Source organism: Mustelus asterias, chromosome 10 (assembly GCF_964213995.1).
Source record: "Mustelus asterias chromosome 10, sMusAst1.hap1.1, whole genome shotgun sequence".
NCBI lineage: Eukaryota > Metazoa > Chordata > Chondrichthyes > Carcharhiniformes > Triakidae > Mustelus > Mustelus asterias.
Genome location: NC_135810.1, coordinates 26,513,855 through 26,585,943, shown reverse-complemented (window position 1 = coordinate 26,585,943; position 72,089 = coordinate 26,513,855).

Below are 72,089 nucleotides of genomic sequence, written 5' to 3'. Positions count from 1 at the left end.
AAAGGTTGACCAAGCTGATTCCTGGGATGGCAGATCTGTCATATGAGGAAAGATTAAGATGGTTAGGATTATATTTATTGGAGTTTAGAAGAGTGAGAGGGGATCTCATAGAAATGTATACAATTTTAACAGGATCAGACAGGGTAGATTCCGAAAGAATATATCTGATGGTGGGGGAGACCAGAACTGGGGATCATAGTTTAAGGATAAGGGGTAAACCTTTTAGGATAGAGGTGAGGAGAAATTTCTTCACCCAGAGGGTGGTGAATCTGTGGAATTCACTACCACAAAAAGTAGTTGAGGCGAAAACATTGTGTGATTTCAAGAAGAAATTAGATATAGCTCTTGGGACTAAGGGGATCAAGGGATATGGAGGGAAGGCAGGATCAGGATATTGAATTTGATGATCAGCCATGAACATAATGAATGGCAGAACAGGCTCGAAGGGACAAATAGCCTACTCTATTTTTTATGTCAGTCCACCTGGGTACGAGGGTCTGGTGCTGCATAGGATCTAGTATTCATAGCATTCAATTGGGCAACAATTTGCTCCAGTGTCAGTCTTTATCTCCAGTCTTGTGTTAATGCAAATCACATTGAAGGTGGTGAAGATCTCACTCTTTTCTGTGACAGTGTTGACACTATCACAATAGTCTTGGAGGCTCAGTGGTTTCACTGTTTTGGCTGAGACCCAGTTCGTTCACCTTGCTGACACTCCTACTCTTGTAGGACTGACTGACTGCAGTGTGGCTGATGTGGTTTCTAGCTGGACCTTTTTGTGAAATGATTTCACTTGCCACATTTGTTGCAGTGTTTACCATATGTGAAACATACTGTTCCGTGCTGAGTGTGATGGCCACCGCAGTTGGGGTACATCATGCTCTGCATCACAATAACTTCTGTTTCCTGCTTAAAATCTCTGCTTCTTTTTTCTGATAGTTAATTTAACATGTGGTTGCTCATGGCTCTTTCTCCCGCAGCAGCTGCTTACAGACAAGATCACTGCACACCCCGCAGACTATTCAATCCCTGACTAACTCATCAGTAAGGGGACCAAGTGCATGATTCTTTGCTGAGGCTTTCAAGGTAGCCATATAAAATTGTATTGATTCATCTGCTCTTTGGTTTCTTGAATTAAATGCATGCCTGTCGAGTATTACTGGAAGACAAAAGTTCTCAAACTTTTGTAGAACTATTTTAGGGTCTTTTTCCTCCTCCTCCATTTGGAAATTAAATGACTTGAACTTCCCAATGCCGTTAGCGCCTGCTAGCTTTAATAAGGCACAAGCTTGTATTTTTTATAATTTTGTCAGATATTGCAGCACTGCAGCAAATACACCGTTCCTTCTCAAACTTTTCCAAACTGTCTGTAATGTTCTTGTCAAAGATGAGCAGGTCAATGCGGCATATGTCCTTGTGACATGCAGCCAACTCCTGACACCATATAGAAGTCCTGGGTGCTCAAATACAGATAATAGGGACTTGTAACAAACAATACTGTATTCATTAGCTGAACAGCTACTCCATGCTTGTGTTCTGCCTGCACTCCAGGGAGAACTCCCGTGCTCCAGACACTTGACCCTTTCTGTAGCCGCGTCATCATGTGACCACTCGGTCTTTACTTACCATCTGAACAAAGAACAGTACAGCACAGGAAACAGGCCCTTCGGCCCTCCAAGCCTGTGCTGCTCATTGGTCCAACTAGACCATTCGTTTGTATCCCTCCAGTCCCAGGCTGCTCATGTGACTATCCAGGTAAGTCTTAAACGATGCCAGCGTGTCTGCCTCCACCACCCTACTTGGCAGCGCATTCCAGGCCCCCACCACCCTCTGTGTAAAAAACGTTCCTCTGATATCTGAGTTATACCTCGCCCCTCTCACCTTGAGCCCGTGACCCCTCGTGATCATCACCTCCGACCTGGGAAAAAGCTTCCCACTGTTCACCCTATCTATACCCTTCATAATTTTATACACCTCTATTAGATCTCCCCTCATTCTCCATCTTTCCAGGGAGAACAAGCCCAGTTTACCCAATCTCTCCTCATAGCTAAGACTCTCCATACCAGGCAACATCCTGGTAAACCTTCTCTGCACTCTCTCTAACGCCTCCACGTCCTTCTGGTAGTGTGGCGACCAGAACTGCTAGAAAGAAAAAAAAATGGCCGCAGCACTCTTTCCTGCCTGAGGATATGTTGATGATTTTTGAGTCACTGTCTCTCCATCAGCCTGGTACAATACACTAATAGCATATTTACTGTGGTATAATGAGAGTTAACTGTAGATCTTGGGGGCAATTCTCTCGGCCCATTGTGCTGCACAAATATGAGGCCCCCCCACCATCCTCCACTGAGTACGCCCAAAACACGGGTGGGAAAATCTTCAGGTTCCTGCCTGTTGGGCACTTAGTTGTCTTTTTGGGAGAATCCCAGCCCATATGTGGGGAAATTTGCAAAATGCTCAGCTTAATTCTAAGGGCTGTTTACATATTATCAGCCAATGTGTATTCACAAGAAGGTTTACTGATAACCCCAGGGAATTAATAATTTCCATTGTTTGACATCCATTTTTACATTCAAATTTTCCCACTTTTCCACTTGTGTGGTAAAACTCTCAATAATAAATTTTGATGGAAATGTTGATTAAGTCACAAATTTTCATCCTAGTTCTACTTCTCACTCTCCCTTCATTTCTTGTCAAAAATATACATTGAAGAAGTAAAGACAAATACACTGATAGATGATAGATAACTTCTGTGTAGGAAAACACCAATCACAATCTTACTGATGATGATTCTAACTGTCGCCTGAGCATTTAATAGCATCAAAGTCTTGTTACTTTCTTTGGAATCGGCTTATCATAAATCCTGTAATGAACTGAATGCACTTTTCTCCTCACCACAGTCGAGGTACCAGGAGCATACTGAAAAGGTCATTTGGCAAGACAAAAACATCAAAGTAACACCACCTGCAGCTGGTTCACTCTGTGATCTGTATTACACTGATGATGACAAATAATGACCTGAAATCGTGTGGAGACAGAGACGATTGAACACTGTTCTGGGTATTGATATTTCCAGTACTAATAGCAGTGAATTGTGTTCTTGGTCAGTTGCCAGTGGCCTTGGGCATCATTTTCACCAATGCAGTTGTAGAAGAAACAGTCCTGTCACCCTTTCTTAACCCCTTTCACTGAACTGTTTCCAATCACCAGGTTGCCTTTAGAACAGTATAGAGTACATTTAGGGCTTCCAAATGAAGATTGTTTCTAGTTTAAGTACTAATCCAGATCACAGATTTAAGGCTTTATTTTGAGAATCTGATCATCTTCACGATTATTTACAGAAATTAATCCTGAGATTAAAATCTTAGATTTATATTGAGCGTCAATAACATTAATAAATTTGTACTTTTTGACCTATCTGGAATGGAGGAGCCTGGTACGAAACATGGGAGTGAAGATTTCTCTGCCTGTCTCATAACTTTACCACATAAATTTGATTTCACTGACAGGCTTGGCTTCTGGTTAGGTGGAGAACACTGCAGAAGAGACCACAGGATTGGTTTGGTCTGGGGCCTAACCTGGGATGGAGGAAGCCCTATCCTGATGGAGGTAGTCTGACCCCTGACCCTGGGAGGTATCTGCCTGATTGCCAGGGCTTGACAACCCTGTAGTCATTGGGCTGCACAAGACTCTGGAAACCCAGTCTTGCAGAGGTATATATAAAAAGATGCATAAAAATCAAACATAGAGCTTTATTATAATGTTTAAATTGCTAACCTACTTCCTGGGAGTGGGTTAGTCTCCAACCCTCACCATCATCCCACCTCCATTAAAACCAAATGTCCATGGGTTGGGATAGTGTTTAAAAATGATTATCTTTCTCCCACCGTTTCTCAGGGTTAAACACAGGGTACTAATTATTTCTATTGTTTGACATTTATTTTCACATTCAAATTTGACCACATATTCACATGTGTGATGAAACCCCCAATACTATATTCAAGCAGAAATGATTAAGCCCCAAATTTGATGTGAATCTGGCAATACGTTAATAGAGAAAATCTGGAGATGAGTCATTGAAACATATTGGGGGTGATTAGAACATAGAACAGTACAGCACAGAACAGGCCCTTCGGCCCACGATGTTGTGCCGAGCTTTGTCTGAAACCCAGGTCAAGCTATTTCCTCCCTATCATCCAAAGTACTCCATGTGCCTATCCAATAGCTTCTTAAATGTTCCTAAAGTTTCTGACTCCACTATCCCTGCAGGCAGTCCATTCCACACCCCAACCACTCTCTGAGTAAAAAACCTACCTCGGACATCCTTCCTATATCTCCCACCATGAACCCTATAGTTATGCCCCCTAGTTACCGCTCCATTCACCCAAGGAAATAGTCTTTGAACGTTCACTCTATCTATCCCCCTCATCATTTTATAAACCTCTATCAAGTCTCCTCTCAACCTCTTCCTCTCCAAAGAGAAAAGCCCAAGTTCCCTCAACCTTTCCTCATAAGACCTACCCTCCAAACCAGGTAGCATCCTGGTAAATCTCCTTTGCACTCTTTCCAGTGTCTCCACATCCTTCTTGTAGTGAGGTGACCAGAACTGCACACAATATTCCAAATGTGGTCTCACCAAGGTCCTGTACAGTTGCAGCATAACCCCACGGCTCTTAAACTCAAACCCCCTGTTAATGAACGCCAACACACTATAGGCCTTCTTCACGGCTCTATCCACTTGAGTGGCAACCTTCAGAGATCTATGGATATGAACCCCAAGATCTTTCTGTTCCTCCACATTCTTCAGAACCCTACCTTTGACCCTGTAATCCACATTTAAATTAGTCCTACCAAAATGAATCACCTCGCATTTGTCAGGGTTAAACTCCATTTGCCATTCTTCAGCCCAGCTCTGCATCCTATCTATATCTCTTTGCAGCCTACAACAGCCCTCCACCTCATCCACTACTCCACCAATCTTGGTGTCATCAGCAAGTTTACTGATCCACCCTTCAGCCCCCTCCTCCAAGTCATTTATAAAAATTACAAATAGCAGAGGACCAAGCACTGATCCCTGTGGCACTCCGCTGGTAACCGGTTTCCAGTCCGAAAATTTTCCATCCACCACCACCCTCTGTCTTCTGTTAGATAGCCAGTTGCCTATCCAATCGGCCAAACTTCCCTCTAACCCACACATCCTTACTTTCTTCATAAGCCGACCGTGGGGGACTTTAATCAAACGCCTTACTAAAATCCATGTATATGACATCAACTGCACTACCTTCATCAACACACTTAGTTACCTCCTCAAAACATTCTATCAAATTTGTGAGGCAAGACTTGCCCTTCACAAATCCGTGCTGACTATCCCGGATTAAGCTGCATCTTTCTAAATGGTCGTAAATCCTATCCCTAAGGACCTTTTCCATCAACTTACCGACCACCGAAGTAAGACTAACCGGCCTACAATTACCAGGGTCATTCCTATTCCCTTTCTTAAACAGAGGAACCACATTCGCCACTCTCCAGTCCTCTGGCACCACCCCCGTGGACAGTGAGGACGCAACGATCAATGCCAAAGGCTCTGCTATCTCATCCCTTGCCTCCCAAAGAATCCTAGAATATATTTCATCAGGCCCAGGGGACTTATCAACTTTCAGTTTATTCAAAATTGCTAGTACATCTTCCCTCCGAACATCTACTTCCTCCAGCCTATCAGCCTGTGACACCATCTCTTCCTCAAAAACATGGCCCCTCTCCTTGGTGAACACCGAAGAAAAGTATTCATTCATCACCTCTCCTATCTCTTCTGACTCCATGCACAAATTCCCACTGCCGTCCTTGACCGGCCCCAGCCGCACCCTGGTCATTCTTTTATTCCTCACATAAGAGTAAAAAGCCTTGGGGTTTTCCTTGATCCGACCCGCCAAGGACTTCTCATGCCCCCTCCTAGCTCTCCTAAGCCCCTTTTTCAGCTAATTTCTTGCTAACTTGTAACCCTCCATCGAGCCAACTGAACCTTGTTTTCTCAACCTAACATACGCTTCCTTCTTCCTCTTGACAAGACATTCCACCTCTTTTGTGAACCATGGTTCCCTCACTCGGCCTTTTCCTCTCTGCCTGGCAGGGACATACCTATCAAGGACACATAGTATTTGTTCCTTGAAAAAGTTCCACTTATCATTAGTGCCTTTGCCTGACAACTTTTGTTCCCATCCTATACTTCCTAATTCCCGCCTGATTGCATCATAATTACCTCATCCCCAATTGTAAACTATGCCCTGCCGTATGGCCTTCTCCCTCTCCATTGCAATAACAGAAGACACCAAATTGTGGTCACTATCTCCAAAGTGCTCTCCCACAACCAAATCCAACACTTGGCCCGGCTCATTTCCCATTACCAAATCCAATGTGGCCCCACCTCTTGTCGGCTTATCCACATATTGTGTCAGGAACCCCTCCTGCACACACTGCACAAAAACTGCCCCTCCGAACTATTTGACCTATAAAGGTTCCAATCAATATTTGGAAGGTTAAAGTCCCCCATGACAACTACCCTGTGACCTCCACACCTATCCATAATCTGCTTAGCAATTTCTTGCTCCACATCTCTATTACTATTTGGGGGCCTATAGTAAACTCCTAGCAACGTGACCGCTCCTTTCCTATTCCTAACCTCAGCCCATATTACCTCTGTAGGCAGATCCCCTTCGAAATGCCTTTCTGCAGCCGTTACACTCTCCTTGATTACCAGTGCCACTCCTCCACCTCTTTTACCAGCTACCCTACACTGACTGAAACATCTATACCCCAGAACTTCCAACAACCATTCCTGTCCTTGTTCTACCCATGTCTCCGTAATGGCCACAACATCGTAGTCCCAAGTGCCAATCCACGCCCCAAGTTCACCTACCTTATTTCGGATGCTCCTTGCATTGAAGTAGACACACTTCAACCCACCTTCTTGTCTGCTGGTACCCACCTTTGACCATGATACCCTTCCCAGTACCTCACTACACTCACTGACCTCTGGACTACAACTCCTTTTCCCATCCCCCTGACAAATTAGTTTAAATCCCCCTGAAGAGCCGTAGCAAATTTCCCTCCCAGGATATTGGTGCCCTTCTGGTTCAGGTGCACCCCGTCCTGTTGGTACAGATCCCACCTTCCCCAGAAAGTGTTCCAATTATCCACATAGCTGAAACCCTCCCTCCTACACCATCCCTGCATCCATGTGTTTAACTGCACTCTCTCCCTGTTCCTCAACTCGCTATCCCGTGGCACCGGCAACATACCAGAGATGACAACCTGTTTTGTCCTGGCTCTCAGCTTCCACCCTAGCTCCCTGAATTCCTGTTTTAAATCCCCGTCCCCTCTCTTACCTATGTCTTTGCTGCCGACGTGCACCACAACTTGTGACTGTTCCCCCTCCCCCTTTAGAATCCTGAAGACACGGTCGGAGATGTCACGGACCCTGGCATCCGGGAGGCAACATACCATCCGTGAGTCTCTCTTGTTGCCACAGAACCTCCTATCTATCCCTCTAACAAACGAGTCCCCAATAACTATAGCTCTACCACTCTCCCCCTTTCCCTTCTGAGCCACAGGGACTCAGCTGATTCTCCCAGCCCACTGCGCATCTCCCGGCCCCGGATTTCCGGCAGCATCAGCTCCATACTGGAAATTGGCACAGAGCTGATTTAAATATTTAAATGAATATTTCCATCCCATTGGCGGGCCCGGGACTGAAGTCTCCGGGCCCGCTAGCCTCTCTCGGCTCCCACCTCCCGCCAGGGATGGTTCACTCCAGCAGGGTTAACAACAACCCCCCACTAATGGGGAGCTAGTGGCCTGACCCCGCTGAGGTGAAAGGAGGCAATGGAGGCCCCCCAGGAGGTCAGGGGTAAGGGGAGTGCCCCCAGCACTGCCCAAGGGCAAAGTGATAATGCCCAGGGGGCACCTTGCCACTTTCCACTGGGCAGTGCCAAGAGGACTCGGCCAGAGGGGTTGGGGCCTATTGGGGTGGGGCCTGTGGGGGGGAGGTTGGTGGGGGTGGAGGGGTCCTGCTGCCACTCTGCACTTGGGATCAGTGGAAGAGGGAGGAAGGACTGTGATTGGGGTGGGGGGTAGGGAGGGGTGGTCCACCCGGGTGGGAGGAGGCCTGTAGAGGCTACAGGGGGCTGGGTCAAGGTGCCAGTGTATGGTGGGGGGGGGTTGGAAGATCGGGACTGCCATGGGTGAGGAGGAAGGGGACATCAAGGCCAGCCGTGGGTAGGTAGGGTCGGGGCTGGCCTGGAGACATCCGGGATGCAGCGATCAGTGTTGTGGGTGGGGGGAGAGGAGAGGCAGCTATGAGGGGGGGTAATTGTGCTGGCCAGTGATCAAGCTGGCCAGTGATTTGGAGGCGGCAGTGTGGGGCTACTGTGGCTGGAAGATCTCTGCTCTGACAGATCGGTACATGCACAGTGGCCTGCTCAGCACTATGCTGCCAGCCTCTCCAGCGGGAACTGATTTTGAGTGTGATTCACACTGAGGCACTCTGCAGTGCTCAGAGTGTGGAAGATTTCTTTAGAAAATCCCGCTAACAAAACCAGCTGGAGTTACTCCAGTTTTTATGCAAATTCAGCACTTAGAACTTTTTTGGGAGAATCCCGGCCGAAATCAACTCTTAATGCTAAATTAAAAGTAACTCTTGAATTTTAACTTCGTACTGTTCCAATGCATAATTAATTAGAATAGAAAAACATGACAGCTTCCAACTTGAGTACTTTGTTTTGTCTTGAGTTAGGATCTAGATAGGATTGCAATGTAGTTTGCCTGTTACCCGAAAAATACTATGTAAGACTGGTATTCATAAAAAAACATTCTTGTTTATTTCTAAGTCTATATATATTGTGATACTCAACACAAGATTGTATTTCCGCTTTCCACAGGATCTCAGTTTCTTAATCATTTGACATTGCATCACAATTACATCTGTAGTTACATCAGTATTAGCTGCTCTTAATGTTAACCCTTCACTCTCTGTCCACGCTCCCCCCCCGCCCCCCCCCCCCCCCCCCACCCCTTCCCCCGCCAAGTTGTTATCTCAACTATATACAAACTCCTACATTTCCCCTAAGGTCTAAAGTTCAGGTCAGTCTCTAGTGCTTTGACCAATTTCTCTGAACTGATCTTGATTTGTGTCAAAGTGAGGATAAAATGTACTTCAGGTGTGTCTTTCACCTGAGTAATTGTAGAGTTTCTACATATCTGGAACAATGTGGTTAGCAGAAATCAGGACTCAGCTGAACAATGTCTGGGGCTGCCTCTGGAGTTTGAGATGGAAGCCAGAAGCAACACTGGACCCTGGAACACCACACTAGTGGATTGAAGGTGCATCTACGGGTGGGCTTCCAGAATCAGTGTCATCGAGGAGGTTTATCTTCCAGCCTCAGAGTGTCCCTGGAGATCCATCTTCTTTCTTCAGTGATATTGGGCACCTGTTCAATATGACGCTAAGATATGATGGTGGGACTTGTGCCATCATGCCCGCCCCAACACAGAATAGAGCGCTAAACCCCCAAATGCATCATTAATGACGTTCGAGGCAGAAGATATGGCATGGTTTTCCATTGACTTCAATTTAAGAACTCCTCTCAAAATATTTATTTGGGTGGTCCAGTTCAGTTTCTCGTCAATGGGCAGTCACTCTCACCTCACTTTATATGTTCAAGTCTTTTGTCCATTTTTGGAGAAAGGCTACTTTGGGGTGAGGACTTGAAATAGCTCTTGTGAAACCCAAATCAGTGAGAAGGTTATTGCTGTGTACATGGTGCTTGATAGCACTGTCGATGAAACCTTCCATCATTTCACTGATGATCAAAATAGACTGATGTGATGGTAAGTGGCCAGGTTGGATTTGTCCTACATTTTGTATACTGGACGTACCTGGACAATTGTCCACATTGCTGAGTGGATGCCAATGTTGTAACTGTACTGGAACAGCTTGGCTGGGGGGACGGCAAGTTCTTCAGCACATGACTTCAGTACTATTTCCAGAATGTTGTTACAGCTTATAGGCCTTGTAGTATCCAGCGCCTTCAGCCATTTCTTGAAATCATGTGGAATGAATTGAATTGACTGAAGACTGGTATCCGTGATTCTGGGGACCTCAGGAAGAAGCCGAGATGGATGACTCACTCAGTATTTCTAACTGCAAGTGGTTGCAAATGCTTCAGTCTTTCCTTTTGCACTGATGTGTTGGGCTGCCCCGTCATTGAGAACGGGATACTTGTGAAGATTCCTCTTGCAGTTAGTTGCCTAATTGTTTGTTACCATTAATGCCGCCTTGTTGCAGGACTGCAGAGCTTTGACCTGACTTGTTGGTTGTCCATCAGTTGCTGTAAATCACCACATTTGAAAGTTTATTTATTAGTCACAAATAAGGTTACATGAACACTACAACAAAGTTACTGTCAAAATCCCCTAGTCGCCACACTCTGATGCCTGTTTGGTACACTGAGGGAGAATTTAGCATGGCTAATGCATCTAACCTGCACATCTTTGGACTGTGGGAGGAAACCGGAGCACCCGGAGGAAACCAGAGCACCTGAGGGAAACCCACGGAGACACGGGGAGAATGTGCAAACTCCACACAGACAGTGACCCAAGTCGGGAATCAAACCCGGTCTCTGACGCTGTGAGGCAGTAGTGCTAACCACTGTGCCACCGTGCTGCCCATTCCATACTAGAAGCAAAACCATAAGGTTTGAAATTACTGTTAGCAACATTAATACATTTGTGCTTCACATATTCAGATAACAATCCTTAAATAGGTGAAAACTTCTTTTGAAATAGTACATAAAGTAATATTATTTGAACACATTAATGATTATTAATGAGAATGATTTTGACTTTGGTGTTTCATATGACTGCTAGTTACACAGAAATTTAATTTCCGATGAAGATCAGAACACATATAATGAGTGATTGAATCAATAGTTCCCATTTCTTATTACAATCCAAAGTCAAAATTAGCCCCATTTTGTGGACAGTGATCTTTAGTGTTTAAATAAAAGAACAAATTTGATGGTAATTTTCAATTCCTGTATTGGCAGTGTATGGTGCATGCACTATGCTTGTTCAAAGAAATCAGCATGGGTTTTGAGCCATTTACATGATCAGGCCCCATTTATAATAGTTCACTAAGTTGTCATTTTGAAGTGTGTTGTTATACATAGTTCGTTGATTGGGGGCTGGAAATCCAGTAGGGCAACTGAGCTAAAATGGCCTATGGTTACATCCTACAGAATGAGGGTGACAGTATCAGAAGTAAAATGAAACACTAGTTTGTGCAAGTAAACAAAATCTTTGTGCATGAAAAGCAGGAGTGAATTTATTAAAGAACTTAAGGTTGGATGCATTAGGGTTAGGGTTTTGTTCTTTTATTTAAACGCTAAAGATAAAATTAGTCCACAAAATGGGGCTAATTTTGACTTTGGATTGTAATATGAAATGGGTACTATTGATTCAGCCACTCATTATATGTGTTCTGATCTTCAGTGGAAATTAAATTTCTGTGTAACTAGCAGTCATATGAAACACCAAAGTCAAAATCGTTCTCATTAATAATCATTAATGTGTTCAAATAATATTGCTTTATGTACTACTTCAATAGAAGTTTTCACCTATTTAAGGATTGTTATCTGAATATGTGAAGCACAAATGTATTAATGAGCTAAAATTTTCTTCCAGTTTCTTTTGATGGCAGCTCAGGTCCCTTTAATATGCTGTCAAAGTGGTTGCAAAATAAAATTACAATCCTTACGTTTGTAAACAAGTAAGAAACAATGCCAACAGTATATTCTGCTATTACAGCCTCTTAAAGGTTTCAATCATTCTTGGATCAATCGACCACCTGCTGAACTGAATACATTTCTAGCTTTTGAAACTCAGCCAGGCATCCATAATGGCTGCAGCTGTCATAGCAACAGCTTTCAGCTACGTTGCCTGAAACTTACAGAATTGAATAGTCTCCCATTTCCAATTAAAAGCAGAATGCCTGTCAAATAATGGAGTGGAGCAGGTGCAGAGATTTTTCAACTTCCAAAAGCAGTTTTATTTTTAATAAGCAGAGCTGTCAATCAATATGAAATCACAGCATAAAATGTGACAGAGGGAGGCGGAATGTTTTTTAAATTTTTTTTATTGCATTATGGCACCTTTCATAATTATAAAGTACTTTAATAATAAATTATAAAGTTCTTTAATAATAAATGCATGACAACAATTACTTGATGCTGATCAATGTAAGGGTCAACTTACCTTTGCAGGACGTATCTCTGTGATGAATCATTAAAAACACATCTACACTAAAATACAGTATCTAATATTGACACTTAAAGGTGTCAAAACATGTTTCATTTACCTTTCAAAAAATTCCCAACTCCTCAGCAGGCTTCCCCCGGTGGTCACGACTCTCAAGGAGATGAGGTTTTATTTTAGGGTTTTCAAAACCCACACCAGCACATAACAATAGTGTGCAAGAGGAAGAAAACATTCCTGCAGACCTCAGAAGGTCTTCCCAACCCACCGAAAGGCCACACAAAAATAGGATGGTGTCAGGAAAGGCACAGGAAAATTGTTTATCGAATAAACAAAAATTAGTTCAACATTTTGTGAACTGATTCATACATCTGTTGGGAGATGACAATCCATCCAACATTTCTACCATTGGCTAACTATTTAGTGTACTTCTTCATTCATCATGCCGCACATATTGTAGATAATTTTGTCGAAGCCAAGGATATAATACACATATTCTTGGAAAACATTTTGGATTGGAATCTTATGATTCGCCTACTGTACAACTACGTGACCAGTTATTAGCTTATGTTCTTGTATTTTTGAATGGTTTGTATTAAAATGAATAATTTAATGTCTGTCAGCTTGCCTCAGCTGGGAGTTAAAAGATTATTGTTTTAAAACCTGCTTCAGGTCTTGGATATGTTATCCAGGATGGAAAATAATTGCAGCACTGGGGCATGGTAGCACAGTGGTTAGCACTGCTGCCTTACAGGGACCTGGATTTGATTTCCGGCTTGGGTCACTGTCTGTGTGGAATTTGCACATTCTGCCCATGTCTGTGTCGGTTTCCTTCGAGTGCTTCGGTTTCCTTCCACAGTCCAAAGATGTGCGGGTCAAGTTGATTGGCCATGCTAAATTGCCACTTCGTGTCACAGGGCTAGCAGGGTAAATATGTGGGGTTACGGGGATAGGGGCTGGGTGGGGATCATGGTCGGTGCAAACTTGATGGGCCAAATGGCCTCCTTCTGCACTGTAAGGATTTTATGATACTGAATGAACCTGCTTTGTCTTTCTAGGTTCCATTTGTTTATTCAATAGTAGAGATGAATGTAAAAATGATGAATTAAATAACATCTGGGAGTTCTCCACATGTTTTGTTCAACTGAGTTTCCCTTGGACAACAACATCAACAAAAGAGATTTTAACTGGTTGTTCAACTCATCTACTCTTTGTGACACCCTGTGGTATGTAACTTGCTTGTTGTATTTGTCTACATGATAGTAGCTACACTTCAAAATATAACTGTTTGGTTATTGTATAGGGTGTTTTTACGATGTTATAAGGTGCTCTGTTCATGACAGTTCTATCATTCCACCGGACTTTAGCATGAGTGGGGGAAAATTCTGAGATTTGTGTGATGATCATGTTCATGGCTGCTAGAAGATAGTGAAAATCCATATAAGGGTAACTTTGCATCTTCAGTGCATAGGCCACATGATTTCATGTGCTGGGAACTCGATTTTCAAATTTGCTGATGACACCACTGTAGTGGGTCGGATCTCAAACAATGATGAGACAGAGTACAGGAATGAGATAGAGAATCTGGTGAACTGGTGCAGCGGTAATAATCTCTCCTTCAATGTCAACAAAACGAAGGAGATTGTCATCGACTTCAGGAAGCGTAAAGGAGAACATGCCCCTGTCTACATCAATGGGGATGAAGTAGAAATGGTCAGAGCTTCAAGTTTTTAGGTGTCCAGATCACCAACAACCTGTCCTGGTCCCCCCATGCCGACACTATAGTTAGGAAAGCCCACCAATGCTCCCACTTTCTCAGAAGACTAAGGAAATTTAACATACCAGCTACGACTCTCATCAACTTTTACAGATGCGCCATAGAAAGCATTCTTTCTGGTTGTATCACAGCTTGGCATGGCTCCTGTTCTGCCCAAGACCGCAAGAAACTACAAAAGGTTGTGAATGTAGCCCAATCCATCACACAAACCAGCCTCCCATCCTTTGACTCTGTCTACACTTCCTGCTGCCTCGGCAAAGCAGCCAGCATAATTAAGGACCCCACGCATCCCGGACATTCCCTCTTCCATCTTCATCTGTCAGGAAAAAGATACAAAAGTCTGAGGTCATGGACCAACCGACTCAAGAACAGCTTCTTCCCTGCTGCTGTCGGACTTTTGAATGGACCTACCTTGCATTAAGTTGATCTTTTTCTACACTCTAGTTATGACTGTAACACTACATACTGCATTCTCTTGTTTCCTTCTCTGTGAATGGTATGCTTTGTCTGTATACCGTGCAAGAAACAATACTTTTCAATGAATATAATACATGCGACAATAATAAACCAAATCAAAATCAAATCAAATATAGAGTAATCACTGATTTGAATCCCATCTGAATGAAGATGTGTGCCTGAATTCTCATTATGTGCCACAGCCAAGCTCTGCAAAAATATTATCCCATTTTTAGCACTTTAAATCTCTGCCATTGTACTCAGATGGACTTTTTCAACATCCTGACAAGATTCTGGAAGTGCCGCATTACTTCTCCGTTTGATCTTCTGAGACAAAAAATAAAAAGTCGGAAATGATTGACACTATCCCTTTAGTGTTCAAGAGGGGGCAAAAAAAAATCTATAATCCCTTCTTCCACCCACACTATAATGTACAATTGTTCTTTCATGTGAACTGACACAAACACAAAGAGGCCATTAGCAATTGGTTGAATTCTTATATACTTTCAGCCTTTGGTTCAGAACAAAAACTTTAACGTTTGATGATACGCCTTGAGCTTTTTATAACAAGCTACCCTGTGGATACAATGAGAAAGTTGGAGTGTATTACAGCGTATGAATTCAGCGCAAAGGCTGGTGGATTAAAGAAATATATATTTTGTTTTACAAGAATGGCTGAGAGATTGGTTCATTACTATCCATTTTCAGCACTATGATTGCCTTTAGAATTCCAAAACTGTATCCACAGCATGCACATACGCTCTGGGGCATATTGGACTGGACACCAAGGGTGGAATTCTCCCCAAAAAAATTCTAAGTGTTCAAGTCGCGGGAAAACTGGAGTAATTTATGCTGGTTTTTCAGTGGGAGTACACACTAGAATCTCCCACACTCGTGAACACCAACGTGAACATCATTAGATTTCAGGGGGCGGGGCCTATCCCCAATCGGGAGACTGAACCCAGTGGGCCTCTGCACATGCCCATCAGGCCCTGGCCCCTCAACCCTGCCCCAATAGGCCCCGCCCCTTGGCCCTGCCCCATGCCCGATGGGCAGTGCCAAGGTGCCCCTGGGCATGGGCACTTTGCCCCTTGGGGAGTGCCGGAAGCACTGGCTGGCGCTGCCAGGGTGCCCATGCCCAGGAGGCAACCTTCCCCCATTGCCTGATCCCCTGGGGGCCCCGATTGCCCCCCCCTTAACTCCAGTGAGGTTGTCCCGCTAGTTCTCCGAAAGTGGGGAGCTAGTGTAATCCCTGCTGGAGTGAAACACCCTGGGGGGTGGGAGAGGCTAGCAGGCCCACTAATCACATTTAAATTACATTCAAATGAAGATGTCTTCTGGCCATTTCCTAGTGTGGATCTGACCACGCCGGAAATCTGGCGCAGGGAGATGCACTCGCGGTGGGAACGCATGCGCAAGGTAAGAGAATTGCCCCCCAAGTTATTGAGGCCATTGCCACTCGCACAGTGAATATCAGCTGGAAGTATGCTGGTGTCATAACAGCACTGACATTTTGAAGTTCAACATTCCAGCTAATGCCCTCTATTAACTTTACACATTTGAACATGCATTCAGCAACAAGGAGAGCCCCAATCTCCAACAATATTATTTAAAATCATCATCAATCGTTTTAGGGATAGTTGCTGATTGATTTCCTCCGGCTGTTGCTTCAATTCTACAAAGATTTGATACTTACTATAATTGCTTTAAGTGGCAAGAGTCTACAAGGAATAGTGCGCAAGTATCGAAGTACTTTTTGCTGACTTCAAAGTTTCTGCACAACTCAGGTGTTCACAGACATGGGTGCACTAGCAGTCATTCCCCTTGGAATAGGGCATGATTGGGAGACTGAAGAGAGTTCATTCAGGGAAGGACAAGCTGCTGGGAGAGGGAAAGCTCTTGACAGGAGATCATATCCACACAGTGTATTCAGAATGCAATTTGCCTGACTAAACCCCGATGAATAATATTGCTTGGGATTTTAAACAGAGGCAGTGGCCCCACCCACCAGCTGTAATGCTTAGCAGACAACCCCGCCTCCACCAGCCCTTGATGCCACAACACAAATTTGCATTGTTCAGGTCGTTAATTCCTTTGCAGTCGTATCTTCTGCCCCTCTGTGGCATGCTGACCTTCAGTGAGAGAGGCTGTGACTGGCCTTGGATGACTCCTTTGAATCACTCTGGGCCCAGAAGGCCTGGTTGTGGATGACGCTATTTTGTAATGACAAAATGGGAAGACAAATGGGAAGACATACACTGTCTGCCTGAGAGAGGACAACAGCTGCTTGCTCTGTGACCCCACACCCAGGATGATCTCTCAGCAATCCTAGTAATCTGTTGGATTGCTGGACTGCCTTTACGCTTTGCAAATCCCTTTACACACTATAACACACTCAGACTTCGGTCTGAGCTTCCGTGCAGCACTCAGATGTTGGATGGCTGTTGCTGACACTGCAATGGAAGCTGCAGTATTCATCGCGGGATGCTGGTTAATATTTGGACATAGACTGTAAGAGTGGGGTTGCCTATCAATTCCATGCTGGAAAGAAATCAAACTAAAATCTGTAGAAAACTCTGTGTTGAGTTGGTGTTGGGTTTTTTCATGCTGTTTACCATTGACTGCATGCTTTCTAAATGACTTCCCAATTCACTAAGAATTTTAAACTTGAACACACGACAGCATTTTTCAGTTGTGCCATCAAAATGCTCATATGAGTGCCCAGCAGTGAAAGCGATGTGCAACATCATCCTCCAATGACCTGGCACCTGTACCATCCTTGTCCCTGGGCCTGGTAGCAGGTCACATGTGCACAGAGTCACGCTCTGTTCTATCCTCTAATACATATACAGTACCAACGTCTGATTGAGTGAACTCAAGTGACGGTGCCATGTCTTCATCATCGCTCTCCGTTGTTTCCTCCAGTGCCGATCCAGGTTGCACCTCTTGAATATCTGTAAGGAAGGAAGGGCAGAAAGTTAAGATTTTGAGGAGGTGGGAATGGAATAATAAGAGTTCCATATTTACACCATCTGTCCCTTGCAAAGCTGAGGAGATTAGGACATGAAAGGAAAGTGGGCTGTGGATACGATCATCTTTGATGGTTTCAGTCCTGTTATTGGCAGTGGCTTTAGCAACGGGCATCCCAATAATGATGTACACAGAGTCCTCTATTCTGAGTCCTCTATTCTATACATGCAGGCATGCCTGTCTCCCTCTGATTAGCTGGTACTACTTTGAATTGTCCTACACGATACAGTGGAGTGTGTCAATGACAGTTTCGGTGATTTGGCTGTCATGTTGATTAGCTGGCAGTGTGTGCAGGCTGTGAGACGTGGTTGTGAAGATTGCGGTGGTGATCAATGTGTGAAAGTGCAGTGGAACATATGGATGTAAGAGTAATGAGGTTTTTGTTCCTAATTGATGGAGATTGTTGGCAGTTGATTAATAGGAGTGTGGTGATTGGTGTTGTGACTGAAGCTAGTGGTGTAGTTAATAGGATCTGCTATTTAAACATTCAATTCCTGACCTTGAGGCACAGTCGTATGTGCTTAAAAAGAAGATAAATGTTGTTTTATAATTATCTATGGAGTTCATAAATGTATAGATTTGTCTTGTAAAATGAGTTGTGCAACTTGTTGATATAATATTGAAATAACAATGTCTCAAGTGTATGCTGCTGCAAATGGCAGAAAAATCATATTTCATGTAGATGTTTGTAACTGAGTAATTTGGTTCTTTAGAGTTTTTCCACAAAAATGACATTGGATTAAAAAAAAAACCCTGACCTTGAGCACTCATGGAAGGTCAGTGAACACTTTGAGATGCTGCACCCAGGCGGTAAGTTCTTGCTCAGGAATCGGGACTACACATATATGAAATCCAGTTTCATGATGTTAGGCCGTGAACGCAACATCACAACGCTAATCTGCCATAATACAGAAGCTGATCGAATGGACGGCAAAATCATCAACCCATCCACCAATTTTTAAAAAACTAATAGTTAACAAAGTGCTGACACTAATTTTACCTTGCGCATGCCGGAATGTGGTGGTCAGTGAGAGTTATGCTTTGAGCAGGAAGTGTTGAAAAGGCAGGTATAAATGCTAAGAATGGGACTATGGCTGACCTCACCAGAAGAGGACTGGGAGACCTTGGAGTGCGAGTCATTTGAATTTTCATAAAGGCAAAATACTGCTGATGCTGGAATCTGAGACAAAAACAGAAGATGCTGGAAAATCTTAGCAGATCTGACAGCATCTGTGGGGAGAGAATAGAACCAATGTTTCAATTCTAGATGACCTTTCATCAGAGCTGTTTTGATGAAGGGTCATCTGGACTCGAAATGTTGACTCTATTCTCCCCACAGATGCTGTCAGACCTGCTGAGATTTTCCAGCATCTTCTGTTTTTGTGTCATTTGGATTTTCCTTCCTTTCAATGCTGCATTAGGACATTTTCCTGAGAGATTGAGTCAGTCAGGAGGTGCTGCAATTAAACATTTTGTAGTACAGTATTTGAGATGAACATCACCGTTCCCAAATGGAAATTGCACATTCTGTAGGAAGCTCCTTGTCCAGTGATGATTAGAAGGATGCTGGAGGATGATATTGCATCTACTTGCATAGGTAGACATCTGCTGTGGCCCGAAGGTGACAGTGGCCATGAATGTTTCCACCACAGACCCCAGCTGAGTGGGATCTTTCAGCCAGCTGTGTATCACTGCATCAAGGTAGTGACTGCTGCCCTGTTCAGAAATATGCATGAAATTATCCCATTTACTGATGACAACACCAGGCTGAAAGAGCCAGAGGCTTTGGCAGTGTTGCCGATGTTCCAAAGATGCAGGACATTAAAGAACCAAATGGATTTTTACAGCAATCTGATAGTTTCATGGTCACCATTACTGAGATAAGCTTTTTATTCCAGATCCATTAGTTACTTGAATTTAAATCCCACCAGCTGCCCTTTCTCTGGAGCATATCCCTGAGGCTTGGGGTTTCCAGTCCAGTAACAGCACATATGCTCTTATCCAAAGATGTGCATGTTAAGTGGATTGGCCATGCTAAATTGTTCCTTAGTGTCCCAAGATGTATAGGTTAGGGGATTAGTGGGGTAAATATATGGGATTATGGAGATAGGGCAGGGGGTGGGCCCGGGTAAGATGCTCTGTCAGGGAGATGGGCAGACTCGATGGGCCGAATGACCTTCTTCTGCACCGTTGGGATTCTATGATTCTATAATATGCAATAAGAAGTTCAGTCAGGTGAGGAACGGATGGGGTTTGTTGGGCTGCTGTTCATGGAGGAAGCAGAGAGCCCTTCGACCAAGCTGGTGGAGGGTGGAGATGGAGAGAGATTAGATGTCATAATATTTTGTGTTCATCATGGGAGCAGAATGAAAAAAGAGCATCTAACCTTGTTTTCACAAACTTTCCCAGTGTGCCTGCCATGATTTATGGTACCCTTGTGTCCTGGGTTCCCATAAGGAAAAGTGCAACTTCATTAGTGTCCAGTTAGTAAGTGATCACCGACACAACATTGTGCCGATGGATTCCAGTTCTCCAGCAGATTGCACAATATGTTCACCCTCAGACAATTTAGCATCCCACCTTGTTTGATGAGTGGCAAGGATGAAATGATTGTTTGAAGTCCTGGGTACCCACAGGTCCCATCTAATGAAGCACGGCAGAGACACATTGATGTACGTGCTCCCATCAGAGTGGCCACTGAATAAACTACTAACATTCTGAAGCGGAGATTTTGATGTTAAAAACCTTCTGTCCTGGCATAGATATCCAGGGAAAAATTCCAGGGAAGACGTCCAGGGAAGATATGCAGGATCACGACAGCATTTTTTGAATCCTCCTCAATCTAGCCACTGAAAGGAGCATCCACCTGGAGGAGCTCAATGGTAGAGTGAGTAAAAAAAAAACTGAAGGATTCGGCAGTGTGGTGAACCATTGTTGGTTCCCACCAGGTAGTGCTGAGCCATGGTCTGGCCAGTACTATGAGTCTGTAGATATGTTACTGTTGGGGTTAGGGTTGGGCTGTTCTACCTGTTAATATAGTCCTATGGTACACCCCAGTTGGCTCCGCCTCCTGGGAGAGGTATAAAGGTCACTGCTCTGCCTGGTGACCCTTTACTCTGGGATCGTATACTGTATATAGTAGCTCCGTTATTGTTGGCAATAAAAGCCTTTATTTCCCGAGTACATCCAGCCTCTCGTGTGTTATATCGCGCATCAGGCAGATAAGGAAGATAATACTCTAAACAGTCCACAGGACAATCAGGTTGCCATGAGCCATAGTATCCAGAGATATCTCATCCTGGCAACTTTCTTCCAAAACACATTCTATTTCAATCCTGCCTCTTTCTCTTTATTATACAGCAAAACCACACTCTTGTTCAACCGACTACAGAAAACAGAACATGTGTACAATTAAAGGATCTCTGTGGGAATTGCAGCAAACACTTTTCTTACACAGATATTTAATACCATTGTCACCCATTCTTTCAACCATGCTGCTTCCCTTTCCTAACAATGGCTGTATTTTGTGCACTGTTAATTGCTCTGAGGTTTTGTTTAAGTGGTTCCCCTGAGGCAGAAACAGGACAGAGAATGCAGCTGTGTGTCATCGTCAGGTTCCAGAACGCAAGGTGACTTTCAATCTTTGTGAGTTTGAACACCAGATGGGCCAGCTTCAGGCTGTGTCTCATCTACTCTGTAGTGACAAACCGATCTTGGCTGTTTTCAGGCCCTTGTTGAAAATTCTTGTTCCATTCTCACCTTTCCGCTTCTCTATTTGAGCTTCTGAGAGTTAGCACATCCCAGGTTTCAGGTGCTTTCTTTGTGAGCCTGCCACTGTGCAGATAATGGTTTGTTTATGCAGAGGTTTGAGTACACATGAGAGTGAACACTGGCAATAAAGCCTCTTCTTTGATGGTTTCTTTCACCGGTGACCCTCGAGCTGCCAGTCACGTAAAGGATTTTTCCCTGTTTTCAAGGCGCTCCATTAATATTGCACTCGAGTGAGAACACGCAAACTCTTGGTGTGAAAGCTGGCTACAAAAGCATGTTATGCTCTGAAAGTATTCTTACTGAACGCATGACCCACAAAGATCTTGGTTCACTGTCTGTACAGCCGCAGGAGCTGGACCTTTCATTCACTAGTGAGGCATCTTTTCTTTTTCTGTGCTGTTTTTGTTCCTTTTCTCCAGTGCTGAAGATTCCCATACTCATACTTTCACCCTCTGTGGATGAAAATGGACTGCTGGATGCTAAGCTTCAAAACTGTGGGTCAGGCCTGAGGAGATACTTTTTGCATGATTTACATATCATTTGGTCAATGATGATGTTGCCATGGCATGAAGAGGAACATGCATGCTGTCAGGATGAATGTGTATTTATGAGTTTCAGCATCACTCCCATCTAGATCAAAAGTATCAGCATACTGCCACTCGAAGGCATATGACGATGTCTGAGGAGGAAAGGAGGGAAGGGATCAATGGGTTTTGTTGAGGTCAGGTTTGTATTTTAATTTGTTCATGGAATATGGGCACTCAAAGATTACAGGCTTTCGAGTGTAATGTCTTTATTGAACTGAATATAACACGGCTCTCCCCATGTGCTTAATGGCAGAGGCCCCGTGACTATGGCAAGGCAGATAAGACATGGAGTAGCGATTTAATTTCAAAACCCAAACAAGGGCATTCCAGATTTTTGACTGTGTAGAAACAGCGACAGAGTTCCAAGCCAGAATGGTGTGTACTTGAATCGGAACTTGCAGGTGTTGGTGTTCCCATGTTTCTGCTGCCCTTGTTCTAGAAGTCGAGGTCGCAGGTTGGCAAGGCGCTACCAAAGGATCCTTGATGAGTTGCAACATGCATAGTTCATATGGTACATACTGCTGTAATTATACATAAGTGGGGGAGAAAGTGAATTAAGGAAATGGACAGATTGTTGATCAAATGGGCTGGAGGGTGTTAAGTTTCTTTAGCATTGTTGATGCTGCACTCATTCAGGGAAGTGGGAAGTACTCCATCACATTGCTCATTTGCACCTTTGCAGATGGTGGACAGGCTTTGGGGAATGAAGAGGTGAATTACTCACTGCAGAATTCTTAAGCTTTGATCTCTTTTTCTTCGTTCACAGCATTATTGGCTATGTCAACATTTATTGCCATTGTGGTATTGCTCTTTGGAAGGTGGTCGACAGTGACCTTCTTGAACCTCTGCAGTCCATGTAGGTACGCCCATAGTGCTGCTCGGGAGGGAGTGTCAAGTTTTTGACAGAGCAACAGTAAAGGAATGCCAATTTATTTCCAAGTCAGGATAGTGTGTGACTTGCAGGGGAATTCACAAGTAGTGGCATTCCTATGCATCGGTTGCCCTTGTTCTTCTGAGTGGTAGAGATTTTGGGTTTGGAAAGTGCAGTTCAAGGAGACTTGGCATCTTGTATACTGTACGTACTGCTACTACTGTGCCTCGGTGGTGGAGGGATTTCATGTTTAAGGTAATGGGTGGGGTGCCAATCAAGTGGGTCGCTTTTATCTTTCTCTTGTAGCTACAGTATTTATGGCTAGTCCAGTTAAGTTTCTGGTTGATGGCAATCCCTCAGAGGTTACTGGTAAGGATTCAACAATGGTAATGTCATTGAACCTCAAGAGGAAATGGTGAGCTACTCTCTTTTTGGAGATGGTCTGTGATGCGCTATCAATAAGGCGAAAGACTACCGATATGCCAATATAAGTGTAGGCTTTTATTCACAACAGAATCAGGAGCAGATCCCAACAATTAACCGACCTGGACTGAACAAGGGGGAGGAGACAGCCACCTTTATACTAGGTGCTGAGGGGAGGAACCAAACTGGAAGGGGATGTGTCCAGGTATGACAAACACACACAACGGTGGTCCATATAGGACAAAGGCACAACTGAGGTCCACCACATTCACCCCTTCCTTTTAAAAAAAACAACACGGGGGTGAAGCGGAAACAATATCACAAGTCCAGACGAACCGGTGGCTTGATCCGTCGTCGCGATCGTCGTAGTGCAGGTCGCAGAGTCGTCCGAGCAGGGAGCGATGTCGGCCCAGGCTCCGTACAATGAGCGTCGAGAGAAGGCGCTGGGTGGTGTGAAGCGGACCGATCCGTCGTCCCGTCCAGTCGTCGGGTACTGCGTGGCGACGGCTCCGGCGACTCAAGCGAGCTGTACATAGGGGCGAGAGGAATGAGCAGTGGCCCTGGTGGCGTATGGGGAACAGTGGGAACCGGAGCTGGGGGGTGGGGGGCTGCAACAGGCTCTGGGCGCACTACATTGGGGACAGGGACTGAGGGAGGAAGAGGCGTAGCAGTCTCCGAATGGACGACACCAGGGACCGTGGGGCGGAAGGACGTGGTGACCTCCGGGGCACCCGCGGGTGCCAAGTCACGGACAGAAACGTGTCCTCCCGCCCATCAGGGTACGCTACATAAGCATATTGGGGATTAGCATGGAGCAGTTGGACCTCCTCGACCAAGGGATCTGCCTTATGGGTCCGGACATGCTTCCGAAGCAGGACGGGTCCCGGGGACATCAGCCAATCCGGGAGCGAAGTACCCGAGGAGGACTTCCTGGGAAATGCAAACATCCGCTCGTGAGGGGTCGTATTGGTCGCTGTGCACAAGAGTGACCTAATGGAATGTAATGCGTCCGGAAGGACGTCTTGCCAACGGCTGACTGGAAGGCCCCTAGACCGTAACGCTAATAGAACGGCCTTCCAGACGGTTGCGTTCTCCCGCTCTACTTGACCATTGCCCCTGGGGTTATAGCTAGTGGTGCGGCTGGAGGCAACGCCTTTGGCGAGCAGGTACTGCCTCAGCTCGTCACTCATGAAAGAGGACCCACGGTCGCTATGAATATAGGCTGGGAAGCCGAACAGGGTGAAGAGCTTGTTCAGGGTCCGAATCACTGTAGCCGTGGTCATGTCCGAGCAGGGGAAGGCAAAAGGGAAACGTGAGTATTCGTCAATGATATTCAGGAAATAAACATTGCGGTTAGAGGAGGGGAGGGGGCCTTTAAAATCAACGCTAAGGTGCTCGAACGCGCGAGTGGCCTTTACAAGGTGCGCCCTACCTGGCCGGTAGAACTGCGGTTTGCACTCAGCGCAGACCCTGCATTGCCTGGTAATCGTCCGGACTTCCTCAAGGGAGAAGGGCAGGTTACGGGACTTGACAAAATGGAAAAATCTGGTGACACCCGGGTGACAGAGGTCGTTATGGAGGGACTGTAGCTGGTCTAGTTGGGCACTGGCACATGATCCACGGGACAGGGCGTCTGGGGGCTCATTGAGCTTCCCGGGCCGGTACATGATGTCATATCTGTAGGTGGAGAGCTCAATCCTCCACCGCAAGATCTTGTCATTCTTAATCTTGCCCTTTTGCCTGGTGTTAAACAGGAAGGCAACTGACCGCTGGTCCGTAATTAAGGTGAATCGTTGGCCCGCGAGATAATGGCGCCAGTGCCGGACGGCTTCCACGATGGCCTGGGCCTCCTTCTCGACCGAGGAGTGTCGAATCTCAGGGCCTTGTAAGGTCCGGGAAAAGAAGGCCACCGGACGGCCCCTCTGGTTAAGGGTGGCAGCTAGGGCAAAGTCAGACGCATCACTTTCCACTTGGAATGGGATGGATTCGTCCACAGCGTGCATCGCGGCCTTCGCGATGTCCGCTTTGATGTCATCGAAGGCCCGACAGGCCTCCTCCGCCAGGGGAAAAGAGGTCGATTTTAGGAGCGGACGGGCTTTATCTGCGTAACGGGGAACCCACTGGGCATAATAGGAGAAGAAGCCCAGGCATCTCCTCAGTGCTTTGAGGGTAGTAGGGAGGGGAAGCTGCATAAGGGGACGCATACGGGCTGGGTCGGGGCCAAGGACACCATTTTCTATCACGTACCCAAGGATGGCGAGGCGGCGTGTCCGGAAAACACACTTCGCCTCATTGTATGTGAGGTTCAGGAGAGTGGCCGTACGAAGGAATTTTTGTAGGTTGGCATCATGGTCCTGCAGGTCATGGCCGCAGATGGTGACGTTATCCAGATACGGGAAAGTGGCCCGTAGTCCGTACTGGTCCACCATTTGATCCATGGCCCGTTGGAAGACTGAGACCCCATTGGTGACACCAAAGGGGACTCTGAGGAACTGGTAGAGGCGGCCATCCGCCTCAAAGGCAGTGTATGGGCGATCCTCCGAGCGGATAGGGAGCTGGTGGTAAGCCGATTTCAAATCGATCGTTGAAAAAACCCTATAGTGCGCGATGCGGTTGACTATGTCCGCGATACGGGGAAGAGGATATGCATCTAGTTGGGTATACCTGTTTATGGTCTGGCTGTAGTCAATCACCATGCGGTGTTTCTCCCCCGATTTAACTATGACCACTTGCGCCCTCCAGGGGCTGGTGCTGGCCTGGATAATCCCTTCCTGGAGCAAACGTTGTACCTCGGACCGAATGAAGGCCCGGTCATCCGCACTATAGCGCCTACTCTTGGTGGCTATAGGCCTACAATCCGGGGTGAGGTTATCAAATAACGGGGGGGGGGTGATCTTGAGGGTCGAGAGACTGCAGGTGGTGCGCGAGGGGCGCTGCCGTGACGGCGCCTTGCAGACGGAGAGCGGGGGATAAGGGCCATCGTACTGCAGGATGACGCTTCTATGATGGCTGAGGAAATCTAACCCCAGCAGTACAGCAGAGTCGCGGCAGCACGAGGAACCGAAAACGCTCGTAGACTGTGCCCTGTACCGTCAGCGTCACCAAGCAGCACCCGAGGACCTCCACTGAGTGAGAATTCGAGGCCATGGAGATAGTCTGGCTCCAGGGTCGCACGGGAAGGGCATATTGACACACTGTGCGAGGGTGTATAAAACTTTCCGTGCTCCCACAGTCAAACAGGCAGTTTTCTGCATAACCATTTACCTTGATCTCCATTATGGACTTGGAGAGTTGATGTGGCTGCGACTGGTCCAGGCAAATTGATGCCACTGTTGAATTAAAGAAGAATCCATCTTCGTCGCCGTCTGATGACGTCACGGATGAAGCTTCCTGCTCAGCTTGCCTTGATGCCAGTCTCAAAGATGGCGACTCACGCACTTCGGGTGAACGCATCAAAGATGGCGATTCCCGCACTTCCGGTGACCGCATCGAAGATGGCGATTCACGCGCAGCCGCCGCCTGCATCAAAGATGGCCGCGCCCTCGGAGCACACATGGCTCCACGAGTCTTCAGAAGCGGCTTTGCTCGGCAGACTTTAACAAAGTGGCCTAGCTTACCGCATCCGGAGCAAATCGCGTCCTTTGCCGGGCAGTGACGCCGAGGGTGCTTAGGGAGGCCACAAAAGTAACATTTGGGCCCTGCTGGAGCAGCCGTCGCAGTGGAGCCGTCGGTGGAACGGGATCCAAGGTAAGACCCGAGATTATGGGAGGCTGCTTCTAACGTTTCAGCCATCGTGGCCGTTTTCCGGAGGTCTAGGTCATCTTGTTCCAGCAGACGCTGCTGGATGTATGTAGACTCAATGCCCGCAACGTAGGCGTCGCGGATCAGATCCTCCGTGTTCTGAGCTGCTGAAACAGCCTTACAGTCGCATGCTCGGGCGAGGACTCGCAGGGCGTGCAGAAATTGGGCGCACGATTCTCCTGGCTGCTGTTTGCGGGTAGTTAGGAGGTGTCTGGCGTAAACCACGTTAGGGCTCTTTCGGAACTGCCCTTTTAGGAGTTCGATAGCGTCCGCGTAAGTAGCAGCGTCCTGGAAGATTCCATAGACAGTTTCGCTTACCCGGGCGCGGAGCACGTGGAGTTTAGCAGCGTCGGTGTCGATGGCCATAGCGGTGTCGACGAATGCTTCGAAGCAGTCCAACCAATGATCAAATTTATCAGAGGCTCCAACCTCTTGAGGGTCTAATGCTAACTTGTCGGGTTTTAGAAACTGCTCCATACTAGTAACTGTTGTGAATAAAATTGATGCGCTATCAATAAGGCGAAAGACTACCGATATGCCAATATAAGTGTAGGCTTTTATTCACAACAGAATCAGGAGCAGATCCCAACAATTAACCGACCTGGACTGAACAAGGGGGAGGAGACAGCCACCTTTATACTAGGTGCTGAGGGGAGGAACCAAACTGGAAGGGGATGTGTCCAGGTATGACAAACACACACAACGGTGGTCCATATAGGACAAAGGCACAACTGAGGTCCACCACAGTCTGTCCTACATATTACTTACCATTTATTAACCTGATTATTGTCCAGATCCAGTCGCATGGAGGCATGAGCTGTTTCAGCATCTGAGGAGTTGCAAATGCTACTGAGCACTGTGCAATCATCACTGAACAACTCCACTTCTGACCTTACATTGGAGTTGGGTTGGATTGATTAAGTGACTGAAGGTGGTTAGCCTTAGTACAGTGACCTGAGGAACTTGTGCAGCGATATCCTGGGACTGATATGATGAACCTCAAACATGCCCAACTATCTTCCTTTGTGCCAGATATGACTCCAACCAGGTGAGAGTACGCCACACTCCACTTACATCCTCTCTCCTCCAAACTCCCCCAATTCCCATGACTTCAATTTTGATGGAGCTTCTTGATACCACACTTGATCAAATGCTGCCTTGATGTCAAAGGCCTCACTTCTTCCATCCATTTTTGGATCAAGGCTCGAATGAGGTCTGGAGCAGAGTGGCCTTGGCTGAAATATAGACTCACTGAAATATGTGAGAATACATTATAAGGCTTTTCGGTCTTATTCGCCAATAATGACAATACTGTTGTTATTCCAGGCAATGTAAAGGGGATCAAAGACAAAGTCAGGAAGCTTTGCCTTTTTTCCACTGTCATAGAGTCATAGAGGTTTACTGCATGGAAACAGGCCCTTCGGCCCAACTTGTCTATGCCGCCCTTTTTTTTTAACCACTAAGCAAGTCCCAATTGCCCACGTTTGGTCTATATCCCTCTATACCCATCTTATCCATGTAACTGTCTAAATGCTTTTTAAAAGACAAAATTGTACCCACCTCGACTACTACCTCTGGCAGCCTGTTCCAGACACTCACCACCCTCTGTGTGAAAAAATTGGCCCTCTGGACTCTTTTGTCTCTCCCCCTCAACTTAAACTTATGTCCTCTAGTTTTAGACTCCCCTACCTTTAGGAAAAGGTGTCGACTATCTAGCTGATCTATGCCTCCATTATTTTATAGACCTCTATAAGATAAAGCAAAAGTGTATTTATTAGTCACAAGTAAGGCTTACATTAACACGACAATGAAGTTACTGTGAAATTGCCCTAGTCGCCACACTCCGGTGTCTGTTCGAGTCAATGTACCTAATCAGCAAGTCTTTCAGACCTGGAGGGAAACCAGAGCTCCCAGAGGAGCAGACACGGGGAGAATGTGCAAACTCCACACAGACAGTGACCCAAGCCGGGAATTGAACCCGGGTCCCTGGCGCTGTGAGGTAGCAGTGCTAACCACTGCGCCACCGTGCTGCCCACCTCTAAATCTCCTATGCTTCAGGGTAAAAGGTCCCAGTCTATCCAGCCTCTCCTTATAACTCAAATTGTCAAGTCCCAGTAGCATCCTTGTAAATCTTTTCTGCACTCTTTCTAGCTTAATGATATCCTTTCTATAATAGGATGACCAGAACTGCACACAGTTTAGATATAAAAATTCCCAGGGCACCAAGCTGAGGAATATTGACTCTTATTCTGGTCATCCAAACACTCGGATGGAATGACAATTTAAATTCACTTACAAATCTCAGTTACTATTAATAACTATAGGAGTAATTTTAGGAAATTGCACTCCTACCAATTGATGCTCCTTGCCATAAATGCAATTTTAAAATTAATCTTTCCGAGAGATAGTGAGAATATCTGACTTTTAATAGTCATTGTGTGAAAAATCTATCATGGCAAACAAAATGAGAATAACTATCATTATGAGAGACTTGCTAGACACTCGCAATTGAAAAAGTTATGGATATATTAGAAGAACCATCAAGGCTGAATATAATCAACTCATGATTTCATCACTCATAGGTCGCAGTTAGTCTTGTGTTTACATTTGTCTCGTTATCGGGTATGTTTTTTTGAAGTGAGTCTCCCAGAAAAATACTCTTACAAAGTTGCCTTGTGATTTGATTTGATTGCAAAAAGGTCATCTTTATTTCCTGTACCCAGATTGTGGAGTGATTTTTGATTAGAAATTGCTCACTGCTTTGATGTGGAGATCCTTCTGACTTCTTTTTTTAAGATGTGGAGATGCCGGCGTTGGACTGGGGTAAACACAGTAAGAAGTTTAACAACACCAGGTTAAAGTCCAACAGGTTTATTTGGTAGCAAAAGCCACACTTTTTTAAAGACATCAAAAGTATGCCACAAATGAAAGACATGGGTCGGGAGCCATCAGCAGGAGACATTTCGTGAGGTTCACCGGTCGCCAGTCTCTCAAGTGCTTTTTATTAGCGTGATAAGCTTGACATTTCCATATTCTTAGCGGGCCCAGGACGGTATTCGCTGGGCCATCTAGCGTCTCCCCAAACCCGCCGGGTGTGGTTTCCACCAGAAGGGTTTACAACTGCTCTCCAGTAACGAGGAACAGGAGTCATCACCCCGCTGGTGGGGACAGAGGCCATCGAGGCCCCTCGGGAGGTTAGGGGCAAAGGGGTGCCTCGTGGGCAGTGTGAACCTGGCACTGCCAGCCTGGCACCCTGGCACTGCTCGAGGGACAAACTGGCACTACCCACCAGGCACCTTGGGACTGCCAATCAGGCACCAGGCAGCATCAAGAGGATGGGGCCAGAGGGGGCAGGGCATATCGGGGGAGCCTATTGTGGGGCAATTGGTTGGGGAGAACCCAATGCCACCCTGCATTTGGATCAGTGGGAGAGGGAAGAAGGGCGATCGGGGATGGCCATCAGGTAGGGAGGTCGGGCCTGGTCATCAGGGTGGGGGAGGCTGGAACTGGCAATCAGGAGGATGGGGTGGGGCTGGCCATGGAGAGGGGGGTTTGGGACTAGCCAGGTGGGGTGTGTGGAGGGGAGATTGGGGCAGGCCCTGGGGGAGGTCTAGTCGGCTAGCGATCAGTGGGTGGGGGGGCGGGGGGGCAGGGGTGCAGAGAAGGCCAGCAATCAGAGGCCAGCGATCGGGAGGCTGGCGATGGGGGGTCCATTGCGTATGCACCGATCTCCACACTGACAGATTGGCCCACTCAGCACTCCGCTGCCAGCCCTTCAGGCGGGACTAGACGCCATCCCCTACTTTTCAGTGTAAACCATTCTATGGCACTCCGCAATGCACAGAATCAGAGATTCATTCAGGTAAGTATGCCCAAATAATCCCGTTTTCCCACCTTTGGGCACTTAGTTTTGTTTTCCGCGAATCCCAGCCATAGTTCTTTCTGATTTTATGATTCTTGACATGAAAATATTGTGCAGCAAATGACAGAGTTCAAGAATGCAAAGATGGAAGTGTAAACTAGCAGCCTCCAACAGAAACACTCGGGTTGGATATGCACAGGACTTACAAACATAGCTAATACTGCCAAATAATATGCATTCAAAGAAAGTCAGAAATGGAACATAAAAGATAAATGCATTAAAGATAAAATTTATCAATTTTGCTTCCACTTTTCTATCACCTTCAAATGGTCCATCTCTGATACTTTTCTTCCCTTTCTTGACTTCTCTGTCTCCAGTTCTGGTGATAAACTGTCCACCAGTATCTATTACAAGTTTTTTTTCAAACTGGAGGCCTGTGACTAGCGGTGTGCCTTAGAGATCGGTGCTGGGTCCACTGTTATTTGTCATTTATATTAATGATTTGGATGAGAATATGAGAGGCATGGTTAGTAAGTTTGCAGATGACACCAAGATTGGTGACATAATGGACAGTGAAGAAGGTTATCTAGGATTGCAATGGGATCTTGATCAATTGGGCCAGTGGGCTGACGAATGGCAGATGGAGTTTCGTTTAGGTAAATGAGAAGTGATGCATTTTGGTAGATCGAACCAGGGCAGGACCTACTCAGTTAATGGTAGGGTGTTGGGGAGAGTTACAGAACAAAGAGATCTAGGGATACCGGTTCATAGCTCCTTGAAAGTGGAGTCACAGGTGGACAGAGCGGTGAAGAAGGCATTCAGCATGCGTGGTTTCATTGGTCAAAACATTGAATACAGGAGTTGGGGTGTCTTGTTGAAGTTGTACAAGATATTGGTAAGGTCACATTTGAAATACTGTGTACAGTCCTAGTTACCGTATTACAGAAAGGATATTATTAAACTAGAAATAGTGCAGAAAAGATTTACTGGGACGCTACCGGGACTTGATGGTTTGAGTTATAAGGAGAGACTGGATCGACTGGGACTTTTTTCTCTGGAACGTAGGAGGCTCAGGGGTGATCTTATAGAAGTCTATAAAATAATGAGGGGCATAGATCAGTAAGATAGTGAATATCTTTTCCTAAAGTTAGGGGAGTCTAAAACTAGAGGGCATAGGTTTAAGGTGAGAGGGAAGAGATACAAAAGAGTCCAGAGGGGCAATTTTTTCACACAGTGGGTGGTGAGTGTCTGGAACAAGCTGCCAGAGGTAATAGAGGTGGATACAATTTTGTCTTTTAAAAAGCGTTTAGACAGTTACATGGGTAAGATGGGTATAGAGGGTTCATAGAATCATAGAAACCCTACGGTATAGAAGGAGGTCATTCAGCCCATCAAATATGCACCGACAATAATCCCACCGCAGGCCCTATCCCCACAACCCCATACATTTACCCCGCTAATCCCTCTAGCCTACACATCCCTGGACACTAAGGGGCAATTTAGCATGGCCAATGCACCTCACCCGCACATTTTTGGACTGTGGGAGGAAACTGGAGCACCTGGAGGAAACCCACGCAGACACAGGGAGAACACGCAAACTCCACACAGACATTGACCCAAGCCGGGAATTGAACCCAGGCCCCTGGAGCTGTAAGGCAGCAGTGCTAACCACTGTGCCACCGTGGGCTAAATGCGGGCAATTGGGACTAGCTTAGTGGTTAAAAAAAGGGGCGGCATGGACATGTTGGACCAAAGGACCTGTTTCCATGCTGTAAACCTCTATGACCCTATGACTCTTCCCAAAGTACTGTACAGCCAATTGGGGACTTTGAACTGAGCTCAGCGTTGTAACGTCTACAAGAATTGGGTATACTGCAATAAGGATTTCAAAAGAGATACCAATGAATGGGAGAAGTATCAGACTGTAACAGTTGCCATGGGGTGATATTACTAAACAAACGTAGCATCGCGCTACTGAATAGGATGAGCAGTGCTACTGAGATGAGAAAGCATGAAGAAGAGGCTGGAAATTGTTTCACATTGTTCATCTAACAATGAAATCTTTCTCTTCCATAAAAACATCAAGAAAAAAGCACTTTGGATAACAAATTGTCAACATCGTCACTAAATTCACCAATTTTGAAAAGGCCCTTAAAATTCTAAAACAATTACGCTGGAAAAAGCAACACTATTACAGATTTCCTTCAAAATATATGAGCATCATTAAAGACCCATAAGTTGGAAGGGACGATTATAGCTGATTCTTGTGTATTAAATTGCAGGATAGAGCAAATGGAGTAATTGAAAATGCAGACTGGTGTGAGTTTTTCCTTCACCCCTGTTGCTTAGACAGACAATGGGAAGGATTCTTCAGTCGTTCACACCAATGGCATTCTCCCGTCGCGTTGCAGTGAACGCAGATCTGATAGCACCACATTCTCTGTCCTCTCTCGCAGTGGTGGCAGGGTGTGAATGGCCGGAGAATTGCAGCCAATGTGTACAATAACCTTTGATAGCAAAGCAGAAAAGAATGAACTCTGATAGAATGAAGGAACATCTATGCCTGAATATTACCCCTGGCGTGCGCCCCAATGTTGGCGTGACCAGAAACGCGGATGATATCCGCTCGTGACTCTGGGTGGCCAGTTGAAGCCTGCCCTTCATGAAAAGCACTTCCATTTGAGTCTCTGTGCGGGCTGGGGGTGGAAACATGGCAGGTGCCATGTCCTATGGAGAACATGGCAGGTGCTGGGTCCCATAGGGAACTGGGTTTTAAAAATGCAGGGACAGCTCTGGGAACACTACCCAGGATGGGTCTGGGAGGCTGAGGGAGCTTCAACAATCAAATACTGCAACTGGCATGTATATGGCGATTCTCTCACCACCTGGTGACCATGGGAAGTAGCAGGAGAGGTCTGGTGGGTACATGGCAAAGGGTCATCCCGACTCAAAACATTGGCTCGATTCTGTCTCCACAGATGGCCTGCTGAGTTTCTCCAGCATTTTCAGTTTTTGTTTCAGTAATACTGGTTTCGTTTTTACTAAAATGGCTTCCATCATTTTTTGCAGAAAATGCTTAAGAAAATATTAATTCAAACTACAAAATGATAGTCACGCTAAAACTAGTGATTTCAAACTACCAGCAATGCTCTGGAGGATACGGCAATGGTCCCCAGAACTGGCACACCATTGAAAGCACATCTTGAGCAGCCCAATGGTCCTCCCCATCACCACTCTTGTCAACGCATGACTCCAGTTGTATCTTACCTTTGCCTCAGTTCTTGGGTGATGTAGTGAGGTCATCAGCCATCTCTTCAAGGGATAGCCCTTGCCATCCAGGAACCAATCTTGCAAGAGGCACAAACAGCCTTGGTACCCGGAGTGCATCATAATGTATGAATCATGTGAGCTCCCTGGATAGCAAGCACAGAATCTGTGTCCTCTGGTCACACACAATCCGCACATTCATCGAATAGAACCCCTTCCTATTGCTGAAAGGTCCCAGCTGCCCTGCTGGCATCCTGATGGCCACATACATGCTTTCTACAGCACCCTTAATGCAGGATAGCCCAACCATCAACTGCCAAACCTTTGCCTGGCTGCCCTCGTCTGTGAGTAATGGATGAATGTGTGGACAGGTCTAAAGAATGGCATCTTATTAGTTTGACACAACTGTGTGTGGCTGATTGAGAAACACCACACAGGTACCCCACTGAACTCTGAAATGAACTGCATAGAAGCTGAGGGCTACTATGACCTTCAATGTTACCCGCATGGGGTCACCCCACTCCACACAGTTGAAGGTAGTCTCAGGACCTTTCATGTCACAAATTGATGTCACTGTGTCCCTGGAGAAGTGAAGCCCCCTGTGACAATGGACCACAGACACCTAGAGGTAGTTGGTGTGCTGCCTGTGTACTGTAGCTGGTGGGTAATGGGTAATGGAATCTTCAGCATCCTCTCTTGCTTTAGTTTCCTTGCTGGCCCTGCACCAACTGAGCCCAAGCCTCTCCACTTGCAGGTCTCTGCCTGGGATAGAAATCATAGAAACCCTACAGAACAAAAAGAGGCCATTCAGCCCATCGAGTCTGCACTGACCACAATCCACCCAAACCCTATTCCCATATCCCTACATATTTTACCCACTAATCCCTCTGACCTACGCATCTCAGGACACTAAGGGGCAATTTTAACATGGCCAATCAACCTAACCCACACACCTTTGGACTGTGGGAGGAAACCGGAGCACCCGGAGGAAACCCACGCAGACACGAGGAGAATATGCAAACTCCACACAGACAGTGACCCAAGCCGGGAATCGAACCCAGGTCCCTGGAGCTGTGAAGCAGCAGTGCTAACCACTGTGCTACCGTGCCGCCCCAGGATGCTGCCTGGGTTCACTTGGCCGCCTCTTCCTCCTGCCCCTCTCTTCCTCTTCCACCAGTAGAGTAGACTATCACCATTGAGTCAGCTGAAGAGGATCAGCGCCTTTCAAATGATGGAACACTGATGTCCAAACCTCGGGAAAGCTTTCCAGGGAAGTCCTGAACTGCTGAAAGTCATGGTCAAATGCTAAACAATGATTAGGAAACTCAAGCTAAACTCTATATTCACACAGCTCAACCCCGTGCGATGAGCAAAAAATTACATGGGCAGCATAAAATCACTGTCGATTGGCCTTAACTGGCCCTTTAATTGTCAGCAGGCACTTGTTTGATATGTGTATACACATGCCGACTTCACGCGTGGGATTTCTCGTAAGATTTTGTGCTCTTTTGGGTCGGGTGTGGACAGACACGTAAAACTGAAGTTTCGTAAATAATAAAAAGCATTGAGGGTGAGATACAAAATAAAAAAATAGTGGATTAAGGTTTTCAAATTAGTGGTCCCAGCTCAAAGCTGTGCGATGCAAGCACAGGTCAAGAGGTTGGTGTGGAAATCTGTGAACAAATCATAATATTTTGTTGCTTCTGCCCTCGAATCATTGATAAATGCTCCCATGACACATAACTGCTAAATTGGGAATGCTAAATTGCAGAATTCATGCCTTGATCGATAACACTGGGCAAGAGGCTGCACTGCTCTCGGAAGGAGAGAAAGAGTTGGAGTAATTGACTATAATGTTAACATCCAGCATATAGATAGATCATCACTTGACCTAGGGTAAATAGTAAACTGGAAGCTACTAATAAAGGACGTACAATTTAGTACAATTGGCAAAGCAGATTTTAAGGAACTAAAAGAAATTGGAAGAAGTACTGAACCAACTTATTGTAACAGGATAGAGCTCCTTCTTCAATTAATGGATGACCTTGAAACCTGCCTGATGGCGATAGCGACAATGACAATTTTTTGTAATACAATCACAATGATTCTGATGTTAACAAATGGTGTAAGGGCAGAGGTGGATACAATTGGGGAAAATATTGAGGCCCGGGACATAGAATTCAGCTGAATTTGATATCAGGACCTCATTATATATTTTTCCCTCCATTTGCCACCAGGCATCCAGGCAAATTAATAGGCTGGTAAATGCCCAGAAGGAAAAGCCAGTGGCAGCAGGTCACCACTATCCACTGGGATCACCCTCAGAATGGGCAGGGGTGATGGCACAGAAGGAAATATGGAGATGGGATTGCCAGGGTTCAAGGCTTGGGTGAGAGTCATGGAGAGGTAATGGGGGAGGTTGGCAATTGCTGCTGCTGCTGATGGACAAGGGAAAGGTGGGGAAGAGAGGCAATGTTTAGATAGCACATGCTGTGGCTCAATTCGGCAGCCAGGTACAGCACTCTGACAGGATCTAGGCCACAAGTAGCCCACTGGAAAAGTCACTCACTGCCTTGAGCCAGCATCTCTGGCCTTTCTTTACTGCTGGGTTTTTCAAGTTCTGGTAAATCGTGCCACAGCTATTAAAATTAAATTGAGCATCACTGCAGAGAACGCTCACCCAGAATGGAATATCTCTGGGAGGAATAACAGCAGCTAGATAAAACAAGCAGAATAGAGGAGACTGGTGTTTGCCTGATGAGGCTCAGACATGACAGAGCCCAAGATAGGTTTAGAAAAAAGGTTTCCTTAACTGAAAAGTCTGAATGAATTTGAAGAGTGGAAAAGAGCTCTGGAATCATTCAGCATCATAAACCTTGTATTGTCAATGGCTGCGAGGCTCACCACTGTATTATAGCCATGACACAAATTCCAGCAACTGACTTATCTAACATCACATCTGACACATCACAACATCTGACACATCTGACACTTGTGTCAGGTCTCTGCTACATCAGTGAAGGTAAAGGTCAAGTATAGCTGTTCCTCTGTAATTAATACTATAATCTAACTAAAGGAAATTTCTTAATGTTCCACTGAATCTTATCTAACAAGTGGCAGAATTATATTATCATCCTCCTCTTCGGTGAAACTGTTATAGAAGCATTTATAAAGTGGTTTCAGTGAGGTTAAGGTGGACAATCAAGCAGTGGAAGTTGTTAACAATGCTGTATTGTGTCACGGAAATTACTCCATGAACTAGAAAGTGCTACACGTTTCACGCCTTTGCCCCAGAAGCAGTTACAGTAAGAAAAATATATAATGACTTAAATATGCTTGTAGAATATCTAGTTGTTTTTATTAAGACTTTAAGATTTTGTAGCATTTGTAAAGGAATCAATTTTTTTTTTGGATAACAAGAAATGCTTGTCCATTCTTCTGAAAACAATACCAACTGAAAGTAATTTAAAATGCAGAGGTTGCATAAGCAAGCAAAAATAGCAAAAAGAGTTGGAGAGAGGATATAGTCAGTAAGCGAGGTCAGAGAGCTGGATTCCTAAGCGGTCGGAAAGCATCTTTAGGATTGCTGCTGTTTTGTTTCATTTCAAGTGGATGAATGCCTCGAATCAGCCAAAGTAAAGGTAATTCTGGTGCTTGAAGACTACCATGACTGATGGGAGCTGAGAGTTGAGGAAAAAGTATGCCATTATGGATGGAGACTGGGAAATTCCTGCCTATGGAACATTGGCTAAGTCTTTGAAAGAAAGGGGCTGGAATTCTGCCCGAGGAAGATCTGAGCTTGGGAATACTGTGTGGTTAAAATGTGGTTTCATACAGGTGGAGTGGACTGCCTGGTAGGTCTGTGAGATCTATCTTTGTTGCAATTGCTATTCTTTGTGAAATTTATACTTAACACTGACCATGATATGCCTGTCAATCATAGAATCTTAAAATCCTTACAGTTCAGAAAGAAGCCAGTCGGCCCATCGAGTCTGCACCGACTCTCCAACAGAGCATTCTACCCATGTCTTTTCTTGATAAACCCATGTATTTACCTTGATAATTCCCCCTAATCCACACATTTTTTAAATGTTTATTTATTAGTGTCACAAGTAGGCTAACATTAACACTGCAATGAAGTTACTGTGAAAATCCCCTAGTCGCCACACACCGGTGCCTGTTCAGGTACACTGAGGGAGAATTTAGCGTGGCCAATGCACTGAACCAGCACGCCTTTTGGACTGTGGGAGGAAACCAGAGCACCCGGAGGAAACCCACGCAGACACGGGGAGAACATGCAGACTCCACACAGACAGTGACCCAAACCCAATTGAACCTGAGTCCCTGGCACTGTGAGGCAGCAGTGCTAACCACTGTGCCACTGTGCTACCCTATATGTATATATGCTTAATATCTGTTTGATTTATTTTAATTATGATTTGTGTTCAAGTAAAAATTACAAAAATATAATCTTGTTCATTAATTTCATCGTTTGGAGGTTATTCAGCAAATTTGATTCTTTTGTTTTACAGATCCCCATGGAGTTGATAATATTATGCATAGCTAAACCTTAGTGGGAACTCAGTGTTGCAGGGGGCAGCTGTGTCAGGATTGCGATTCACTGCTCCCTTGGTGTACATGTTCTAAGAGAATTTTCAGAACATAAAAATGAAATGTGAACGCTTGTGTTCAAATCATATAATGAAAAATTATACAGTCACATTGAATATTAAAAGGGATTCCAACCATACAGGCACACCAATCTCTCTCTCATTTGGCTTTTCTCATGTGTCATGAGATCGTCCGAGTGCTGGTTGTTCACCGTTCATTGTTTCCATTCATATCAACCAACAGTTCTTCTGGATTTGGCCGATGGTTTTCAGTTGGATGCCCTTTCTGCCATTGACCCTCCCTATTTATGCACTCATGCACGAATGACATTTTAATTTAATAATTACTAAGTTAAATTTTTATCCTAAGTTTTGATTGCTATGAACTGCATTCAGTGGCCTATTAGAGCTGGAATGGGCAGAAGAATGGGAAAAGGCTGCCTTGTCAGCAGATAATAAGCATATCACAAGACCACTGGGCAATGGGTCTTCTGAGCATTGATACCTGGTAATGACTGAAAGCATTGCTTCAAGAAGTTGGCATTCAAAAGCATTGACTGAGCTGTACCAATGCCTTCAGACATACACCTACACAACCTAACTCATTTAATATACTGCAGTGACTGCACAATCAACACCCTCTTAGAATTTATGCAGTAGGTTCCTTAGAGTCTAAACTGGGAACATCTATAATGTTGACCATATATGTGTCAGATGCTGAACATTTGACCTCATTACTTTCAATGTTGAAGCAGGAACATTGAAGGTCTGACATCCAGAAAACACTCTATTGTCATTCAGGCTAATCTTCAAAATCATGCCCCAATATGACCCAATTAATATATTTTTTAATTGCAGTGTCGGCCATTTGGATAGAACTATGCATATCTTACTTTCCCAGGAACTTACGGAATCTTAATTTTTATGCTATGTTCTATGTCACAATTATTTGAAGAGGAATATCATCTGGAGCAAGGCTATGGGAACATCAAGAATACCTTGTTCTGTCAGCTTCACAACAGCCATCACAGAAATAGAGCAAGTTATAAAGAAGCTCAAGGTGCAACCAGAATGATTATCCAACGTTTAAATACATTTGTAACTCCTATGCAAAGTCAATATTGAAGGGGTTTTGATCGAGTTAAATGAGGCAGCAATGACCTCAAATTGAGATTATAAACCATAACACTGGCAATGTAGCTGCAGCTATTTGAGAAGGTACTGGGTGTGTCCGTAAATAGATCACCTCTCCTTGGGAGAGGGAGTAGTCATCAGTGCCCTAAGATAGTGGCTCGATTTCCCTGAACCTTTTCAGGACAGCTTGCTGCTACTGGTCCAGGTTAAAATAGTAATATTTAATTCTTCAGAAAGGTTGTAAAATTAATAATTACATTGTTGTGTCATGTAAGGTGTGTAATTACATCTTGTTTGTGGTTTAAATCTGATTTGGAAGATTAGTACTGCTCTTTGTTCACATAGTTCACATTATTCACATTGCGCACATATTTTCAAAATTAAATTTTCCCTGAACCTTTCAGTATCCCATATTTAATGCCGAGATAAGGTATAACAGCAAGTTGTGGTTTATGTGTAGGTTTGCACGGGAGTTTGAATTTGGAAAATGCCGAGAAGCGAGGCATGATTTTTAATGATTTAGTCAACGTATGCTTTTGATGTATGGGGAACGGTGGGAAAAAATGTCAAGCTGCTGTAAAAGCTTAGGTCAAGAAGGCTTCTGACCTTTGGCTAATTGGAAGCTGGAATCAGCTTTTTTGCCTGCTGAGCTCTATAAGACAATAGAAAAGATAAGGCATTATGTTATGTCAACTTTGTGAGCTAAATTGTCATGCATGAGAGACATGTAACAATACAGTAATGGACAACAATTAAATAATAGAAAACTAATCTGATCAATAATAAAATAATAGTAAACTAATCAGTTTGGCTAAGATGAGATTTCACCCTCAAGGTTAAACTAATCATTCACCTAATATGGTACGGGGGGGGTTGGGGGGGGGGGGGGATGTTAGTGTGACATTAGTGTACCTTTAATAGATTTTTAAAAAAATCATGATCTCTGCAGCTCTCACAGTCAGTGTTTCTCAGCTCACAGCCTTAGCTGATGTCATGGCACTGGTTTAACTGGAGATGTCCTTTTATTGCTACTTAAATCGGGTTTGTTTATTTTTATTGGGATGACTCTGTATTGTTAGGAGAAAAACTGGTTGGCAGGTCAAGTGATAGTAGTTTTTTCATTTTTAGTTTGGAGCTGCAGTTTGAGTTTTAGTTTTAGAAGGGGTATTAAGCTGAAAAGAAGTCTCTCTCTCTCCCTGGTTTTGGAAATTCTGCTGGTCATCTGAAAGCAAGGTCCTGCCTTTCTGCAGGGAGAACCTGCTGTTGGTGGCTTGCCTAGAGTCCCTGGTATTTTGGGAAGTTGTTCTGACTTCAAACTGTTCTTACTCTATCCACAGAATTGCAGACTTCATCCAAAGGGCCCAAGTCCAGTATTACTTGAGCATTAGTTTTTGCTGTGTTAAACCTATGAAAAGGGTCTTTTGTCTATGGGATTGGTTTGATTAGAATGCGTTAGATATAGTTGTTAAGGGTTACACATTATAAGCGTTGTTCTGCTTCTCGTTTGTAATTGATAAAGTTCTTGCTAATTTTCTTATTTTACATGTTAACTATATTCTTAAATAAACTTTGATAAAAGCTCCCCAGTGGGTCATTTGAATCATACCTGAAGTGAAACATATCATGCTTATCCTAGCCATATTCAACAGGCAGAACCTATGATCCCGGTGGGCTCTATAAAACACTTTGGAGTTTCTGACATCAACCGTAACATTGGACACAAAAAAGGTTCAAGAAGAAAAGTCTTGTCACCCTCAGCACACAACCAACCAGCAAGTCTAGACTATGCTCAACAAGAAAACAGCAGCATCAAGAATAGAGCAGGTGATACTGCCCCAATCAACCTTGGAGTCCAGAGCCGATGTGTGTGTGTGAGCAGTTTGTGATTACTGTCTTGCTAAGTACCATTTAGTTATACTATTTGCACTTCTACTTAATAAACTTATGACTTATTAGGCATATACCTAATGCCTTGTGCCTGGAGTGGTCAGTGAATGAAAGGTCCCAATAGTGACTCAAAGTTACATATATATAAAATCAATAGTCAAATAATGACACTTACAGATTCTCTATGACATTATTCCTGGTGAAGCAATGATTAAGTTGCAGGGACAATGATTTGCTGGTGTGGCACTAGGGAGGGATGCACCTCTTCACTGAAAGGATTTGGAATAAAATTGTTGACAGAAATCTCCTTGTGCGCAGTGTGCTTGTTAGTTATTATTTCTGGGCTATGAATATTTTTCTTTATCTATTGCAGGTAATAGTTTTGATATGGAACAAATATAGAAAGAAACCAAACATTTGTTATTTATTTGTAACATAGAGAGTAGACAAGGACACTGTAGTAGATGCGATATATTTCGATTTCCAAAAGGCTTTTTGTGCTCGGTAATAAGCTAATGAATAAGATCAGGGCATGTAAACTAAGGGAACAAGTGACAGAAAGGATGGCTGATTATCTACAAGAAAGAAAGCAGAGATTAGTGGTAAAGGTATTCAGATTGAAAGAAGACGAGAAGCGAGGTCTCTAAAATTGATGTTGTAACCAATGTTGTTTCTATGAATAATTTAAACATTGGAATCAAAAGCACATTTTCTAAATTTGTCATCAACACGAAAATGAGTGTAAAGAGTGGGGTGGGACTGAAGGGTTTGGGTGGTGGATAGATGGCAATACTGAGGAGCATTGCAACAAATTATATGAAAACATTGATTAACCTGTAGAATAAACATAGGGCTCTATTTTACCATTTTGATTCTAAGTGCTGGGCAGTCTGAAAACTGGGTGTTTGAGATCCGACTTTTAGACCCGTTCTCGGGCGCCCCCATACACACTCTGCCTGAAAAAATATCAGCGATTCTGAATCGTGCTGCACAAGCCTGTGGGCGGGGCTTAACGCACCCGAAACCCTGCAGCTCCAATTGGTGCCTCCAGCTGCGCATGAACAGAAAAAATAACAATAGAATGCTGCTCCCCTACCACATTCCTCCTGGGCTGGATAATGCCTCCCCCTGGTCCCCACAGACATTGCCCCGCCCCCGCAACATTGCTAACCTCCTTATCTCCCCACCCCTCGCCACGCAGGCCCCTCCCCCCTTACTCCCCATCGATCTCAGGCAGAATGACAGCGGACTCCCCCTTCTCCCCCACTGGGCTCAGGCAGAGTGGCAGCAGAACCCCTTTCCCCCCAACTGATCTCAGGCAGAGTGGCAGCGGACTCCCCTTCCCCCCAACTGATCTCAGGCAGAATGGCAGCAGACTCCTCCTTCTTCCCCACTGGGCTCAGGCAGAGTGGCAGCAGAACCCCTTTCCCCCCAACTGATCTCAGGCAGAGTGGTAGCGGACCCTCCCCTTCACCCGCACTGATCTCAGGCAGAGTGGCAGCGGACCCACCTTCTGCCCCCACCGATCTCAAGCAGAGAGCCGTCGGATGCTAGACACCTACCTCCTCACTAACTGGAGCACTCAAATCAGACTTTTATGAAGCATGTTTGTTTTGCGCCGATTCTGGATGTGCAAACACGGTGGTAAAAGGGGAAGTGCCGGTAAGGTTGGGTGTGCAGTCCATTAAGTCAATTTAAATGCATGAAAATATATTTAAATGGCCGTCGTGCCCATTTCGGGCATGGTCCTGATCGCGGCCTTGCTAAAGGAGAAACCGGCACGGAGTCGGGCGCGGATCGCGCTACGTACCTCACACCCGACTTTATCAAGTTTACGCGCCCTAAAACGGGTGCAATGTGATGGTAAAATCAGGCTCATAGAATTAGCAAGTGGATTTCGACAAGTTTAAGGAATTTGTGGTAAGAAAAATAGTGCGGTCGCACATGGATAATAAGATTCTAAATCAGGCGGAAGGCAAAGAAATCTGGGAGAAAAATATACACAAAGCATTTTTAAAAGTATCACAAGTTAATAAACTCATAGAAACAGCAAACCAGGCCCTGAGGTTTATTTCTTGAGGGAGGGAATTGAAAAGTTAAGGGGTTATGCCTTTGCGAGAACACAATTGAACCATTTTGTACAACTCTAGTCACCATATTATTTTTCATTCATTCCTAGGATGTTGGCATTGCTGGTAAGGACAACATTTACTGCCGAACCCTGTCCATAACAAAATAGTGGTGAGCTACCTTGTTGAACTGCGGCATACCGTGTGGTGTTGGCACATTCACCGTGTTGTTTGGGAGGGAGTTCCAGGACTTTGAATCAGCAACAGTAAAGGAACAGCGATATCGTTCCAAATCACGAAAGTGAGGGACTTGGAGGGGAATCTGCCAGTGTTCACATGTGTCTGTTACCCTCATTCTTCGAGGTAGTTGAAGTCATGTGTTTTAAAGAATAAACAAGCAGTGGAGAGGGTGCAAAGTATACTTACAAGGATGGTATCAGAATGTCAAAGCTATGCCTGCCTATCGGGAAAGAATAAGTGGGATGTGTTTCTTTTCTTTTGACTAAGGGTTTTAAAATTTGGAAAGGTTTTAATAGAGTACACACAGGGGTGGCACGGTGGCACAGTGGTTAACACTGCTGCCTCGCTGCACCAGGGACCCGGGTTCGATTCCCAGCTTGGGTTACTGTCTGTGTGGAATTTGCACATTCTCCCCGTGTCTGTGTGGGTTTCCTCCGGGTGCTCCGGTTTCCTCCCACGGTCCGAAAAACGTGCTGGTGAGATGCATTGACCCGAATAAGCACCGGAGTGTGGCAACTGGGGGAAATTCACAATAACTTCATTGCAGTGTTAATATAAGCCTTACTTATGACTAATAAATAGACTTTTAAACTTTACTTTTAACTTGTGGGGAAGACCAAAACTCGAGGCCATCAATCTAAGATAGCGACCAAGAAATCCAAGATAGAATTCAGCAGAAACTTCTTCATCCCGAGAGTGGTGAGAATCTGGATCTCAGTTGTGAGAGTTGATTGATTGGAATAAATATAATTAAGGAGAAGCTCGATAAGTTTATGAGGGACAAGGGAATAGAAAGATATGGGGCGAGATTCTCCTGCCTCCCAGCCGCGTGTTTCCCACCAGCAGGAGGTGATGCATTTTTGCGAGTGGCTGGATTCTCTGGTCCAGCAGTTGTCAATGGGAATTCCATGGGGGAAACCAGTGGGGAAAGAGGGGATGCACTGCATCCGGGATCAGAGAACCCGCCGGTGTGAAGGGCCGGAGATTTCCAGCCATGCTTTTGAGTTAAGTGAATTGGGATAGGAGGAGGCTCAGTAGAAACAAATCTGCAGGCATGGATTCATTAGTCCAAATGGTCAATTTCTGTTCTATAGAAAAACATGGCACCATAGAATCTCTACAGTGCAGCAAGAGGACATTCAGCCCATCGGGTCTGCACTGACTCTCCAAAAGAACATCTTACTCAAGCCCAGCCCCATAGCCTATCCCAGTAACTCCACACATTTATCATGGCTAATCCATCTAAACTACACAATTTTGGACATAAAAGGGCAATTTGGTATGGCCAATCCATCTAACCTGCACATCTTTGGACTGTGGGAGGAAACCAGAGCACCCGGAGGAAACGCACAAAGACATGGGGGGAGGAGGGAGGCGATTCTCCCAGCCAGGAGACAGAAGCGGAGGCTGTGTAGTGAGCTTCCCACTGGGTGCCATGGCCTCTGGGTGTCGCCAGGCGTCTCCAGATGCCATATTTCTGGCGTCGCCAGCCCCGTGCCGATTTTTGGTGGGACGCCAGAGCTGGTGGGATTCTCCCAAAAATATTCTAAGTGCCAAATTCAGATAAAAACTGGAGTAAATCATGCTGGTTTTTTCAGCGGGAGTTTCAAAATGGATCTCCCACACTCTGTGCACTGCAGAGTGCACTAGCGTGATTCAGTCCAGAAACCAGGGGCGGGCCTATTCCTGCTAGAGAGACTGGCAGCACAGCACTGAACGGGTCACTATGTATGCGTCAAGCTATCAGCGCTGGGACCGGCACAGGCACAGTGGACCTGTCTGCCAACCTGCCGATTGCAGGCCAGCCCCACAATCCCGCATCACTGCCCTACCGAACCCCCCCCCTGCCCCCCCGCGGCCCAATCATTAGCCCCCAAAACATGTCAGGGCCCAGCCCCAACTCCTCCCCCTCCTGGCCCACCTCAATATCCCACCTCCCCCTCCGATTTCCCCCCCCCCACTGGCAGTCACGACCGCCTCCCCCCCTCCCTCCCCCCCCACCCCCCTCCCCCCGCACTGCCAACCCATGCCCGGCAGCCCCGACACCCCCCAGCAGGCTCCCCCCCCCCCCCCCCCCCACAGCGGTGGCCAGCCCCAATCGTTGACTTCCCTCCTTTCCCCACCAATCCTGACTGCAGAGTGGCAGTGGGACCCCCCCATCGATTGCCCCCCTCAGAGGCCCCACCCCATCAGTCCCCACCCCATTAGGCCCCACTCCTGGCACTGCCCCATGCCTCATGGCACTTTGCCCCTTGGGTAGTGCCAGGGGACCCAGGCTGGCACTGCCAAGATGGCAATGCCCAGGAAGTAACCCCCAGCACCCGACCCTCTGGGGGACCTCGATTGACCTCCCCTTTACTCCAGCGATTAGGGCTGCCAGTTCCCCGTAAGTGGGGAGCTATAGTAAACCCTGCTGAAGTGAACCATTCCTGGTGGGGGGGAGAGGCTAGCTGGCCCAGAGATTTCAGCCCTGGGCATGCTAATAGGATGGCAACACAGTGGCACAGTGGTTAGCACTGCTGCCTCACAGCACCAGGTAGCTGGGTTCAATTCCCGGCTTGGGTCACTGTCTGTGTGGAATTTGCACATTCTCCCTGTGTCTGCATGGGTTTCATCTGGGTGCTCCAGTTTCCTCCCACAGCCCATAGATGTGCTTATTAGATGCATTGGCCGTGCTAAATTCTCCCTCAGTGTTCCCGAACAGGCGCTGGAGTATGGCGACTAGGGGATTTTCACAGTAACTTCATTGCAGTGTGAATGTAAGCCTACTCGTGGCACTAATGAATAAACATTAAACTTTGGGATTTAAATTATATTAAAATTATCTGCTGCATGTATTAGCCAGCTCCACGCTGAGCTGACGGCACTGGAAAACTGGCGCTGGGCGACGCGTGGAGGCCCAGGTGCCCAGTGCGAATCATGTGAATCGGCCGTCGCTTGATGCCCCCGGCACGCTGTGCTAAAACAGCAGCACAGCGCGATGGGAGACTTACCCCCACTGTCTCTGTCCTCTAAAACCTGCGAAGTTCTCTGGTCACTTTAATCTCCTTTCCCCCTGGATAGCTGGAAGGCTGCCACATCATCCCAGGCCTCCATTCTGCAGAGGGGATTTGTTGTGTATGCTCCTCAGAACTAAGGGTGCATAAAGAATCATGAGGTTGGTTTGGTAACTTGAACACTGGGTGCTCTTTATTTGAGGTGTGCACTTTTACACAGTCAGATCTAAGACTGCCCAACAGAGTCCCATTCTCGGAGGAGCTAATTGCCTGGGGGTGACAAGATTCCCCTTTCTCTGTTTAGGAAGTTGCAGGTGTGAGAAGATCCCTTTCATGTTCTTTGACTGACAGAAGTTAGTCACTTTCACTGGGGGGAGTGGGAATTCCCTTCAGCCACATTGTTTCACACAGCATTAATTTCAAATCTCTGAGCATTCATAGAAAGCTAAGAACCTTTGAAATACTATCAACCTCTCTTAAAACTTTTGTTCCATTCAATTTCTGTTTGCTCCTTTTAACATTCACTTGATTAACAGCTTAATGCTTTTTCTCAGCATGCAGTCAGCTGTGTTATTGATCTTCTCCTTCATGCTTGAATGCATCTCAACTACCCCCCATTGTTTATTACCGCAATGTTTACACAAAAGAGGAACTGAAAAGCACTTGAAGTTGTCTGCAGTCACTTTTGTGTGTGGGGGAGGGGGGGTGCTGAAGGGGTGTCTGAGGGGGGAGGGATCTAAGGAGAGATCTGAGGGGGTTGTTGAGGGGGGTGTCACCCTCATGTCTAAGTAGTGTGGGGAGGGTGACCTATTATTTCAGTGGTGAGGGGAAGAATGTCCCTCTTTGCTGAGGTGTTGGTGGTGCTCCCCTTTTCATTGGGGGGGGGGTCACTATTTCTGTTTTTCAGTGGAGGGGGACCTGCCTGCAAACACAGAGTGACATCCTGATCTCTGAACAGCTGGGCTGCCCAACGTGATCCCAAGATGCATGAATTTGCATCTATCAGGTTAGTGAATCCGACCTGATAGACACTGCCAGTGCCAACGGGAAACACTCTGGCTTCCCCGCTGGCATGGGCGCTTCGTGCTAGTTTGGGTGAATCGCGGCCTGCATAAAAATAAATTAGGGGGTTCACTGACCATGACTGAAGTCCCATTTCTACTTCCACCCCAACTGAATTATAGTAATGCAAGATAGACCAGAAGTCAAACAGGTCATGCTGCTTTGCATGTGTCAGTAACTGCAATTTACTTTGCATTAACAGGGCAATTGGGAGAATTGTGCAAGATAAAGTCATAAATTGCCACTATTTTGTTCTTACATGGACTGTTATGATTGCAGGAGATAATGAAATCACTGTTAAATTATAATTCATATGATTCTATGCATCTATTCCAAAGGGGAACCTTAACGGATATTGAGAAAAGTTTCCATTGAGTTAATCTAAGGTTATATATATTCTGAAGAATTTAATCACAGACGTGTGAAACACTTATCACGCTCATTTATTTTTACAGTTTCAGACAGTAGCATCCAGAAACTGACTAAAGCCTAGTCGACCATGTCAACAATGTTGATGGTGATTAAGCATTCTCAAAGTCATCTGGATATTGGAATTGCATCTCTGTATCTGTATGTTTAGTCCCCATAGCAACAACTGAAACATCTATGAATAGAGAAAAATATTGAGATTCCAATGGCTATCGGGTTCAATTCTTTTATTGATTCTTTTTGTTTTTCAACAATCAGTGACATAAAACTTTAATATTAAGCATCGAATTAACTCTCCTGAATAACTGATATCACTGTTTTATTTGAATATGTTCTTTACATTTGTTGAGCCTCCACAATTGATGCCACACTGTTTTACTCTATCTTTAAAATTACAAAGCCAATGCTCAGAATGGACTGGGCGAACCCAAATCTATTCCTTGCTTCCTCAAAAAACTAAATTCAAATTCTAATTGAATCCAATTCATGGTCCTCACAAGAGAGGCAAACAAGATCCAAGCTGACAAGATAAGGCACTGCTCCCCACACAGTTAACTGAATGTGAATATCACCTACAGTCTGTTTGCATTCATTTTCAATTATTAACACAATCCATGTGACAGATAAGCACTTTTAATGCTGGTACCTTCAGTAATGACACTGGTATGTCCACCACAATGCAGTTGAAATAATTGCACTGAAGTATATAAGAAGGACATAAAACTGCGGTCGGTAATAGTGACAAAGATAGACAAACTTGTCAATTTCCAATTTTAAAAACAAGGAAATTCACTTGTTAATTGAATCTTTGTTCAAGTCTTCGTTATTACCCCAAAAATGTTAATTCTCCCTGAGGTCCTGCCAACCCACAGCGATAATGTAGCTCAAATAGAAAGGACAGAGACTGGGCTGGCACCAGAGTTAGCTGGGATTTGTTAAAGATGGTAAGTAGGACAGAATTGTTCTGTTTCAAAATCAAACTGCAATTTGAGCTCAGTTTTAAAGTTAAGAATATTGCAAGGCCTTTCAAAGAAAAGAGAGATTGACTTTTCTATAGATTTTCACAGTCACTTCATTGCAGTGTTAATGTAAGCCTACTTGTGACCGTAATAAATAAACTTAAACATAAACTAATATTTCACAAGCTGAGGAATTCCTAAAATGATTCCCAGCTAACAAGATAATTACAAACAAGTACGGGGCATGATCTTACTAGCTCGCTGTGCCTGTCGATCAATGTGGCGAGCTGGGAAGATAGCGCGTGAGTGGCTGTGGGGCCTCAGTGGGGTTATGACAGGGGGATGGGTGGGAGGAGATCTCCTGGTTCACTGGCAGATTGGGGCCCGAGTGCTCTGATGCCAGCTTCACCGACGTACTTAGACTTGCACCCCCTTCCACCACCCCACCCCCACCCAACTCGCCACCCTGTGTAGCAGTGCAAATCTCCCAGCTGTTCAAATATTGTCAGAATGATGGAAGATTGCAGTGCTGAACACACCCTAAATACTAATGTGGAGGACTCCCATTTTCTTGCTGTTGTGACACTCAGAAACTAGGAAATTTCTGTCTTGTAAACAGCAGTAAGGTACTAATCTGTTACAGTGACGTTGGGGGAGGGATGAATATTGATTGAGATGACAGGGAAAATCTCTCCTGTGCTTGGAAAATCACATATTTAAGGAAGGATATAATTGTATTGAAAGTATTGCATTCCTGAGTTGAGGAGCTGTCCTATGATGAAATGCTAAATAAATTAGGTTTATATTCTCTGGAGTTTAGAAGAATGAGAGATGATCTCATTGAAACCTACAAACATCAGAGCGGACATGATAGGGGAGGTGCGTGCTGAGAGATTGTTTCCACTGGTTGGGGACCTGGCTGGCTGTAGAGATTTGCATTCTAATTAGTATTCCGTAACTTGATTTCTGTGTCTGTGCACTGTTGGAGAACAGATATCCACCCCATCTGACGAAGGAGCAGCGCTCCGAAAGCTTATGGTATTTGCTACCAAATAAACCTGTTGGACTTTAACCTGGTGTTGTGAGACTTCTTACTGGGGAATCTAAAACATGGGGTCAGAGTCTCAGGATATGGGGCAAATCATTTATGACTGAGATAAGGAGAAATCTCTTCACTCAAAGGGTTCTGAATCTTTGGATTTTCTATCCCAGAGGGTTGTGGATGTTCCATTGTAGAATACATTTAAGGCTGGGAAAGACAAATTTTTGGTCTGTCAGGGAATTAAAGGATATGGGGAGTAAGTGGAAAAATGGAGTTGAAGCCCAAGATCAAGCATGATCATACTGAATGGTGGAGCGGGTTCGGTGAGCTATGTTGCCAACTCTTGTTCCTATTTCTTATTATCTTATCAATGATCACTTCAGGACCATATCACACCATCGCTGGTTTGGAGGGAAGGAGGTGGGGGGTTGATCCACTCCATGAGGGAAGCCTGGCAGCATTAGTTGCATGGGCTGTGACAGGCAAGGTCTTGTCCTCCTTTTCGGGCCCGCTTTGCCCATCGGAGGGAACCCCGCAAGGTCATCTCCCCATTTTAACCCCCCTCCTGGCCTTTGTCCCAAATGGCAAGACCTTAGATCTTGGACTTGCCTTGGTTCTTCAGTGTGATAGAATTGTCTGCAATCCCAACATCATCACTGCTCCTTGTGGCACTACTGGAAGTCTAGAAATGCTGGCTATATGATAGACCAGCAGCAATCTACGGCAGAGCTTTCTCTGAAAAAAATGACACAAGTCCTAACTTGAAGCAATTAAGACATGCCCCAACTGTCCGTAAATATCTGTGGGGTTACTACCTGTATATCAGGCAGTCTCCACCCTGGCTTTTTAACTGGGAGTGCAGGGCAGGGCAGACGGAAGGGGTGGGGGGGGGGGGGGGGGGGGGGGAGGTTACGGGGCAGCAATGTGTGGGATATGGGTCTCATAAAATCCAGCCCAAAGTTTCCATAAAAGTGATAGCAGAGGAAAAGAATATACCCTGTCACCCGATAGTACAAAACTGACATATTTCTTTAAAGAGAGACATGTTGACAAAGCTTTTCATTTCCCACTCATCAGGATAAACACAAGAATGCCAAATTTCAAACAGTCTTCACACTTTATATTACAGGAGAAAAGAATGATGATTTGTTGACAAGTCTACTCTGATTGTCCAAGGTGTTGCTATGGAGAAAACAATGGGGGATGCTTCCTATTCATCTGAAAAAGGTGCAAGTGTTTAACTTATTCCTTTTGTTTGGAGAAAGCAGGTCCATGAGTATAAATGTACGTCGGTTCTAACAAGTTTAAATTAGCCATGGTATGAACTTGACTGATTATCTTCAATTGGGTCATTGGTGTGGCAATTGTGCACTCAGTATTGTTCAGCTGCCCAATGGTGGAATCAGTTCTATTGGTAAGTGTTTGGTTTTGGACTTTGCAACTGTGGATTGCTCGAGTATGGTCTGTACCCTGCCTATTACAAACAATCAAAGGGCCACATTGTTTGGTACAATCAGCCAATTATTGGGACATTATTCTACATACCTGGAATCACACCAACACTGAAATTCATACACAACGTTGCACAATTCTTTTGACTGATAGCAACACCCTGTTAGTGAAAATTCCACTCATGTCACCATGTGAAATAGTTTGTTTACCTTTTTCAATTTTTAAGCTACTTCACCTTTCCAAGCCTGGAACTATGTGAACCCAGACATGTATATTGGCTGCTGAAGGTAGCCGAGCAGTAGAGATAGCAATGGTGAATCCATTAACGATTTCTCAACTAACACGTCAAGCAAAGAGAGGGTGTTAGATTTCTCCATTTCAAACCTGAGCATGGGATGGAGCAGCTAAAAGTATTGAAGGAAATCCTTACATGTGTCTACAGATTCAAAAATCGCGATTGTATCATCTGCCTATTGGAAATCTGCACGGGTAAAGGGTTACGTCCCCTCCCATCAAAAACACGCTTCTCATAGAAACCAATATTAGCAAAAGCTGGAGTTCGAGGCAATCCCTTGGCTGCCCAATCTATTTGGGCATACTTGGTATCATTAAAACTGAACCATACTTACTGTAAGATTGACCTAATCAGCAGTCTTGTAATTAGGGCTCCAGTCATTTGCTCACTTTACAAGTTTGACACAGAAGGAGATTTCATCAAAGCTATCCTGGGTGCCAGTAGCTATCCTGACCAGATCATTAGGCAGTACTTGTTGAACTGTCCTAAGGGTGCTAATGACTATACAGAGATATAATCAGTCAAGGTCGTAATGTAACTCCTTTACACATACTGGAAGTGACATACATTTATATGCAAACAAAAGGATCCTTGTACAGGGCGTTTTAGGAGCCTATAGTTCCCTCTTACTTTTTCCATGGTAATCTCTCAGGAAATCAGATGCAACTTGCCAACCAATTAGTACCATTTATTCCTGAAGTTTTGATCATTTGAAATTTGACACTCGTGCTTATCCTGATGAGTGCAAGGTGAAAAATTAAGACAACATGTCTCTTTTTTCAGAATTATTGATATTCATTCCCCATACTTTCTGCTCACTGAATTCCAGCTGTATCTGAAAGAATCTTTTGAGCCCAGCTTACATTTTATTTTTCTCTTGTCCTGAATGCAGTCAGCACCCTGGGATACTTACAGGATCTGGGGCATTACCGAAATGGCCATGTCCCTACCCTCATTTTATTTCATTGCATGCACAGCAACAGGCATTAATCAGAAATGAATCAGGAAGATGACTCATTTGTCCGCTACCTCTCGCAGGTTTGTGGAACTAATTATAGAGTCACAGCTGCTGACCCAGCAGAGATCAGCAAGCTCTGTACTGGCTGGGAATTGAACCTGCGATCATCCTGACGTGCGTGACTTAGTAACTCGCTGCATTGCTTACTTATTCACTTGCCCTATTTCACCTGAAAGTCAAGAGAAACACCAACAGCAATTTTAATCCATAACATTTGATGCAATAAAATGTCCCAAGGCAGGTCATAAATGCATGATGAAACAAAAATAGTCAAAGAAGGAACCATTAGTGCAAAGTGATCAAAACTTGGCCAAAGGAATAGCCTTTCAAGGAGAGCCTCAAGGCAGGTGAGAGAAATTGAAATCGTAGAATCCCTACAGTGCCAAAGAGGTCATTTGGCCCATTGAGTTAGTACTCTTTGACACATATCTTACCCAGGCCCTCACCCCGCCCTTTGCCTGTAACCCCATAAATTTTCCATGGCTAATTCATCTGGCCTGCAAACCTTTGGATTCTGGGGAGAAACCGGAGTACCCAGAGAAAACCCACGCAGATCCGGGAGAACGTGCAAACTCCACACTGACAGCCAGCCGAGGCCAGAATTGAACCCGGGTGCCTGGAGCTCTGAGGCAGCATAGAAATCATAGAACCCTACAGTGCAGAAAGAGGCCATTTGGCCCATCGAGTCTGCACCAACCATGACCCCACCCAGGCCCTATCCCCATATCCCTACATATTTTACCCGCTAATCCCTCTAACCTACGCATCCCGGGACACTAAGGGGCAACTTAGCATGGCCAATTAACCTAACCCACACATCTTTGGACTGTGGGAGGAAACCGGAGCACCCGGAGGAAACCCATGCAGACACAGGAAGAATGTGCAAACTCCACACAGACAGTGACCCAAGCTGGGAATCGAACCCAGGTCCCTGGAGCTGTGAAGCAGCAGTGCTAACCACTGTGCTACCGTGCAACGTTAACCACTGTGCCACCGTGCCACTCACAAATCATACACACTTCTTTGGCTTAGCAAATGTTTGCCTTGGCATATTAATTATCTACATTCAATATTAAAGTGCAAATTTAAATTGATTCATCCAATTAAGAGAGAAACCTGCAGATCGAGTTGTTAAATTTCATGAAAACTTTCAAAACCACATGATAAACTTCAATTATCTCATCCCTCTGTGGATAATATCAATTAGGCTACTTGTGATTATTTTAAGATCACAGATGACCTCCAATCTACTTAATACACACAAAAGCAGAATAACAGATATGTTCAGGTCCCATGTGTTAAAAACTGGATGGCTCCACTAATTTTACATCTAGCCTACATTGCTCTGAAAAAGTTGAATAAGAAATAAAACATTTTATCCTACTGCTTTAGAGAAAGCTTATTTTAAAAATACAATTGTTGCATTTTTCATAAATTTCATATTTGCTTTTAAAGGGTGGCATGGTGGCACAGGGGTTAGCACTGCTATCTCACAGCACCAGGAACCTGGATTCAATTCTCAGCTTGGGACACAGTGGGCCCTATTTTACCATTTTGATTCTCAGTGCTGGGCGGACTTGAAACTGGGAGTGTTTCAGATCCGACTTTTAGACCCGTTCTCAGGCGTCCCCATATGAACTCTGCCTGAAAAAATATCAGTGATTCCGAATCGTATTGCAGAAGCCTGTGGGCGGGGCTTAACCCACCTGAAATCCTGCAGCTCCGATCAGCGCCTCCAACTGCGCATGCACAGAAAAAATAATGATAGAATGCTGCTCCCCTGCCACATTCCTCCTGGGCTGGCTAATTCTTCCCCCAGCCCCACCCCCACAATATTACTGACCCTCTTATGCACACACCCCCCCCCCGCCACCCAGACTGATCATGGGCCCCTCCCTCCCTTCCCCTCCACTGATCTCAAGCAGAGTGGCAGCAGACCCCCCTTCCCTCCCATCGATCACAGGCAGAGTGGCAGCGGACACCCCTTCCCCCTCCCCCCCACTGATCTCAGGCAGAGTGGCAGCAGACCCCTTCCCGTTACCTCTCCCCCCCTCCCACCCCCACCCCACCCCCCGCCAATGATCTCAAGCAGAGAGCCATCGGATGCTAGGCACCTGCCTCCTCACTAACTGGAGCGCCCGAATCAGGCTTCTATGGAGCATATCTGTTAAAGCGGATTCTGGATGGGTGAATGCGATGGTAAAGGGGGAAGTGCTGGTAAAGTTGGGCGTCCAGCCCATTAAGTCAATTTAAATGCATGCAAATGCATTTAAATGCCCGTCGCACCCATTTTGGGCACGGTCCTGATTGCATCCATTTTCGGGCCTTGGCAAAGGGGGAACCGGTGCAGAGATGGGCGCGGATCGTGCTACTCACCTCCCACCGACTTTACCAAATTTTTGTGCCTGAAAACAGGCCCAATGTGATGGTAAAATCGGGCCCAGTCTGTGTGGAGTTTGTATGTTGTCCCCATGTCTGTGCCGGTTTCCTCCGGGTGCTCCGGTTTCTTCCCTAAGTCTGAAAGACGTGCTGGTTAGGTGCATTGGCAATGCTAAATTCTCCCTCAGTGTACCCGAACCAACCCTAGAGTGTGGGAACTAGAGGATTTTCACTGTAACTTCACTGTAGTGTTAATGTAGGCCTACTTGTGACACTAATTAATAAATTTTAATAAAAAACTAATCAATAGCTATTCAAAATAAGATTGAGCTTATTGAGTTAATGATTCCTGAATTCTGGGGCAGGGTGGCAGAAGAGGACGGTGGCTCATCCATTGTTGTGACTTTAGGGGAGAGGTCTTTCTGAAATGGGCATATCAAATCTGCCAGGGCGGTTCAGTAATGCCTGCCGTACAATGCCAACAAGAATGTCAAAGTGGGGCTGTATACCTATATGCAGAAACCTGTGGAGTTGCAGCAGAAGCACATGTTCTTCAGAATTTTTGCACCTAGTCTAACAAATGGGCCTCTTTTAAGAAAGAAATCAATGTTCTCAATCATTATTTGGACTGTTTTACAAGCTACGGCGGGATTCAAATTAACATGGATTCTCTGAGCCACATGGATGGAACAAAGAGCACTGAAGACTGGGAACTCCCCCAGATATGCCAACTTGTTCAGGGATGCGAACTAAACAGAACACAGTCACTGGAATATAGTGAAATGTGATCAAATTCTGACCCAAACATTCAGGTCCCTGGGTGGAAACTTCCTGTTACATTTGTTACAGTTCCATATTCTGGAGCAAAAAAGTGCAGGTTTTTCTGTTCCGCTCTACATGTTTTCACATGGTTGTTTATTGTATCAGGTGCGACAGACCCAATTTTTATAAGACCATTATGCTGGATGAATATGGTGTCACAAGTCAGATTGCCATGGATGATGGGGAAGATCTCAGGAGTGAAGGTAGCTCAAGGCAGACAAAATCTGGGTGATCATCTCTTCCAAGCCTTTTCATGCCAGGAGCAATTTCAATATTTAGATTGGCTATTCAGTTTAATATTAACCATTCTACGCCCATCTGAATTTGAACCGTTATCCTTAAAATTTAGAAAAATGTTGTCAACATTTGCTAAATGTGGAATCAACGGTAACCAGTCTTCTGACCCAAAACATCATCTGAAGCAGCTTTAGTAGGAATCGATGAGAAACTTGATCTCTGCCTTCACGACGGGTCTAATATTTCTAAAATTAACTGTCAAAGTGTCAACTCCTTGCTGATAAAATTGCCTTATTTCTAGGATGGAGCAGTTCCACCAGCTGGGAAATAGGAGTGATGGTCAACAAACATAGGCCACAACCAACCTGACTGTCTTCTATTTATTTCAGATCATCATATTCCACCTAAATGACAACTGAAATACTGATATATTTACCCTAATTGGATTTCCCTCATTCAACAAAATGAAATGAACCCAACATTTGTTTGGTTTTTAAATTTCATGTCTGTCAACTGTTGTTATTTTTATTTTAATGTAACATTTTTTGAACCAAGTCCCTTTCATCCTGACAGATGGACAACTGCAGTTTCAATAAGCATTCCAAGAAAGAAAAGACATTCACATGGCTAAGCTATACCACAGGTGGTAGCAGGAGGATTCGAGGTAATTGGAATGACTGGAGTCCTGATTTTGACCATCAATGTCTTCACAGTAGCATAGCTATGGATTATGGCAAGGTCAAAAAAAAACTTCCTGCTGACTTGAAACTGACTGATTTGCTCCATTTGAACTTGTGGAATCATCTTCCTCGTAACAACACAATGGAGTCAATTCCAACATGTGTGCGTAGCCTATCAGAGCAAATGTAACATGAAGAGTACACGTTGTACTTTGAGATCTGTGAAAGATTGTCAAAACTTGTATGAAGTCGTTTTTTTGCTTAAAGAACTTTGAATTATTCAAGAGTTCAAATTAAGCAATTTAAAATTAAACAGCACAGGTGGTGATTTCTGCGTGATTCTGTTCGAATTAACAGATAATTTGAATTGAGCAATTAAGAGTAGACTGTACAGAAAATTAAATACCAAATTCACGAGGACCGATTAAGTACTGTGTGATCAAGTCATTATAAGAATTATTCAAAATGTGACAGTTGCTTTAATATTGACTCTGCTGTTTAAAGTGTGCTGCTTCTCACCTCCCGGACAAACTTTAAGAAAACTCATATGGAGATCAAGAGAGTTATTGTGATTGTCCATGCTATCCCCTGGTAATCTTGCCTGCCGTGAGCACATATAAAACTGAGAGGTGCACCGAGAATGATTTTGCAACCATTAAAATGAAATGGCCACATTTCTGACATGGACTTCCATTGGGTGAGTCTTTGCAGGGTCTATTTTCTTCTTCAGAATAAACTTGAGCATCACTGGTTCGAAGTGGAAACTTCTTTATTAAATTTCTTTCATAATTAGCATTTTACAGAAAGTGAAATAAGGATTACTTAAGAGAGAGAGAGAGAGGGAGAAAATAGAGAAAGCAGCAAAAACCAGCCAGCATTGTGCTGGTCAAAAAACTCAAAACATAGCCTGGATTGAATTAACTAAACATCATTCTGTGTCTACAATATAACTGAATACTTATCCTGTGTAATTAAAGAGCTGGGTACATGCAGTCTCTAGCTGCATCAACAATTACCAGCTGTGACCATGGAAGCTTCTGTTTACCTTATGAGAAAGCTTTCAGAGAATGTAACTATGTTTCTAGGCTGAACCCAGAATTCCAAGTTGATGTGGCCAAATTAGCTTAGTTAGCTTAAAGCAGAGCACAATCAGTTACATTAGGCAGAAATATCTTAAAATTAAGCCTTTTAACTGGGCAAACCATAGTTGAATCCCACAGGCTTCCCACTTATCGTGAAGACCAGTGAGATGAGCTTTTAGGTGGTAAATTCATTAGATCGTCTCATTTTCAAACAGGAATTTTCTAACCAGTAAATCATAAAGTTAAAGAAAAGAGCTGATGTTTCGAGCCCAGATGACCTTTTGTCACAGCTTTGACAAGGGGTCATCTGGACTCAAAACAGCAGCGTTTTTCTCTCCTTACGGGTGCTGCCAGACCTGCTGAGATTTTCCAGCATTTTCTCTTTTGGTTTCAGATTCCAGCATCCACAGTAATTTGCTTTCAATCACCAAGTTAGTTGGCTCTCCTAATCCAATGAGAGAAGTATTGAAATACCTCCTTAATATTTTGTCTGCTGTCTTACATCAAGAACTGCTTCACTTGCCACTTTGTTCCAGAGAACAGAATTGATGACCACATTATTAGTCAGACACCTGAATATGTCCAATATCTGACAGTCATATGAAAGGAGTAGCCATTGAGATTATATCACCATATTATGTTTCGAAAATGCTCAAGTGTGACATTGATTAATTTGCTGAGGGGTATGTTGTTATCAAAGTGAATATTATAAAATCTTGATTGCTTTACTGCAAACACCACAGAATGCTGGATGAAGTGATTTGCATTAAACAAGGCATCTGAACTCATGCACATTAGCAGGGTATTGCTTTGACTTTAGAAGGGGCAAATTATGCAGTCTTTGGTCCACTTCAGATGACTGTATGTATTTAAAGTCTGTCTACAGACATATTCCTGCCACCTGAGAGAGTATCATTTATGTATTGATGTGAGGATTGTTGGTTTCTATGTTTGTCACCAGACAAAATTTTATGCTCCCCCACCAACATGTATTTCGGTGGTGGGAGGTAGGGGGAGTGTGAAATTGAAGGGATAGTGTTTCCTCCAAGTTCCCAACTGATCCGATCATGCAGCAATTTCATACTGGGGAAGACAAGACCTCAAATGGGATTCTGCCCTTTCCTCGATTAAAGCCCTTCAGTCTTCAATTATTGTCCACGTTAGGGCCTTTTCCCACCCAGCTTCCATTTTTAGGTTGGCAAGAGAATTGAACTCGTATGGGGCAATGTCGAAAATCAGAAGAGTGACACCTCAGGTAGGAAGTGGGTGGATGGCATCTCCATCAGAAGCCCCCTAAAGGTTCGCGGCCTCTGGACCTTTCTCCTCATCCCAGCCTCTTCCCCAAGACTCTCACTGCCAGCTCCCCAACCCCCCCCCTCCCCCACCCCCCCATGCCACCCGACCCAACACCTCCCTCCCCCATGCCTTCCCTACTCTTCCTGCCTAGGGACCCCTTGAATTTATCTGGGCCTCAATGCTCAGATTTGGCGGGCTTCTCCAGGCCCACTAATTTCTGGCGGGAATCACGATGGCCTGGAGAATTAGGCCTCGGGCAAAAAATGCATTGGCACCGATGTGGGCACTTAGTCCCAATTCAGGGGAATGACGGTCTGAGTCTCAGGCATCCTCCTGCATTTCTTCTTCTGTCCACAACAGCGCTGTTGCTGCAAGGACTAGAGAACAGCTAATCAGATTGGCCGGCAGCTCCCTAAGGTGGGACTTCCTCCCGAGTGAGGGGCAGAAGTCTCACCTGCAGCCACTTCATGCTCATGGCTGCGGGGCACTCGGAATCGCCAGGGATGTGCTCCTTACTAATTCTTCGGATGGCAGGAAGTGAAATACCATCATCCAAAAAATTCAGACCATGGTGTTGTGATGTCATGATTGGCTAAATTTCTTGGAGTTTGTATCTTGTGCATTTTACTGAAAAAGGCCAACAGGAATCTGAAACATTGGGCCCGATTTTACCAAAACGGGTGCGAAATCGCGGTAAAGTTGGGCTTCGGGCCTAAAACGCGATCTGCACCCGACTCATGGCAGATCGCGTCTTTACCGAGCCCCAATCCGGGCGCGGGTCTGGCGCTCGCCCGAATCGGCCGGGGCGACGATTTAAATGCATTTGCATGCATTTAAATTGACTTAATGAAGGTCGCGCCCAACTTTACCGACGAATCCGACTTTACCAGGTTGCGGCCCATTTCGCGTCCGCGCATTAAACGACCTGCTAAATAAAAGTCTGAATGGGACTCCAACTCAGCAGGGGAACCGCCGAAGCCAATTCCCCCCGACCTCCTTCGCGGACCCCCCCCCCCCCCGTGAACCACCCCGGCAGCCCACCCCCCCCCCCCCCACCCCCTGATCGGACCCCCCTGGGAGGCAGGCCCCGCCGGACTCCCCCCCCCCCGGGGTCAGACCCCCCTGGGAGGCACACCCCCGACCTAGCTTGATCGCTGGTCTGCCTCCACCTTCCGATCTGCAGTCCGTCAACAGCCTCCTGTGCATTCCTGGCCTTGCTCTGCCTTTCCCTGGGGGGGTGGGGGGATGGAGAAGGGGAGTGACGTGTCTGCCCCTGAGGGTGGGGGGGGGCGCTGCCAGTCTGTGGCCGATTCCTCTTCCCCACTGGAGGAGGGATCACCCCCCCAGGGGCAGACACGTCACTCTCCTTCTCCATCAACCCCCCCCCACCCCCAGGGAAAGGCAAAGCAGCACAGACAGCCGAGAGGATGAAAGGAATTCCCTTTGAAGGATAATGTCCAAATCACAGGAACTAAAAACCTGACAGTCCAAAATCTGGGATAATTTTTCAAAATGTATATCCCCCCATCCCTGTCCTGTAATATTATCCCAGATTTTGGACTGTCAGGTTTTTTAGTTCCTGTGATTATAACGTGGACATTATCCTCCAAAGGGAATTCCTTTCATCCTCTCTGCTGTCTGTGCTGCTTTGCCTTTCACGCCCGGGCGCGCTGCCTGCGGTCTGTTCCGAACTGCGCATGTGCAGTTGGAGCTCCGGCCGCTCCAACAGCGCTAAGCCCCGCCCAATAGACCGGCGCTGAAAAAAGGCGTATGGGCGCGCTGGAGCGCGGCTGCCAGGCGCGGATCCGTTTGACGACCGGACCTGGCACTTAGTCCCAATTTGGTAAAATCGGCCCCATTGTTTCATAATTTAGTAGAAAACTATAGCATCAGTGCAATGTTGATGGAAAATTCATCGACTCTAAATTTCTTAAATGCCCTTTAAATTGTTCTTTTGAGATTTGCTTGGGTAGGTTTATTTAAATATTCTTGTTGTTTTGGTCTGATTTTAGGACAGAGGTTGCACACATTTCTGTCCCTCAAAAGTGCTGTTCAGCAATGACATATTACTTCAAAATCCCAGCAGCAGCACGTACTGTTGACAGCGAAATGAGAATCTATTTCCAATCTATCCATCTATCTAACCACTTAGCTGCAGCTTCCAGGCACAGTATCAGTCAATATTAGCATTTTGTCCACTTCAATGCCAGCTATGCCCCCTGGATAGCACAGCAGGTCAAGGGGTTGAAGAAGCCCAGTCTGCTTCTCTGATAAAGGTCTCCAAAAGGTATTCGGCAGGAACCTCACATTCATGGGTCTTTTCCTGAGCCAAGCACTAAAGATCAGACTATTCTCCTGCAGGGAGTTATCACTGGCACATTCAACTCTCAAATTCCTCACAGCATAGTGTTACGACACGGAGGTGATTTTGGAACCCCCAAAGGGATACAACTCACCTTGTTATCTTGTACAAATGTCTGCGAGAATAGGAAATTATTGGTTTTGGAGAAATTAAAGCAGGATCTGATACCCTCTATCATGAATACTTAACCGGTCTTTATTTTTAAGACTGGTGACAACCTTATTAAAACAATTAACAAACTGAATAAAATTCCAATAGAATGCTGTTCAAATACTACAAGTCTCATTCAGGAATAGCGAAACAAATTATTACAGAATTTAGTCACTCTCAAGTAAAATACAAACAGCTGTCTTTGGAAATATGACCTCTCTCCAATGATGCTCACGTCTGGAACTCTTTCTGGGTTGGAATCTATTCTGATGGTGTTCTGTGAAGACATCCAGGCAACTGCAGGATTTACATGAGAGCCTCGCCTTTCCCTCCTTCCGACTTAAGAGGCGGCAAGCATACTCGGACAGTTTCCCTCCTTGTCCGGGTTTATATACCTGGAATTACCTCACAGTATTCCTGCAATCTGGGTGGCTTGAGGCTGTCAACAACCTTCACATTTGAATTCCATTGGTTCTGTGTCTTTATGTGCTTGCTTTAAACTCATTGGTTCAGTTCAAAAGCCTGCTCTGTTATGTTGGAACACCGGCTGCTCGGCGTTGGATACAAATGTTGCAAACCTGCTTCTGCAGTTTAAAGTCCACGGAAAGACAATGCTTTTTTAAAGAGACAATGCTATATGATTTATTTTGTTTTTTCTTAGCATTTCTGTTCACTATTTACATTTTCAAACACCACAGTTTCAACCTACATATGCAACTTCATAACAATAGAAAAAAGTAAAGACACCCAATGACAACTGCTTCATGTCGTCACTCCCTCTTACCCCAGGCCTACACTGGCCACCACTCTCTTCACTCTCTGAACACAACACTCAAACTATTAATCCTTCATGGCGGCATGGTAGCACAGTGGTTGGCACTGCTGCTTCACAGCTCCAGGGTCCTGGGTTCGATTCCCGGCTCGGGTCACTGCCTGTGTGGAGTTTGCACATTCTCCTCGTGTCTGCGTGGGTTTCCTCCGGGTGCTCCGGTTTCCTCCCACAGTCCAAAGATGTGCGGGTTATGTTGATTGGCCAGGTTAAAAATTGCCCCTTAGAGTCCTGGGATGCATAGGTTAGAGGGATTAGCGGGTAAATATGTGGGGGTAGAGCCTGGGTGGGATTGTGGTCGGTGCAGACTCGATGGGCCGAATGGCCTCCTTCTGCACTGTAGGGTTTCTATGATTCTATGATGATCTATGATTCTGCATAAAGCTGTGTACAACTCTTTCAATGCACAGCAAAACTGGGTAGTTGGGATTTGTTACTTATGATCATTACTATAAATCAGGAAATATACCACTTGACAGGATTGGATTTCTTTATCCATTTGGCAAGCCCCAGCTGGACCAGAGGCCCGCTTTGCTATCATCTGGTAGAGTGAGAAGAAACCAATACAACTGAGATGTTTCCACTGCAATCGCTTCATGACTGAAGATGCCCTGAAGAATCTGCTCTCTGATGAACCTTACAACAGCCAGTCCATAAAGGAGACTCAAATGTCAATACAACAGTTGTAATGAAATCTGTGCCATGACGTAGAAAAGACATTCTCTGCTTTGGATTAGAGAGCAGGAAATTAGAATACCTCCCATTTAAAATAGCTGTTCTCGAGCACAGGCATGTCCTGACAGCACCCTGGTTGATGTTTTATCGACTTCTGACTTCTGTGGTAGATGTTGTCACATTAATTACTACATTCAGAATGGTAGATTGTGGCAGAGATATAGGGGTGGCACAGTGGTACAGTGGTCAGCACTGCTGCCTCACAGCTCCAGGGACCTGGGTTTGATTCCCGGCTTGGGTCACTGTCTGTGTGGAGTTTGCACATTCTCCCTTTGTCTGCGTGGGTTTCCTCCAGGTGCTCTGGTTTCCTCCCACAGTCCAAAAATGTGCAGGTTACGTGCATTCGCCATGCTAAATTGCCCTTAGCATCCTGGGATGCGTAGGTTAGAGGAATTAGTGGGGTAATTATCTGGGGTTACGGGGATAGGGCCAAGGTGGTATTGTTGTCGGTGCAGACTTGATGGGCCGAACGGCCTCCTTCTGCACTGTAGGATTCTATGATTTGATGTATAACAGCATTCTTTGGAGGTGGGTTAGCTGGGAATATTTTCCTCAGGGCGCTTTTCCAAGGAATAAGCTGATTGTGATGTTGGTAACCCACATGGCAGTGGTGGGAACCATAGAGGTTGTTGAGGAAGCAATGAAGAGTTTTTCCCCTGGACAATAGAATTGTCTTGGAATCATACAGTGTCTGTGTCCCATCAAACTCCAAGAAGCGAAGGCAGAACCGGTGGTCAGAGTATCATGAATTTGACATACAATCTGAACTTTAAATGGACAATGCAACCATCCTGAGGGCCGCATTGCTGTGGTTAGTCCTAATGAGATCAATGTCATGATTGATGTTACGGGTGAAGGATGGTCTGAGGCTCCTTCAGCCTCATCTTGCATCCAATTTCCTCTTCCCTCTTGTGTGCCAATCTCTCCAGGAGGTCTCTTCCTGCACCTACAATGAAAGCTGCTGATAGCTCTTGAAATTGCGTGCCCCAATTTGCTTTCCCGACTCAAACTGCTTGCTGTCTATCGTTGGATGGTGATTCTAGAAATGAGTTGTTAACTGCACATATTGTGGAAGACCAGAAGACCCGACACTCCCTCCTCTGTGTTAGGGATATGAAAATTAAGCTGCCTTCCATTTAAATACTGATGTGGCAAATGCATTCATGGCATCTGTCTTCCAATGGATGCAAGTCTTGATAGCTTGCTGGTTAATGTTGCACTGATCCCAGCTGGTAGATTTTGAGCCAAAGTTGAGCACTTTTTTCAATTTAAGTGTCACAATCAAAAGAGTAGATTGTGACAGAGGTATCTAATGGCATTCTTGGAGAGCTACAGCAGCTAGATGAATAAAAGCTGAGAGAGATCCAAGCACGTACAGACGATGGAGAAGGTTGTACCAAGTAAGCTTCTGTCCTTCTGGTTTGATTTTTGAGACAGTAACACACGATTGCTTCAAGTTCTCCTCCATTGGGAAAGCATCCTTAATCAGAATGTCAATGAGATTGTGGGTTTTGAGCGAGAAATATTGGAGATTACAAAATTTTGTTTTGGGAAGAGAGGGAAGCAATTAAATGAAGTGCAGGTATCAACGATTAAAATATGCGGGAAGAGATTATACAAAGGACTGGGAAACCAACGGTGATGCCCGTTTTAGCTCACCAAGGCCTCACCTATACATGTTTGATGCGTTGTGAACACTTAGGCCAGCATTTTGGTTTGCAATATTATGTTGATTATGATATATTTCCAGAAAGTCTGTGAACTTGAACAGTTCGGGAAATATGTCATGAGGAATTTTGACAGATGTAAGATTTATATTGTAAAAAACATGGAGAGAACCTGTGTGTAGACAGAACCTGTCTATGTACCAATATAGAAGCAACATAATGCACTAAGAGTTTTTTGTTATTCATTCATGGGTGTGGGTGTCACGGGCTGGACCAGCACTTATTGCCCATAACTAATTGCCCTTGAACTGAGTGGCCATTTCAGAGGGCATTTAAGAGTCAACCACATTGCTGTGAACTTGGAATAACATGCAGGCCAGACCAGATAAGGCCGAAGGATTTCCTTCCCTAAAGGACATTGGTGAATCAGATATGTTTTTATGAACAATCAACAATGGCCAACACTAGACTTTTTCAATTCCAGCTTTTATTAGATTTAGATTTCACTATCTGCCAATGTGGGATTCGTACCCCAGTCCCCGGAGCATTGTGTCTGGTTACTGGATTACTCAATCTTTCCTCAGTCATTTCAGTACAATAATCATATACCAATGTGCCAAGGACAATGAGGAAATTCAGGACACATAACATCCTGTTTATTTTTATTAGTTTGAGGAAATCAAGAAGACAGCAGAGAAAGCATTTATTTCCTTTTGATAGAAAAGGTTAATAGGATCTTGTAAACAAATTGAATCTCTACTTCCACCAGCTGATGAATGAATAGCTCTCCATTAAGTTCTTATCCAGGAGACCTTTTATCTTCCTACATTAAATGGCAATATCATTATTTGTTTGGCTAAATGGCAGGGATCAGTGCTGTAATCCCATTTTACATTGGGAGTAATGGTTATACAAGGAGATATAGAGTTACTCGGTAGGTAAGGTCAAATGCTGTGTCAGATTGCAGGTGATGTACATTCTTCACTGGAGATTTACAAATGTATAGAGAATAGGGATCACAATGATTGGTGGAACTAGCAGCTGAGCAAAGAAAGCAATTGTTTGAGGGCAGTGACAGAACTCTCATGCAGCAGTGGGAACAATTTGTTCGTTGAACACATTTTCGTTGTGGGAACAGACCCCAAGGCAGATTAAAAATGTGTTGGATGACAAGCTGTTGATGTTTATTAATAAGAGATACCAGCAATGCAGCATCATCTGCTCAGGCAAAACTGTGTAGTTTGGGAAGCAAAGGAGAATTTATCATAGAATCCTTACAGTGCAGAAGGAGGCCATTGGGCCCATCGAGTATGCACTGACAACAATCCCATCCAGGCCCTATCCCCGTAACCTCACACATTTACCACGCTAATCCCTCTAACCTATGCATCCTAAAGGGCAATTTAGCATGGCCAATCAACCTAACCCGCACGTCTTTGAACTGTGGGAGGAAACCGGAGCATCCGGAGGAAACCAATGCAGACACGGGGAGAATGTGCAAACTCCACACAGACAGTGACCCAAGCTAGGAATTGAAACCAGGTCCCTGGAGCTGTGAGGCAGCAGTGCAAACCACTGTGCCACCGTGCCATTCATAGTTAGTTGGTGAGATGCCTGGCAGTCACGTATCAGTGATATTAGGCTATTTCTGCCAACTCCAGCAAGATGTCACCATGCAATACATCTTCCCCTCATCTGGCCCGCCACCTTCCCATTCTACTACGCACTCCTGCCGCCCCCACCCAGCCAAGCATTCCACAGGGGATTGCTCCCTCTTTGACACCCTGATCCACTCCTTCATCATCCCGACTCCTCATCCCTTTCCCACAATACACTTACTCTCGCAATTGCATAATGTGCAACACCTGCCTCTTTACCTCCTCCCTCCTCACCATTCCAGAACCCAAACATATCCTTCAGGTGAAGCAACATTAAACCAGGACCTCCTTAAATTTAGTCTGTGCAGTCACTACTCCCAATGAATGCATTCCCTTCTACAATGGGGAGACTAAACGCAGACTGGGTGATCTCTTTGCGGAACACCTTCGCTCAGTCCGCAAGTGTGGTGAACCATCGTTGGTTCCCACCAGGTAGTACTGAGCCAGGGTCTGGCCAGTACTATGAGTCTGTATATATGTTGCTGTTGGGGTTAGAGTTGGGTTGTTCTACATGTTACTGTTGGGGTTAGGGTTGGGCTGTTCTACATGTTACTGTTGGGGTTAGGGTTGGGCTGTTCTACCTGTATTATAGTTATTATGGTACATCCCAGTCGGGCTCCGCCTCCTGGGAGAGGTATAAAGGTCACTGCTCTGTCTGGGACCCCTCAGTCTGGGATCGTGTATTATATATGGTAGCTCTATTGTAGTAGTCAATAAAAACCTTTATTTCCTCGAGCATCTCTAGCCTCGTGAGTTATATCGCGCATCAATTTTATTGATGACTAATTGAACTCTCATCGTTGGAAAAAAAAGAAAACGATACAGAGAGCATGGAGCAAATGTTAAAACCCGAACGTCTTACGCTGGACCCACGTGCGGCGGGCGCCTCCAACACCTTCGACCACTGGTTGAAATGTTTTCAGGATTACCTCGAAGCCTCCGCAGCGGTCACCACAGACGACGACAGACTCCGGGTCCTCCACGCGAGGGTAAGCGACGCTGTATATCTAGCGATCCGTGCGGCCACCAACTACAAAGGGGCCCTCGAACTTCTTAAGAAGCGCTATATTAAACCGCCAAACGAGATGCATGCTCGATATCTCTTAGCCACTCGACGACGGCAGCCCGGCGAAACGACGGAACAGTATGCGTGCGAGCTCCTACAGCTAGCCAGGGGCTGTAACTGCAAAGCAGTGTCGGCAGACCAGAACATGAACAACCTCGCTCGAGATACATTTGTGGCGGGAATCGGATCATCTTATATCCGACTTCGGCTGTTGGAGCAAGGTAATCTCGATCTCACTAAATCTATAGAGCTAGCGGATACGCTAGAAACGGCCTCCAAAAGCCTGGCAATGTATCCCGAAGACCATGTGGAGACAGTGTGGCAGGAGCAGTCACAGACCCCACTTCGTCCAGCGGGTCCGAAAAGCTGCGTGATGGCGTGCCCACGCTCGGGCCTGACGACGGCAGCAGCTCCGGGCGGCCCGCGGTGTTACTTCTGTGGGGGAGTGAAGCACAATCGGCAGCGATGTCCCGCTAAAGCGGTGTTGTGCTCCGCCTGCGGCAAGAAGGGGCATTATTCGAAGGTATGTCAATCCAAACTTACTTCCAGGAACAGCAGTGCGGCGTGCGACTCCCCGGAGCCCGGTTCCTCGTCGTCGGCGTCGTCAAGGGTTTCTTCCACGTGCGAGGCCAGGACGTCGCCATTCCAGACGACGGAGTCGCAAGAGACGCGCGACCAGCAGGGGTCGCTGATTTTGGCGCCATCGCCCACGTGCGACCTATGGGAGCAGCCATTTTGGTCGGCACCGACCACAAATGACCAGCAGGGGTCATCATCATCCATCTCAGCTGCCTGCAGTGGCGCTCACGAACCAACAGTGGCGTCGATCATCCTGGACCAGGCAAAGCCTCACAGACTCGACAAGTCCATGATGGACATACAGGTAAACAAACGCACGATTTATTGTCTGTTTGACAGCGGGAGCACGGAGAGATTTATTCACCCAGACGCCGTGAAGTGGTGTGGCCTCCAGATCCAGCCTGTCAAGCAGACAATTTCGATGGCATCAAGGTCCCGGTCTGTCACCGTGCTAGGGAGTTGCGTGGTAAATCTAACGGTGCAGGGCACAGTTTACGAGAGCTTCAAGCTCCTGGTGTTACCGCACCTTTGCGCGTCAATACTCCTCGGACTAAATTTCATGGTCCACTTGAAGAGTGTAACCCTACAGTACGGTGGGCCACTCCCTCTGCTTTCATTGGGAGACCAGCAGCCTCCAAATTGCCCAACGCGCTCCACTTGTAGCCTCTCGATGCTTAAGATTACCACACCCTCCCTATTCCAGAATCTCGTGCCAGGCTGCAAGCCCATCGCGACTAAGAGTAGGCGTTACAGCGCTGAGGATCCGATCTTCATTCGATCTGAGGTTCAGCGGCTCCTCAAGGAAGGGATCATACAACCTAGTGCTAGTCCTTGGAGAGCGCAGGTCGTGGTGGTCAAGAGTGGGAACAAACCCCGGATGGTCATTGACTATAGTCAGACCATTAACAGATACACGCAGCTGGATGCATATCCCCTCCCGCGCATTTCTGACATGGTCAACCAGATTGCGCAGTACCGGGTGTTCTCCACCATTGACCTAAAGTCTGCCTACCACCAGCTCCCCATTTGCCCAGAGGACCGACAATACACGGCTTTTGAGGCGGATGGTCGCTTGTACCATTTTCTAAGGGTTCCTTTTGGTGTCACCAATGCGGTCTCGGTCTTCCAGCATGCTATGGACCGAATGGTGGACCATAACAGACTGCGGGCTACCTTCCCGTACCTGGATAACATCACCATCTGTGGCCATGACCAGCAGGACCACGATACCAACCTCCTTAGATTCCTACGCACTGCATCTCGCCTGAATCTGACCTACAACAGGGAGAAGTGTGTATTTCGCACGCGCCGCCTAGCTATCCTCGGATACGTGGTGGAAAACGGGGTGATTGGCCCTGATCCAGACCGTATGCGTCCCCTTCTCGAACTTCCCCTGCCCACTAGCGCAAAAGCACTGAGAAGATGCTTAGGCTTCTTCTCTTACTACGCACAGTGGGTTCCCAATTACGCGGACAAAGCCCGTCCGCTCATCAAGTCTACCTCTTTTCCCCTAGCACCAGAGGCTCGTTTGGCCTTTGAAAAACTAAAAGCCGACATCGCGAAAGCCACGATGCACGCTATCGATGAGTCCATCCCCTTCCAGGTGGAGAGCGATGCATCTGATTTCGCGCTGGCCGCCACACTTAACCAGGCGGGAAGGCCTGTCGCCTTTTTTTCTCGCACCCTCCAAGGCCCCGAAATTCGACATTCAGCGGTGGAAAAGGAGGCCCAGGCCATTGTGGAGGCCGTCAGGCATTGGCTCCATTACTTGGCGGGAAAACGGTTCACCCTGATCACGGACCAGCGGTCCGTGGCGTTCATGTTCAATAACACGTTACGGGGCAAGATCAAGAACGATAAGATCTTGAGGTGGAGAATCGAACTCTCCACCTATAATTACGACATCATGTATCGTCCAGGGAAACTCAACGAGCCCTCGGATGCCCTGTCGCGTGGAACATGCGCCAGTATGCAGGAAAATTGTTTGCAGGCTCTCCACAATGACCTCTGCCATCCAGGGGTCACTCGGCTCTACCACTTCGTAAAAGCCCGGAATCTACCCTACTCGGTGGAGGATGTCAGGTCCATAACTAGAAGCTGCCGGGTATGCGCGGAATGCAAACCGCACTTTTACCGACCTGACAGGGCACAACTCGTTAAGGCCACTCGTCCCTTCGAAAGACTGAGTGTGGACTTTAAGGGCCCCCTTCCCTCGACAGATCGGAATGTGTACTTCCTCAATATCATTGATGAGTACTCACGATTCCCTTTTGTCACTCCCTGCTCTGATACGACCGCTGCCACGGTTATCAAGGCATTTCGTGATCTTTTCACCCTGTTCGGGTACCCCTGTTACATCCACAGTGATAGGGGCTCGTCGTTCATGAGCGATGACTGGAGGCAATACCTGCTCTCATACGGGATTGCCTCTAGTAGAACCACGAGCTACAACCCTAGGGGTAACGGACAGGTGGAACGTGAGAATGCTACAGTCTGGAAGGCTGTCTTACTGGTGTTGAAGTCAAAAAGCCTTCCAGTCTCCCGTTGGCAAGAGGTACTCCCTGATGCGCTCCACTCCATGCGCTCACTCCTGTGTATGGCAACCAACGCTACTCCCCATGAGAGACTGTTTTCATTCCCTCGGAAGTCTTCCTCTGGGACCTCATTACCGTCTTGGTTGACGTACTCAGGACCTGTCATCCTGCGGCGGCATGTTAGGACCGCAAGTCCGACCCTTTGGTTGAACAGGTCCATCTCCTCCACGCCAACCCTCAGTATGCCTATGTGGCATACCCTGATGGGCGAGAGGACACGGTCTCGATTCGAGACCTGGCGCCAGCAGGGGGCATGGAAACCCCTGTCGCTCCCATACCTCCTGTTAGAGATCCCCCAACTATTGTTTCCCCTCCTGACACGGCGCGGGCAGCATCGGGACCATCACGTAACCCTTTTACTCCCGTGTACAGCTTGCCTGAGTCCAGGAGATGGTCGCCACTGCAAGGCGTGTCCGAGCTCAACGGATTGTCACCACCTCGGGGTCAACCGGCCCGTGAGACATTGGAGGAGCCGTTGGACACCGCCTTGGGGAGAACGCCACCGCGAATGCCTACTCCGGTGTCATCGTCGGTGTTGAGGAGGTCACAACGACGGTGCGGTCCCCCTGACCGTCTGAACTTATAGACTGATGACCAATTGTTCTGTGT